This window comes from Mytilus trossulus, chromosome 4 (assembly GCF_036588685.1).
Source record: "Mytilus trossulus isolate FHL-02 chromosome 4, PNRI_Mtr1.1.1.hap1, whole genome shotgun sequence".
In the NCBI taxonomy this organism is placed as follows: Eukaryota; Metazoa; Mollusca; class Bivalvia; order Mytilida; family Mytilidae; genus Mytilus; species Mytilus trossulus.
The window spans coordinates 75,719,731-75,791,819 of NC_086376.1; the positions used below are offsets into that span (position 1 = coordinate 75,719,731).

Here is a 72,089-nt window from a genome sequence, read left to right on the forward strand (position 1 = left end):
CAAATATTTGTTTTTTAGACGCTTAGCAACATACAAAAACATCCACTCTTTGATCACTGCTCTTGACAATGTCGATTGCGTAATACGGTACACTTATTAAAGTAAAGCTTAACTTACGTGTTTTTGATCCTGTTAATTATAGTTGCATATCAATTTCTATGCTCCTAGCTTTGTTTGTTTGTTTTGTTCTCATACGCAATTCTTTTGTCTGCCATACGTTATAGAAAAATCTCTGAAAAAGAAAAATGCCATACTACCAGACGAAAGTTTTGCAAGTGCCATTTACATTCATCTGTACTGATACATTTAGACAATTGAAAGCGATATACATTTGAACTGCAAACATATACACAACATTTAAAAACATTTATCGTCAGAATTAAGTGTTAAACGCATTTTATGTCTCTTCTAATTCGAGTTTTTACAAACATTAGATAAAGTATATCTTTTGTAACTCAAGTGTCTTACTATGTATATTCTTTTTTATTTTTCCCAAGTGCACTTTAAAAATGTGTCAGTAACGACGTCAAACTCCTTTGAATGGTTAAAGCAATCTCAGATATTGTTTAAAGTGATTGTTTACGTTTCATTTTTGTTTGACAGCAAAATAAGGAAAGAAATTTATTTTGATTGTCTCTTTACATTAAAGCGATATATTATTGAAGAGCTGTCAGACATTTCTCGCTATTGTTGTCGGAAAGTTTCAATATGCGGGCTGTTTGCCCTGATTAACTACAAAATGTAAGATACTAAGGATTTGCGATCCCCTCACTAGGATTGAATTGCATTACTTTTTCTACTATATCATATAAATATAAATGTAGCTTGACGCCTGTCTGTCGTGTGTCTCGTGCTACAGTTTTGTTGAGATGTCAATCTGAAAATCAGTGAGCTGTTTACTGACGACTTGTTGATTGTTTATCATGAACATTTGTTTCCTAACAATTTATATTCACATTATGTTCAGTTTGCACTTTACATGTATGCTGTATTATATTCATGCACATACTTCGTTAAAGTTAACTTAACGAACGTAGCTCTCTGCGAATGTGTCAAAAAATGGATACTCGATATGATTTATATAAAATGACAAAAAGATTAACTAATGAAATTTAAAGATTATCGAATTGTATTTTAAATATCAACGAACAATATCCAGCATATTATGATTTTAAAAGCACTACCTAAACTGCATTGAATCAATTTAGCCAAAATAGCATCAGAACTTTTGCAAGTTTCAAGTATTCAATTCGACACGTAACTCAAAACAAAACAAGAAGCATAGAAAATAGTCCAGGATATTGAACCAATGTTATGTATAAGACTATCAAACAGTGAGAGGTTTAACTATCTATTAAACATGGTGTAATCCACTATTTTCTACACAAGTTGTTGTCCATTCTTTTTTTTTCGCTTGAATTTTGATTTTGCCATTTGATGAGGGAGTTAATTAGCCATGACCTAATATAGTTGTCCGTTCGTTTGTTGTGTTTGAGTCATTTGTTAAGGGACTTTCCGTTTTTTAATCATTTTTTTTTGTTATTTTACGTGATTTTTCTGAATTCATTTGCAATAACACAAATGTTATGTTAAGACTTTAATGATACGTAAATTTTTATTTCGTTCAATGACTATAAAGGTAATTGATATTTTATGGTTAACATAAGTGGGATGTTTTATTAAGTTTTTCATATCGTCTTGTGTTTCTCTTTTTCTTTTTACAAATAACCATTCTGCCTACTAACCATGTAAATCATTTCATATTATTTATTTTAACCTTTGAATACCATTTTTATCAACAGAATATAATATTTCAGTCTTAGTACTGGTAGTATTAATGCTTAATACGGTAAACTACGATATTGTCGGTTATAAAAATGGTCATATACGGTTAAAGAGAATTAATCAAATTTTACAGTCTGCTTATCCTGAAAATGATTCTGTCTGAACTGGAATCGGGATATCTGACAGAAGCAATTAATTTGTAAGACGAATACAAGAGTTAGTGTTCATTTCGTTTAACTTTAATCAAATTATTTTTTATTTATAGATTAATCTTAATTTGTATAAATTGTGTATGCATGTTGGGAATTATAAACGTCTGGTTTAACAAAGTAATACATCATTGTTTTATACTGTTTAAAAAAAAACTCTCCAGTCTTAGTTATTTGAAAGTAGAACAATGCGTGATTCCCGGCATGTATTCTAGCTACCGCGAGTGAATTTTAACAAAATAGTTTAAATCATGGTTCTGTAAACGGTTTTAACTCTAGTGTTTTATCAAATGATCATGTCCCTAGAGGATCCGATTTCCAACGGATCGGACCGAATTGTAGTCCTCATGTGCCAACATTGTCACAAAAGGAATGGTTTTGTTTTTCATGGTTAAAATGTTTTATCTATAATATGACAACCTTAGAATCTGCACTACAATCGTAAGCTTATAATGTGACACACAGAAAAGCCTAAAGCAGTTCGTACACTTTATTAGTTTTGGCCTCTCCTTAATACAAGTTTCTTCACAGAACCCATTATCTTGATATAATCTTGTTGTTTATTAATCCTCTACATATTTACCAGGTTGCCGGAGGTAATGTTGAATTTCTTTGGCAACCAAGTAAAGTATGCTTATCATATTGTTCTTGCGTTTTATAATATTATCATAACATAAATAGCAAATACCTTCAAGTGGTGAAATTATATTATTAGTAAAGTACAATTTATTTTCAGAACATTGATACTTGAACATTATCATTCTCTCTAAATTAAAAAGTTTCACATAAATCTTCAGCCTTTTATAGACATATATATATGGCTTCGTTTGAAAATCTGCTTTATAGATATGTAATCTGTTGTATTTAATTACTGTTGCTAACCAGGAAGCCTGCAATATCAGTATATGTAAATCATAAACATAGTGCATAAACGTGTTCATCAATTTATCAGACAACTTTTCATATATTACCATGGCATTCAGATATTCACCAGACTAATATATTAGGAGGGAATAATGTGTCAAAAAGATGCGGAAGACAAAAAATGGATATTTAAACTTATAACCGATGAAAAAAGGATCAAAGCATAGCAAAACACAAAAAAAAGAAGATAAACACAATATAGAAAACGAAAAAATTAGCAAAACGAACTCTACAAAAAGGGTTCATCTTGTGTTCTTTGGAAGTGTAAACAGATCCTGCTCTTAGTGTGGTACTATCATGCATTGTTACAAACAAGATGATACAACTCATTTGTAACATTAGACAACAACGAGAATAGGCTTCTTGTTAAGACAGTTTGAGGCATATTCGTCGTCATTTTTTAAACAAATATTCCATATCAGTCATCCAACTGGTGATGGTAAAATTTTCGAAGGGTTTACCTTAACTTTACCGCTTAGAGCCCTTAGTTTAATTATTTCTCTGTGTGCTCAAGTAAGAATAAAATTGGTGATACATCTAATTTGGCGATGTAAAATTAGAGGAAAAGTGGCCAGGATTGTCAAAACGACAATTGGATGGCGTCCGTAAAATTTTCGAAAGATGACCTAAATTTCATCACTAAAAAGCCTTGGTTTGATAGCTACTTTGTAAGAAGCAAATCGTAAAATAACAAAAAAAAAACTATGGAAAAATTGCAAACGGAAATTCACTAAGCAAATGGCAAAAATCAACAACTCAAACGCAGCAAAAGAATGGATAACAACTGTCATATTCCTGACTTGGTACACGAATTTTCGTATATAGAATATGGTCAATTAAATCTGGTTTTATAGCTAGATAAAACTCTCACTGGTATGACAGTCGCATCCAATTCCATTATATTGACAACGATGTGTGAACAATCAAGACACAACAGGTTAAAATGTCAAAAATATGGGTACAGCAGTCAACATTGTGTTAACACTATAAACAAGCAAATATGTCAATAAAGATAAAAAAAAATTAAAAAGGCAAATAGACAAAGCACGATCCTTGATCAAGAAAATCAAAACATGATAGGAAATACAAACTCTGAAATATCGTATCAACTGTAGTTTTTATACAGGCGCTGTTGGAATGATGCTACATATAAATGTAAAGTGGTCTATTTGGCCTTTTTAACAAATTTTTATTCGAGCGTCACTGATGAGTCTTTTGTAGACGAAACGCGCGTCTAGCACAAAAACAAAATTTCAGTCCTGATGTTTATTTGCAATAAGGAAGCTAAACATCATCTCCTTTGGTCACTGTAAAAACGTTTGTAAAAATGTACTCAAATGCACTTCGTTTTTAATTTCTAGATATACGTAAAGATATGAGGCAGACTTTCATGTATCTGGTATATATTCTATATCATTTTTACAAAAAAGATGTGCTTAAACCATTTAGATAGAAGGTTTACAAATTCTACCCGAAACGCTTGATGATTGAATGGCCCCAAAATCTTCTAAAAATCATAGTGATAAAATTAATCAGCGTAACTAATTTGTCGTACTAATTTTTTAATCAAGTGGCTTAATTCGTATTCAAGTTTTTTTAAAGTAATTAAACTGGAAGAATTAATCATAATTAAATGCGTTTTAGATCACAAACATGACATACATTAAACGTTTTGCGGACGTTGTCACAAAACTACTTTACCTTTATGTGTGGTCTGATAAATTAAATGTTTATAACATTTTCACTACGAATCGCTTTATTCTATTATCTAACCATTCATATTTGATTTACACGCAAGTAGAGCACTTGAACGTTTTGTGTGGTAGGGTGAGCTTTTAGACATTAAGTACCATACTAATTAGGTATATTTGGCAAAACTTTCAGGAATTGCTGGTCCTCAATACTTTTCGTACTTTATTTGGCCTATTAATTTTTTTTGGATTCAGCGTCACTGATGAGTCTTTTGTAGACGAATCGCGCGTCTGGCGTGAATATAAAATTTCTGTCCTTGTATCTATGATGAGTTTATTCATATACTTCAAATGATAAAAGAAAAGTGTCACTAATCTGTTTTTAATCGTATTTCATGTTTTAAGAATTTTTAAAACTGGAAGAAATAATCATCATAAAAAGATTCAAGATCACGAGCCTGGCATCAATTGTATTGCGTGGGCATTGTTACAAAAGGACTATACTGTATTGTTTGAACGGATATTTCTGTTCAAATTGTACTTTTACTTCATATACCAATTGATATATATAGAATAATTGGTAGTTTTAAATTCATGTGGAATATCTAGTGAGCCCGTTAGGTCGAGTTAAGATATTCCACATGATATAGTCAGTATCAAAAACGAAACTACCTATTATTCTGCTTATTGGTAATTATGACGTCACACAATATATTGCCTAATATTTTCAGTGATACAGCCAGTACGTTGATACTCGAAAATATAAGGCAGTAAGATTAAAGAAAAAATATACGAATTACCGATAAATCCTATTATCTAACCATGCGCATCTCGCGGGGGGGGGGGGGGGGGAGCAGACACTTTAAGCTTTTTGAGAGAGGGTGAGCAGCTAAGAAATTGAATATTCCACCCTTTTTTCAATTTTCGGCAAAAATATACATTATTCCATATGCTTACGCTACCCGTATATAATTGAGAGATAAATAGATTTGAAAAATATTTCTATAATATTAGTATATATGAATATTAATAAGTTTTTATAGAATCCGAGAGAAAATACTTACTTAAAATAGAAGAACTTCATAACAGTGTGGACATGGACACCTTGTATTTACATGATGCCATGTCCTTTACTGGCTGCCGACAACAAAGACTTCATGCAAAAATGTCAGAATACTCTCTATTGGGATATACATAATTACTATTTTTGCACATATTCATTCTCAAAAGTGTTTGCATCAAAGTTTATACTTTTGATAATATTTAGATGTTCAAGAAATTATTATTATTTCACTGTCTGAGATTGTATGTGAGACCAAGGGCTGCAAAACTTGTGCTATTTTAATTACAGATGCTGAATTCACTAGCAATTTGACCAAGATGTCATATTTTACCAGAAGTTACGATGATCTGAATTGTAAATCGATAAATGTCGTCTACGGATTAGAGTGCAACCTTTGCGGATTGGTATACGTCGGTGAAACGAAAGAAAGGCTAAACAAACGTTTGTGCGGTCATAGATCAGACATTAACCTAAATGCTAACGACATTCTTTACCAGTATTTCAATCAGCCCGATCATTCCATCGTTTCTATGACAGTTCGCATTATCGAAAAGATATACCATAGCTCTAATAATCCTAATCTTTCAACGACTCTCCGTAGATAAAAAGAAGACTACTGGATTAGACAATTTGGAACTGCAACACCGTATGGCTGCCATGACAAAATTGATGATATAGGTATTTTATCTAGTCCTTCGTGTACATTCTAACTCGGTGAATGTGATGAATATTTTCAACTCGACTCCTCGACGTAAACGCAGTCATGGTCATCGTCATTATACATCACCTTCTCTGCATGATGTCTCTATTAATGACTTGCTGCCATTCATACAAAAGCCGTTAGGTATTCATCACATTCGCACGAAACTTTATTCATTACCCATTTCAAAACTTCATTCTCTGTTCAATTTATGTTTGGAACCCACTGTTACAAACCCTCATTCAAACCAATACAAACTTCAAGCTATAATTTCGGATATTGCAAGTCACAGACTTTTCAAGCCAGTTCGCATTGGAAAAGATGAAAAAGAGAAAAGATCTTTTCTAAATCTTTCCTTTGTCAACAAAGGTCTTGATGGCGTCAACCTAGGCAATATCCTTCATCATAAATTAGTTCAATCGAAAATACCTCCTTATTTCAAAGACCAGTCTGTACCAATAATTTCTTATACCTATACCAAACCTATTGCAGCTAAAATATTCAATTACAAACGAGTTTTGCAGGATCTCGATATTGACGACTTCAAGTCTATACCTCCTGATTGCACTTGTGCTAGTTCCCAATTCACATATAATCCTGCTGGCCACGTTATTACCGTTGACCTTAACATTGTTAATAACACCTATCTACGAAATGTGTTATCGAAAGGTCCGAAATATCGTGAGCCTAAATCCATCAATTGGAAATACAACTTTAAAATTTTGATGGATTCAGTCGAGGATTATGCCAGGCAATGGGCTAAGCGCGAGAAGGAAGACGTAGACACTCTATCCGAATGGATTAAGGCAGTGAGGTCGTTAATACAAATCAGAATTCAGAAACTGAATGGGTCTATCAATGCCCATGCTACGTCAATCTTTAAAGACACTAATGTTGCTAAACACCTATCTGAGCTCCATGATAAATATGTTGTTGTCCCCGCAGACAAAGCCCCAAATAACATCGTTTTTGTCTGTAAAAGTCATTATTAGTACATTAATTGCTTGATAAACGAATTAGGTATAGACAATTCACTTGGAAACTCAACATATACCCTCACGACACTTACCAAAGAGGAAATCCTGGATAATCATAGGTCTGTTCTTTGTTCCTTTGGTATTTCAACCAAAGATGAAGAAGTGGATCTTCCATCACTGTATTGGATACCTAAATTACATAAGTGTCCTTACAACGGTATATTGCTGGGTCTTCCAAGTGCTCCACAACTACAGATACAGTTAAGTCGGCTTCATATCTTGACTTATATCTAGAAATTGACAATGAGGGTCGGTTGAAAATAAAACTTTACGACAAAAGAGATTCTTTCAGCTTTCAAATTGTGAACTTTCCATTTCTTATTAGCAACATTCCAGCAACACCTGCATACGGGGTATATATCTCCCAATTGATACGATATTCCCGTGCTTGCATTTCCTATCATGATTTTCTTAATAGAGGGTTACTGCTCACAAGGAGACTATTAAACCAAGAGTTCAAATGGTGAAGTTGAAATCATCCCTTCGTAAATTTTACGGACGCCATCACGAGTTGGTTGACCGTTATGGAATAACCGTTTCACAAATGATATCGGATAAGTTCCTTACGTCGTAACTACAATCCCCTTCCCTTTCATGAATGTGACCTACCGAATTAGACTATTTACCGGATTTTAATCACATAAGCAACACGACGGGTGGCACATGTGGAGCAGGATCTGCTTACCCTTCCGGAGCACCTGAGATCACCCCTAGTTTTTGGTGGGGTTCGTGTTGTTCATTTTTTAGTTTTCTATGTTGTGTCGTGTGTACTATTGTTTTTCTGTTTTTCTTTTTCATTTTTAGCCTTGGCGTTGTCAGTTTGTTTTAGATTTATGAGTTTGACTGTCCCTTTGGTATCTTTCGTCCCTCTTTTATATGAGGGTTAGTTATACCCAATTTTAGTGATCGGTGTGAATGTTAACTGTTTATGTGTGTGCATGTTGTATCTTTTAAATGAGTCAGTCTTCATCTTACTTATGTAGTCCCAGTCTTTTTTAATTTTTATTTTTTTTAAGTCACTTCAGTATTTCTTTTTTTGCATAGACATCTCATTTAGTAAATGTAAGTGCAAAATGGTTGCTTTTTCTGTGCAAATTTGTGATCCAGGAATTACTTTTATACATAAAATGCGACAGCTGTTCCTATTTGAGTGTTGTATTAAAGGGTGTAATCATAAATGTGTTGTATAAAGATGAACATTTTATTAAAAAGCTTTTAGGTTAGCTGAAATACTGTGTATGAATATAAACTCATCATAGATACTAGGACTAAATGTAGTATACGCCAGACACGCATTTCGTCTACAAAAGACTCATCAGTGACGCTCGAATCCACAAAAGTTAAAAAGGCCAAAATACAGTTCAGGACTCAAAACAACATCATCGTTCTCTGCGTAAATATAAAAATGCATCGTAAATGTACAAAATATCAAGAATCTCGAAGATTTTTCGCTTTTAACCTAGATGATCCGAGCAAAATTTTTAAAATAAAAAAAAAGTATTTGGATCTCTTTAAAATACATTGGACTAAACACATTTGAAGGAACCTGATTGCAACGCAGCATTAACAACATTCATGCATGCATTGTAATTGTTTATCTCAGATTTTAATAACCACCCGAAGAAACTATGTTTCTTGATCGTGGTTTAAATATTGCACAAACTAAAGCATCAGCTATCGATCTGGAGTATGGAATCATGTCATCTAAATTAATAAAACCTAGTTAATTTTATATATTGCAGATTTTCCTTTAGGGTGAGAAACCTCGTACATTTGAAGTATGTCAGAAGATGTATTCTATGTTTTCTAAGTTTACAGCATTGTTTTCCATTGTATTAGTGAACAAGACTATGCAGTATGGGTTTCGCTCATTGTTGAAGGCCGTGGTTTGATCTATAGTTGTTAATTTTTTATTTCATTTGGTCTCTTGATGAGAGTTTTCTCCATGACAATCATACTTAATCTTCTTATTTTTATATAAGTACATCTGGAAATAGTTGGAAAACGCATGGTTTGATTATGGTTACAGATTGTAATTGATTTGTAATAGTCTTTTAGTAAATACATATAATCTCTAAAATCATGAATACATAGAAAGTGGGTGTGAACATTCCATTAAGGTTTTACATTGGGTTAACTTCAAAGACATGTAGTAAAGTTATACAAGTGTACTGTCAATTAGTAAGGTTCAATACAGATAGTTTGCATTTATTTAGTTAATAAAGATTTAGATTTATAAAACCCAGATGTGAACAGCTCATAATGACATTGCATGGTTTTATGACTTCATACTTGTATCATCTTTAAAAAAGGGGAAATCCAAGATTATTTATAGAATGTATGGTTACAAATTATCATTAATTTGTTATAGTCTTGTAACACATGACAAGATTATCGAAACAAATTTATAGAAAATATAAAGAGGGTACAAAATTTATGGTTTTTATAATACCTCAACGACGTTGTAAAATGATACAAGTGCCAGTTGATGTATAATGTATATATAGCTAGGTCAGTTACTTTGGCGGCATTTCTTACATTAGATTCAATAATAGACAAATCTAAGTTGTCGACAACTCATATTGACATGCAATGAATAGAAGTAACGTTTGCTTCACTTTAAAACTAAATAACAAATAAAGCAATTGTCTTTTAAGTTGTTATAGTTTTAAAATTATTATTTCATATCATATTATCAGTAGCATTGAACAGGTGTTTTATATTTTAAAAAAGACGAAAGATAGCAAAAGTACAATCAAGTTCAATGTGTCTGTTCTTCTGATGTTTTTTTCCTATGGCTATTTTGTTTCCCTCGATTTTAGTTTGTTACCAGAATTTGATTTTGTTTTATCGAATTATGACCTTTAAACAGTGGTATAATACAGTCGCCTTTACGTACTCTTGAGAAAGGGTATGGTTCCCATCTACTGCCATCGATAAGGTACCAATACATATTTTGTTTCAACTTCATAATTTATAAACGACGGACTTGAATAAAGGCAACAGTAGTATACCGCTTTTCAAAACTTGTAAATCTATGGACAAAAAAACATAAACGGGGTAACAAACTTAAACTGAGGAAAACGCATTAAATATAAGAGGAGAACAACGACACAACATTAAAATGTGCACACACAGAAACGGACTAAGCATTAGACAAAATCCGATGAGAATAACAAATACATTAACACCAAATACATGAATTTAGGAAAAAAAAATACTTTTACTGTTTAGTTTATTTTTGGTGATAATAATTAGAGGTTGTTCGATTGTCATAAATCCCGTCATTGTGTGATTGTGCTATGGTAAATGTTTGTATTCTTGTCTTTCATTTTTTCTAATGTGCTTTGTCTATGAGCTATTCTTTGTTGGCATATTTGTTTGTTGTTTTAGTGATTGTGATTATAATATACTGTTGACTGTTGTACGACAAACTTAGAATTTTCATATCCCAGGCATAGATAACCTTAGCCGTATTTGCCATACATTTTTGGAATTTAATATCCTTAAATGCTTTTCGACTTTGTACTTGTTTGGCATTATTCCTATTTTGATCTGATCGTCACTGGTGAACCTTATATAGACGAAACGCGCGTCTGGCGTATTAAATTGTAAGCCTGGTACCTTTAATAACTATTTAATCCACTCCACTAGATCCATGCCAATGCTGGTGGATGTTTCGTCCAGCATAGTAGTCAGCACTTCTGTGTTGACATGAATATCAATTATATGGTCATTTTTTATAAATGCGTTGTTTATAAAATTATTATTTGTTCGAAATGCTTAGGATTTTTCCTATCCCAGGCATGGATTACCTGAGCTGTATTTGGCGTAACTTTTTGGAATTTGGGGTCCTTAATGTTCTTCGACTTTGTACTTGTTTGGTTCTATATGCATTTTGAGCTGGTCGTCACTGATGGGTCTTGTGTAGACGAAACGCACCACTGGCGTATTAAGTTATAAGCCTTGTACCTTTAATAACTAATTGTTCCCTTGTTTTTGACATTCTTATCTGTTATATGTGTTTGTTTTGTTAACACATAATTGTGAATATAAAAGACTTTGATCGATTGTCATACTTTCTTCTCGTTTTGAAACCACGAAATATATGTCACTTATCAATCAATTATTATAATGAATCAACCAATTATGACATCGTTGTCTTGACACGATATAGTATCAACAGTAAATATACCAATTCGAAATTGTTGCCATCGACAGTAAATTAAAGATTGAATCCATAGCCAGTTAAACATAAATCAAATATGCATGGGGATATTACAAATTATAAATACTTATATATCTGTTATATTTAGATTTGTGAATATCAGATGGATGTTAATGTGATCAATTTTATTTGACAATCGCCAATGGCAGTCAGCAGGGTTAAAGAACATCAGTTATTCGACCTGTTAGTCCAATGCGTTTTGTTTAAATATACTTTTTCACTTTTTTGGTCAAAAAGACATGGCTTCTTATTAGTCTAGACATGAATAAACGCGAAATCAAGTATCGGCGAACATTTATTGGTCTACAATAACATTTATCATACTTTTACATCGATGTACATCTTTTGTTAACATGTTGAATAGAAGGGAAATAATAAGATATGTTACATCTTTTAAGTTTATTTGAATACTTTTTAATAATTAATGATATTTCAATGTAATAAGGCTTGGCGATGCTGCAATACGACATCCACGAACTTAACACTGGTTGACTAACTGAATGATGGTGATCTGGAATAAGAAAAAATAATCATTCGAATCATAGAGACTAAGTTGTGCTTTTATAGAAGTCCTTATTCAAGTTATTGTGGTCATAAATTTAATGGTTACCATATTAAAGTACTAGGTATTTGATAGAAACAGTACGTCTGAATTTCAATAAACTGGATAACGAAGCTGCTAATTTGACTAAGTATAAAGACCCTATTAGCATACAAATATCTAACTTTATGTATGAGGCGAGGAAAATTTCTATCATCTCGATACGAATTGTATTTTTTTGTAATTCATACACATTAGGATACTACACTGTAAAAATTTAATTGAGAAAAAGTAGTGTTCTAAAGAAATTTAAACTCAATGATTCCAGAATTTCTTGAGTAATAGTAGTCCGTTTTAGTATGTTATAAATCTTCAGACTATCACGATAAATGATTTGACCCTTTACCCTTTCAGTATTTTAATCATTCATTTTTAAAGATTTATATAACTAAAATGGACATATTGTTTTAATGATACTATCTTCAATCATTTTTAAATGATCAAAACTAATGCCACGCAAGTAACGACAGCCAAATATATCCACCCTTTAGGTGAAAGTCACATATTGCCGCACAGTATACATTGATACGTATACATTGATACATACTCAATCTTCTAAAATGAAAGCAATATCTTACAATATATTTGTAATTTGAAAGAGTGAGCTAAGAGTTTTAAGAATCACACAAATGAATCACTTCATCGATTCAAATTCCTATGTCAGTTTGCAAAACAGTAAGTGTCTACAGAGGATAATAAAAGATTAAATAGATTATTTTCGTTTTTACCAATCTGATTCAATTTTCATATGTGTTATAAAAATGTTATGTAACTTTAATGCAAGCAATAATGTTAAACTTTTAAACTTGAACATTTTTGTATGCAATTACCTCATAAAAACGGAAGAAATCGGAAGTAGCTATAATGGAAGACTTGGAATGCACAACTTAACAACGATCATGTCTTTCATGTCAGAAAAGAAAATTTGGTCCCTGCGATATATACTGAATATCTGAAATTAAAAAAAATATGAAAACTTGTATATTTACAACCCGTTTTTGTGGGGTTCGTGTTGTTCGGTCTTTGGTTTGCAATGTTGTGTTTTGTATACTGCTGTATGCATATGCGTTATGGCATTTTCAGTTTATTTTTTTACTTATGAGTTCCAATCTCCCTCTGGTATATTTAGCCTCTCTTAATTGTTGAAGCGCTGTTTTCAAAGATGTTATTTTCTAGATTGTCCCAGCCTTGGCACATGCTTTACTAATATATGTATATGTTTTACGACAATATGCATATTTGAATTTGATGAAGTCCTTTTTCAGCAGATTTTTTATAGTTTGTTTTTATGTTGTACCGTTATACTACTGTCCGATTTGAGAAAGTTGTGGTTGGCGCAATCAATCATGTTTAACCCTGCCACATACTTTATGTGCCTATCCTACGTCAGAAAGAAGCCTATAATTCTTTGGTTTTTGATTGTTGCTGTATATCATATTTGTTGTTCGTATATTGTTCTGTGCGTAGATAAGGCCGTTAGTTTTCTTGAATAAGTTTGAAATGTTTTAAATTTTAATTTCGGTGCCTTTTATCGCTTACTATGCAGTATGGGTTTTTCATTGTTGAAGGCCATATGATGACGTATAGTTTTAAACTTTCTTAACATTGGCAATCCTAACACATTTTCTTAATTTTATATTCGGAACCATCGAATGATTACTTCCGGACAACATTTATCACACATAACGAACTCAGTTCGAAAAAAATTGTCGGTGCAACTTAGCTTTTGTCAAAATCTAACGACACTAATATGTGTCACTTAGCAATGGCTTGGGTTCCTGAAGATGGACATGGCCATGGTCAATTAGTTAATTCTAATTTGTCTAAATAGATATTCGAAACACCTTATGATCTACGGAGTAGGGGTGCTGTGATAGGCTTTGACAACGATTTTTTGAAATAGTAAAAAATCTAACGGTTTATGCCTTAGATATTTCTTTCTGTATAAAAAAATTCATATTAGCATAAATAAGCAGTATCTATTAAAAATGAATACGAACCATTCAATCGCCTAAATCCAACATAATAATGAGGCTAATGAACACACTGTCAGACACCATAATGTCACACTAAATGACAATGCTGCGTTTTGAGTTTGTTGTTTGTTTCTTTGTAATACCGGACGTTCTGTTCCATCAGCTACTGTTCCTAGGCAACAATTAAAATGTTGTATGCATATTATTTATAAAAAGTAAATTTGGGGTCAAATTTGTATTTGAAGTAGTGTACTAATTACCTAATGAAAATTCATCATGCAAATGTATACATAATACTTTGCACTCATTGTCTTTAGTTTTTATTCGTAAATCATACATGCTATTGTGATCAAATTTTAATTGTTTTCGTCCAAATGTTCACCATTTCAACATATCAAAGATTCCCAACAATCGTTTCCATTTACGATATGTTTACTTATTATGTATGTTTGTTTTGTTCAGACATCTTTGTAATTTATTTGTCCAAAAAATGAAATTTTATGGGACTGTCATACAAGTGAGAGGTTTTGCTAGCCATAAAACCAGGTTTTATCCCACATTTTCCACATAACCAAATGTCTGTGCCATGACTGGCATACTACAGGTGTAATCCATTCGTTAGATGTGTTTGTGCTTTTGATTTTGCCATTTGCTTACAAATAAACTCATCATAGATACCAGGACTAAATTTGTGTATATACGCCAGACGCGCGTTTCGTCTACAAAAGACTCATCATTGACGCTCGAATCAAAAAAAGTTTTTAAAAAAAAGCTTTCCGTTTAGTATTTTCCTCGAAGTTCGCCTTTTTTGTTTGTTATTTATTTTGATGTGTGGTAACTTGATATTTGTTAACTCGCATACATTATTTTTTCAACGGAGGAGGTATATACGATTAGCACAATTGGTCGGCATCAAAAATGGTAAAAAATACTAAAATCTAGATACTTAACAAAATGTTGCAATAACATAATCATGACGAAATTGACAAATGCAGCAAATTTGACCATTTTTCACAATGTTTTTTGCAAAATCTTATATGTATTATAAGTCAATGCTTAACCAATTACTAAGTGATATAACTACCCACAATAACATCTTTTCGGAATATATCCCAAAAGGTTTTTTATAATTGTTTTTTTAATGTGCAGAGTGGTGCTCTCGCTATATGTAGCATCGAATAGAACGTTTTCATTCCAACATGGCGTGACTGTGTACAACCCGTTTGGTAATTATACCACACCTTCATTATTTTATAATTATTGTATACAATGGTATATTCTTCGTGTAATTGATGACGTAAACATTGGACAATAAAGTCACTAATATCGGTTAGAACTTCAAAGCTTAACTAATCGTAACAAATAGAATCCTTATGGTATAAAAAAAAATATAGACGTTTAAGAATCATGCAAAATGTATTTACAGTGAAGTATATTCTGAGGTACAAGTAACTTTTGAAGAATTTTATTGGAAAGTGCACTTAGTTTTCTTACCTCGTTTACTTGGTTTACTGTCTGCTATAAAATAAAATAAAAGATAGTATGAGCATGCGGGATAATGCATTACAAATCTAATTAATTGACAATAAATATACCTTTTCATCTTATGTATACATAGCTTACTAATTTGATATAATAAATTCATTATTTCATCACTAAATGTGTAGGATCAAAGATTTCTTAGATTCCAATTTATCGTGTACAGTGTGCATTACTCTGTTAGGAATGTTGTGTGTGCTAGTGTTGTATTTCTGTCACGTTATGTTTTAGCGAAATTGTTTTTACATTGTCATAAGGTATGGCATGCCATCAAACTTTGTTCAGCCCACCATTTTTTTCTTAAAATGTCATACCACGTCCTAATTAAGTATCAAGTCACGAATATGGCAGTTGTTATCGTTTCTATGTGTTGAGGTTTGTTTTGGGGTTTTTCTACACTTCAGTGTTTCTGTTGTTCCTTTATTTTCCTATTGTAGTTGATGTGTTTCCCTCGGTTTTGGTTTGGGACCCTATTCTCTCGGGCGATTTATGACTTTTGAACACCGGTATACTACTGTTGCCTTTGTTCCTCGTTATTTGAATCAAATTTAAGTTCATAAATATCCAACAGACACTTGTATATGCATAGTTATTTGAAGCAATGCAACTATGCAGGTTTGTTTGTGTCCTTTTTGCCAATAACCCCATAGTCCCCTTTACTCATATTTTTATTGCAGCATGTAGTTTCTACTATTCAACAGAAAAGTCTGTTAAAACATTGACGAAGAGTGTTGTCCTTTTAATGGTGATGACGATTGAAAAGTGAAGTTCTATTATAAATTAGATGCATATTAAGGACGGCAACATGTTGAAGAAAAAATGAACATGAACCCAGCATTATACTTGACCGACACACATAGCCAAATTTTTAAACCATTTTGTTTGACCCGGATTGGCAACTGAAACAACAACATCCCAAACTCTGCGCGAGCACCTTGCCTTTTTACAACTAAACCACCCGATCGAAGCGGTCATACCTTTTAATGAATAGTTCAGATAACCAAGTTTATAGTGTATTACTTCCATTTGTCTATAATTTATATATGTTCTGTCTTTTTGTTCTATGTGTTTAACAAAATTAGAATTGACCAATTTGTTTAGGTCTTGTTGTAAGTTAAATACCTACCATTAATAGTATCCACTAAAAGTACATGTTTTGATACTTTTAATCCATTTACAAAATGTGCTTGACATAAATAATTTCCGCCATAATTTAAGTTAGTTTTTCCAATGTCTAATTCACTAAACAATGAAAATACATCTGATCTCTGGTATGTTACAATCCGGATATTATGGTCCTGTCCGTTTACGATATGTGTACCGTTCAAAAACCATCTAATATGTTTCGGTGTTCTTCTAAAACCTGATACATTACATGTTAATTTTACAGATTGACCTTTCGTAGCACGTGTCGGACCTGTGATGTTGATATCTATAAAACAAAATGTTTTAGTGATACAATTTACTTATTTCATGTGTTTCATTTACACACCCTAATCAGTACAAGAAGGTTTAGATTCAAAACAGTTATGTGCAATCAAATTACAAATTATTATAGTCAAACGTCTCATATATTCAACAAGGATTTATTTTTGTTTTGTTCACACAGTGTCAATATAATAATGGAATTATGTGCAATTGTCATACAAAGGAGAGGCTTAGCAAGCTATACGATCTGGTTTGATTTTCACCATTTTCTACATAAGGAAATTTCTTTACCTAGTCATGAATATTACCGTTTTATTCCATTCGTTTTAAGTGTTTAAGTTCTTGACTTTTGCAAATTTGATAAGGGACTTTTCATATTAAGTTTTCTTTAAAGTTCGGTATTTTTTGTTATTTAACTTTTTATTAGATACAAATTTTGTTCATGACCTCAAGTGTGTCCGGTGTAAACACATATAAATGCCTACATCTTATATATACATATTTATCCGAACACTTGAAGAGAAAGATGTTAAAATGACAAATTAGGAAAACTTCAATAATCCTTTTAGTCTGAGATTCTATTTTAGTAAAATAATCTGTCAGCGCCACTTATGAGCAATAACATCTATAATTATAAAATAAAATCGAATTTCTTGTCCCTGCGGTAGCCTAATTTTAAGTTCAATTAAATTTAGGATTAAGGAAGTATAAGTTATCTGATTAACTTGGTTAAAAAGACATCGTCATATTATATAAGTATATACATCTCAAATCTGAAGATATTTTTGGGGACAACTCTTTCTTTCTTTCTGTCTGTTGTTTTCTCAACTCTTTCTAATTTGGTCTGTCAACCTTTGAGAATTGCACGCCATGCACTGATATGTCTTATGTTGCCGAAACAAGCGTCTGGCATACATTTGTACCTAATTATACGCCTTCTAGTTTGTTGAGGTTTTTTTTATCCGGATGTGAATATTGAAAATTGAAAATACTTCCAGTAATGATTTGTGTTTTCTGAGAAAACAATGTGTATTCCCATCTACAAAGACGGAATCAACAGAGAAAATTGTAAAATAAGGAATATCCTTCCTTATATTCCTTTTTTACTGAAACAAAGCAAATAAAGATCATCGTAGTTTTTATCAATACTGCTGTATAATTCCACCCACAAATATTGGCGTTTTTGGGTTGTTTTTTTTTTTTGTTGTTGCTGGGAGCAATTTCCATTACGGTAGTTTATTTCTCAAGTGTCCTTCTTTGATCTTTTTTTAAAACAAACGATGAGTGCAAATTAAAACTATATCCAAAAACATCATACATTTTTCATCGGAATCAGCCAACATGAAGCTAAATATACTCACATCTTCTGTCATGACCAGGCTCATCTGGAAATTACATAAATTTTTAAATATAACCAACAGCACATGCAATGGCATGAGATTTATCGTCAAATTGTATCAATAGATAATTAAATTATATTGGGTAACATTCTATTGTAATGTTAATTTTCAGATATGATACTTCAGTTTAACTTCCCGATTTGTACAACAATCATAATTTATAAATTGTAGATAGTTCCAATCTATGACGCATCGTTCTTCAATTTAATCTGATTTAATCAGCAATCACAATAAAGACGATTTTACTGTCAATTAACTGTTTTGAAATTACAATGGAATTCCAATGGCATTAGATAAGTAAACCGTTTGCAGATCAGAATAGTTTATATGCATATAAGATTAACGTGCCAATTCTTCGTCTTAGAAATCTTATAATACTTCTTTTTTTCTTTCTTTTCGATTAAAACACAATAAAAACAAACTTTTAAGCATTTCGTGTTTAACTGATAAGTGATGTTTGTAACGTGTTTGAATCGTAAATTTACTGTTTCGATCATTGAAAATGCAAAATGAAACCAACATTGTCCATTCAAAGTGCTCGATCTTAAATTCGTTATTTGTATTTCCATGCGTTGGGTGAAAGTCGTTGTAACCGATCTTCTTTGTTTACTCTTTTTATGTGCGATTTCTACTTAGTTTATCAAAATCATTTATCAGATCTAAGAACTTCGTAAATCTACATGTCGTGCGCACCTGTTGATTGATGGTCTTATGGTCACGTGTGCACTGCTGTTTCATATAAGCATTCATGTTTAGCTTTGTTGTTTAATTGAAATCTTCAACATATCTCCTTGCATGCATCACCGTTTTGAAAAAAATATCTTATCAATATTTATTACATGTTGCTCTTCTCGTTTACATAAAGATAACAAATGTTAACTTAAAATGTATCTAAATATATATATTAAATTTTATGAAGTCGTACTTTTGACGCCATTTTAAATTATTCTAAAGAGAACTTCAATTACATTTAGTAATTGTATTCCCAATTGCCCAGCACGACAAGACATAAACAAATAATTTGCATTAATGGCACTTCAATAAACTTTCATTGAAATCTAGACTATCTTACCAATAATGTGAAGTTGGATGTATCTCTTTATGTCGTCCTTGGTACTAATCTGACACTCGTAAAAACCAGCATGGCTAGGCTGAACGTTTTCAATAATCAGATTCCATTCGTCTTTGTATGGAATGTGCTTTATTCCATATTCAGGGTTACTAACATATACAAATTTACCCACTGTCAATGGATGAGGCTGATCCTCTCGCTTCCAAATCACCTAAAACATACAATTCGAATTCGTTTAAATTGTAATAACGTTTTGCTGAACAGTAAATTACCATTTTTATTTCTAGAAACCAGACTAATTATTTAAACTTTAACCATAATAATGAGTACTCGTGTTACGTCTATTTTTAATAATGGCAGTTTTAAATTAAAAGATTAATAGCAAATTGCAATTCTCTTCTGTTTGGACAACTTAAAAAAACTGATATACATGCAATGCTGGTTTTTAAGTTGTTACTTCAAATATGAGTAGTTTATTCATCTGTCTTTTAGGTTGACCTGTCTAATTTTATTTGATGTTAACTCGAATAATTCAAGCCCTTTCCGTGTCCGATTTTCTCCCACACGAACCTTCGTAGATCAGCGGGATATAACGACTGAATTATTCGGGTTAATTTGATGTTTGCATTCTTCGTTCATCCTTTTTACACAATTCTATTTACAGTATAACAGAGGGAGATAAATCAATGAATTATTTACATATTGTCATGAGATCGTGAATGATAATAGTCAGAAATGACTTGAAGCAAAAATAGCAAAATGTCATAGTATTGGTCACAAACGTATCAATAGATTCAAAATTCCATACCGTTTAGTTTAATATTATAGTGGATTGGGAAACAAGTTATTATAACTTATATTAATCCCTTTACATTTTGTGGGTGCGAGTGCTTCCTTGTAGCGCAAGGTTGTCTTTAACGTGCAAGAGAAATATCTCTCTTTCAATCCGGATCAACCATTTTGTCCCCTATCATCGTGTTTCGATGTACAATATGCCAACATGAAAGCAATTTCAAAATACTCCATCACTATATGCCGTTTTGTGGCGTGACATACATCATTTGCAGTACTGTAAACTGGTATACGCTAACGTATGACGCTGACTTGTGACGCAAAAAGACGCACTTTTGGCACAACTGTTTTCTACAAATTGAACTTAGAGCTAAGCGTCGTTGGATAATCTGGATGCAACTTGTCTCCCCTTTGTACAAACAGAATTTACGAGAAGCCAATTCCTTTCATAGCAAAATGAAAATGAAAGTCTTTACTTGTCTGATAATGAAAACGTTAAGTTGTGCATGGGGTATATTGTAAATGCTTTCATGTTGTCATGTTGTACATTGTCTCACGTTGAAGCCATATCAGGCCCAAGACCACAATTAATGATCCCGCTTTTCGTTGTTCACGAATATAGTTCCCCTTAATTATAGTGTATTTTTTCTTTATTTTTTTTCTTTCCCTTTCTCATTCATTTCTTAGCTTTTCTGGGGTGGAAATGAAAGTCGAGAGCTGAAATAAACTTTTGGATGTTTTATTTTAACTGATTTTAACAAGGAAAGAGTGATTAGGCCAGGTGCAAAAAGGTTATATTTACACTTTTCGGAACATCTCTTGACTTGCCTATAGGGGTATGGATGTGTATTGGCTAAATTTGTATGTTGGGTGAAAGCAATCTTTCTGAATTTTGGATATATTTTTGGACTAGTACTATATATGACACACACAAAAAATTGGACAAAAAGAATCGGTGCAATTTTTTTAATGAGACAAAAAGTTATAAAGAACTAATAGAGGAATTAATTGTGGTCTGTGGCCATCATGTTGTTTAGTAACTTGCATTGATGTGTACTCAAAATCTCTCTTTTATTCTTAAAAAACGAACTGATATTTCTTAATAATGTAATAACTCTAAACATATGTGTGTTGTAACAATCGTTTTGTTTACAAATGATATACATTAGCTCAACATTTGTGTATGTCCTCTTGAATGGTACATGAAATTCCATGGTACTATTAGATAACATACAATATAAGGTTACATGTAATACATTGAATACAAATGGATATATGTCTATGAGGTATATTGTAAATGATTTCATGTTGTCATATTGTACATTGTCTCATCGTGTTGTTTAGTAACTTGCATTGATGTGTACTTTAAATCTCCCTTTTATTCGTATAGACGAACTGGCATTTCTTAATATTCTAACATGTTATAATTCTAAAAATATGTTTGTTATAACAATCGGTTTTTTTTTTACAAATGATATACATTAGCTCAACATTTTCTATGTCCTCTTTAATGGTACATGTAATTCCATGGTACTATTAGATAACATACAATATAAGGTTATATGTATATATAGAATACAAATGGATATATGTCTATGAGGTTTATATCGATACAAAAAGCCGGACATGACTTGAACACTAAAGTAGAGAAGAATGACATAAAATATAACAGAAACTGAAACAGCTATAATCACATTGTCTGGTGATAATCCTTAGGATATCAATCTCAATTGTGTCAGGTTTATACAGATCTTATGTAGAAGAGACATATATAATACTGTGGGAAGTGGGACTTTTTTTCTTCATGTTAAGAATCATTTGTAATATTAGAGGTCCAGTTTTGTAAGCATTCATTATCACTGAACTTGTATATATTTGTTTATAGGCTAGCTGAAGGACGCAACCGAGAGCGGGAATTTCTCGCTACATTGAAGACCTGTTGTTGACCTTCTGTTGGTTTTTCTGTGGTCGGGTTGTTGTCTCTTTGACAAATTCCCCATTTCCATTTTCAATTTTAATGTTATTGACAATAAGCTAAGAAAAATTTAAGTAAGAACAAAATGTTAATATTTTATAGATACAAAAGTCGAAGTTTGTTTTGATACTGGAGAAAAAGTAAAATCACAAAATCACTGAACTCCGGTTATTATTCAAAACAGAGTTCCTTATATAATTTATGTTTCATTTCGTTATCTCTTGAATTTATTTTTACAGTTTTCTGATTCTTTGTTATTTCTCTTTATCAAGGTTACATAAAACTTACAATCTAGTTTAAAAGCACAGAAAACTGGTGCATTTTGCATTATTTTTCTTGCATTAACTTTGGAATCTATACTTCAAATATGTATGTACGAGATATACAGCTGTCAACAAGTTTAATTAGTATTATTTAAGCTACGTTTCGCTCGACATAAAGGAGGTGTGCTAATTACTGTCGGTGATCTTTTTACAACTTGGCACCGAAAATAATTGTAGCTTGAAAGTTGAGTTCTGTGTGATGTAAACTAAGGAATTCGGTTGCTTTATTCTTGCATTAGTAATGACAATTTCATTCTCAGCTTTTTGCTCTAAGAAATTTAGTGAACCCGACTTAATTTCCATTCTTTCCGATTGACTTGAAAATTGCTTGTGACAAGCCATGTATATTCCATGAATAAAGACGGCAAATAATTACAATCAAAGGTCAATAATCAGCTGATAATTTTTGTTTTCTGAATGACACATCATGTGTCTGAATAAAGTCTTTACGGTGAGAAATCAAGCAGTCGGAAGTAAAATTCACATATCGGAACTCGGAAATTGTCTTCATTTCCATAGCTTTAACTAAGTTGTTAATGTATCAAAGATAACCAAAATTTACTACAATTTTCAGTATACGAAAGAAAGCCAGTTTCAATATAACTAAAATTGATTTAAAATTGAAATAGTTGTTATTTCGATGTCATTTGGTCTCATGTGGAGAGTAGTACCATTGTCAATCATACCACATATTCTTATCTTTTTAAGATTGTTCCTTCTTTTAATAAAAATCATACGTATGTTCTAACAAAAGTACAGTCAAGTGAAACCAGATGAGAATAAAATACACTTTATGAAATCATAAATGATTGAAGATACAAAAATCTAAACAAATTTCATTGAAGATTTAAATATTGATATAAATATGAATCATTTATTATGCACTTTACTCATAATCGTTTGAAATACTTTCCGATAAAATAATCTTTTAAATCATCCGTTGGGAACAGATATTTAATCGATCTTTCATTTCAACAAGAATTGGTTATTTTTGATATTATAAAAAAATATCCCCTTCAATATAACCTTATGTATGACGACAAAATATGTAGAAATCTTGGGGTCGTGAGAAGTCCTCTATCTTTTAAATAATACCAAAACCTATGCAAGATATCTCGAATTTACTAGAGTTGAGAATGATAGCACCAATCACAAAAGCATTTTGTGGAATGGGGCACTTACATGATTTATTGGCAGGAAATCCTTGGAATTTTTTATCAATGTGCACTTAAATGGTTCTGTTTTCATTTAAAGAAATGTATATTTCTAAAAAAAAAAAAAAAAAAAAAAAAGTACCGACTGATTTGATAACCAATAACATGGGAGATTGCAGGGCTAATGTCCTAAATCAAACAGAAAATATATGATATTTTTTCTCTCTTCACGAAAAAAACATGTCCAAGGCTGACCTATAATGCTCAACTTTTACAAATTGTGACTTGGATGGAGAGTTGTCTCTTGGCATTCATACAAAATTTTCTCTAACATCTATTAACACTAAATATAGTTCGCTTCACTCCTATGAAGATTAAAACAAAACAATTTAAGCTCATAATTGTGGGGTTCTAAACAGATTATATTACACAGGGCTCAATGTCATAAAACTCTACTCGGTACATAATGTGTGCTTGAAACACCGAAATCCAGAATTTTGATTGGCTGATTTATGTGTCTGAGTAAAATAATCGTGCTCAAAATTTAAATGACTCGTACAGTTAAGATCACTTCAGGAATATATTTACTTGGTGTAAATCTCATAATGTACATAGTAGCATTGTAAACGTTGCCATCAAAAGCAGTTTTATCACTAACCTTGCTAGGTCCTAAATGACTGACTGAACACCTTAACGTTGCAGTTTCCCCTGTGTAATACGTTAAATTTACTGGCGTATGGTTAAACACTGGGTTGTATGTTGTCATGGATACCACATGCCAACCTAAAATATAAGACAGTTACATGTGATAAAAAGTTGTTGTTTTGTAAAAGAAGATCTTCTTCGGACTTTAAATACAAAATGTGATTCATATTATAATGCAACACTTATTCAATGTTATTATATGTATTCATTCTTTGGCATTTGGCAAAACCCGAAAACAGCGACTACAAATGTGAAGCGCTGCTACCAATAACAGTGACTACTATTCATTGCATACATTTGTACCCTTCCGGAGCACATGTAATCACCCCTAGTTTTTTATGTGGTTCGTGTTATGCAGTATTTAATTTTCTATAATTGTGTTGTATGTGTACTGTGTAGTTTATCTTCTTTTTAGCCATTGCATTTGCAGTTTATGTTCGACTTATGAGATTGAATGTCCCTTAATTTGGTATCTTTCGTCTTTCTTTCTCAAAAGTGGCATTACATGTCATATGGCATACATTAAGGAATACAACACACATGTTTACTCTCTTTTAGAATTGTATCCGTCCATATTTTGTAAAATATTTGTATATTCCTAAGGTTTATTGAATATTTCTACGGGGTGAACCAACCAAACTTTCAGCTACACTTGTCGAGTTATAGCTAATATTTTATAAAACTCACATTTTTAAATAAAATGACGTTTTAAATTTTTATTGTAAATTAGCATAATCAATTGAAATTACTTGCTTATAAATTTCTATTTTACTATGACAAAAAAAAATTTGCATCTAAATTGCATATTATAAGTTTAAACGACCACCATACTCAAATAATCTAAAGACTATATAAAGACTACGACATTCAATCGATGTGCAATGTTTCATGACAGATGCACTAGTTAGCTGAAGGCAACTTGAGGATTATATTTTGTTTGTCACGATTTGTCATCGTTTTCAGAAAATACGACACCCATGACACGCTGTATTTACACACTATTGGTAATTGGTTAAGATATAAACCCAATGGGGGAAAATCAAAATTGACAAGTAACTTTTTTTACCTACTTCAATGCATGTGAAGGATAATTAAAGCTAATAAGAGAAATTGAAAATTGAGTTGAAGAGTAATTTTGACTAATATGGACTAAATATAGGAACGCCATAAACATTTTTATGAGTTTCGTGCTGATATGAGTAGCACAGAATTATTGAATAATTATGGTAATTTTCTACTTTTCGTATTTTGTGCATCCTTATATTACGAGGCGACCTAGTGCCATTAATGTATAGCGCCGATTTCCCTTTGTATGTTTGACGGATAGGGCATATATTTTGATTTTTAACAGACCAACTACCGACCTGAAAGCGTTGTTTGAATGGTTCTTAAAGTATAATACACGAGTCATTGGATTTCACATACTCATTCCGAGCGAACGCGACTGTCAAATTATATATTTCGCCAACATATCTATTGAAACGGACGCTCTACTAAAGCAAAACATTTTACTGCCGGTTGAAAAGTTCAGGGATGCCCATACTTCTATAATACAGTCAACTCTTTAAAAACATAAACTCAAGTAGCACTACAATGTAACAACAAGGGTCCCTAAAAGATTTTATATTTTCAAAACAAGATGATTTGAGTCTTATTAGAAATATTTGATGTAAATACTGCATTCTTATACATTTAATGTCGTTATCTGTGTTAATATATTCTTTATAAATGATAAAATATAACATAAAATTGAGAAGGGAAATGGTGAATATGTCAAAGCGACACCCACCCGACCATAGAGCAGATAACAGCCGAAGGCAACCAATGGGTCTTCAATGTAGCGAGAATTCCCGCACCCGTAGGTGTCCTTCAGCTGGCCCCTAAAAATATGCATAATGTTTGTTTGTCGTTAATAAATAACTTAACTAATGACATCTATGATGTTACATTTCCAATTAATTTAGAGATATTAGCTCAGATTTAAACGAAAAGAACTTGATTAACCGTCTTTAAAAAGGCTATTTAACGCAAAGGACTACGCCTCTGCACATTTGATATTAATTTGCTAATGCAATACAAGTAAAAAAAAAAAACTTGTTATCTATCATTCAATGATAAACAAAGAGGTATTGTATGGCCCCCTTTTGATCCCTTGAATTCGAAACCAATTGATATGTTTTGCAAATATATCAGATAATATCGTTATTAAATGTAGATATTTGCACTATACAATCGTTGAAATTATACAAATAACAAGTCTCATCTCGGTGAAATCCACAAACTAATATACCAGTCCATTGTATTACATACATAGAATCATATTCAAAACAGTGTGGTTCTGGCCATTGATTGACGACCTAAATTATCCCATTGACTGTGACAGATTAGGTGAACGTTTTTCTGTAACGACCATTGCTTACTTCTTACTTATTATAGAATTTAAACTGTGGGGTCACCAAAGGTTCTTAACGCCTTTAATAATAAAATTATTCGAAAAATTATACAGGAATAACCTTTCTGTTTTGATTTATATCATTAATATAAATCAACACATCGTATTATTCCGGATTCGTTTTTCGAATTGCTTTATTTAGGTGTTGAGAACCTTTGGTGACCCCACAGATTCAGTGTCTTTAAAAAGTACATAGTGAGCAGTGATTGTTACCGACAAACGTTCACCTAATCTGTCCCAGTCAATGGGATAATTTAGGTCGTCAATCAATGGTCAGGACCACACTGTTTTGAATATGATTCTATTTGATTCATGCAACAGCTATTTTCAATTACTTAAATGTTGAACGAGACCTGTACTTATTTTGCTCTTTAACTATATTGATATGAGCGTCACTGATGAGTCTAATGTAGACGAGACGCGCATCTGGCGTATTAATTTATAGTGATGGTATCTTTGATAACTATTTAACGCAACAAGAAATATAATGTCTATGAAGTCCATTTGAACCATACCATAAAGAAAATTAATGGTCACGTTGATGATATTTTACGGTTTTTTTCTGTGATATAAAAACTCAAACAACCGCAAAATTTTCAATTTCACAGTGATAGTTTCAATTCTTCTAAAGTCACTAATTGCAAATGTATGGACAGATTACTAAAATGTCACAATGTTTGTAATTTAACTAATGTGTACAATTTTGAAACATCGTTTAAAAAATAAATAACGTGTAATGATTGAAGATCTATGTTCGCAGCGAAGAATGGCCATGAAACACAAACATCGACGTTGTAGTAATAGTTTTTTGTTGTACAGGATTCTTTGAAACAATCAATTACATAAGTAAAGACTGAAAGTTTAGAATGAAAAATGATAATTAATGTTGCCTAGCCATGATTTATGTAATTTTAATATTACAATCTAATGTACATTAATTTGATGTCTGTATTAATAGGACTGTTATTAACTCTAATAGAGAGTTTTGACGCGGAACTATTTTAAATCAGCAATCACTGTTTGGCTGTGAATGGAAGTTAATGGAAAACTGATGGCCATTGAGATTTTCAGTAGCTTTATTCCTGCATACACTGTCATCTTTCAAATCGGTAATTGCTTCTGAACTTAAGGAGATGAATAAACATTATTGTATGAATAAATATTTCTAATCTATCTTCTTACCATAAATAATCTTGTTAATAAAGTATCTGGAATTTGTACTACAATGAGATTGTAAGCCTTTTCTGAAAAGAATTGCATTTATTTGTCCTTGTGATTATTATACAATTTATATTCCCTCGCTGTAATTTACGACACACCGTTGCAAACTTCTAGAAGAATACTCAAAATTGAAATATAGAACCACTTTGTCATTAACTTTAGGAATGCATCTCTAATAGTTTAGTTTATTGATATTTTTGAAGCATTAAATGCCAGCTTAATTAGTTACCTTGCGCGAAGGAGGATCAAAGATATGTTATTGCACAGCAATCATGACGCTTCAGAAATGAAAATTAAATCAGTGTTTGCAGATTCTGTAGCACTTTCATTTACCGCACACTGTGAAAAATATTGAGAAAGTGATACTGTTCTATATAAATGTTCGTAACTTTTGGAAATTTGAGTTTCCATTTGATACATTGATTAAAACAAAACAAAAACTATGATGTGACTGATGACAAATTCTGTTTGTTCAAGAAGTTTCATTACTAAAGGGGCATGCAATCAATAAATGTGCATATTAAAGGGGTTTACAGAAGTCTCTTAAAAGTGTGTTGCCCACACGTAATATCTGATTAGGTTTGACGAAGTCCAATGCAAAGTCGAATATTTGACTAAAGTTGTTTTCTATCAGGTAGTGCGGTTGTGTCAAAAGTACTTTTTGAATCACAGACCCTTTAAAGACATAGTGACATTTTTTGCAAAGAGGTGTAGTTACTTAGCAAATTAGCAACGTCTATCGGATGAAATTTGCTTCTCTGTTTTTGTTAAATGTACAGTTATTGATCGTATGCCATTTAAAATGTCCACGATTGACAAGCCAGCAATTTATTCATTTGTGTTGTTTCATATATTTCAATATACTGATCGTTTCCCAATTTAAATATGGCATTGTCAAGCATGCTCTTGTTAATTGACAAATTATTACACTTTTAAAACCATTAAGCGTCACGATATGCGCACCGTAAAACTGTTTCCATCAGTATACTAATATCAGAGACAGTTCTGCGTTGATATTCAATATGATATGCTTCTGGTAAACTATGCAGTTTACTGAACTAAGTCAAGACAATCTGTAGCTTTTAATTACTAAATTTCAGAATCGTCGACATAATGATAGGTCAAAAAAATGTATTTGTCTTAAAAAAAAGAGCAGATGGCCAATAAGACATCAAACCATCAAAATTCAAATAAAGTGGATGTAAGCTATAGGTAACCGTACCGCCTTCATCAATGCGAAAAACCCATACCGTATAGTCGGCCATCAAAATTCTCGACATGCAAAATATTTAACAATTCAATTGAGAAAACTTATAACCGCCTTATTCATTATAACACTTTTTTTCAGGAAAAACAAATATGTCTGACATGAAGCAACGACAATCACTGAACTACAGATTCCTGACTTGTTTAGATAACTTTGAATGTTCGTTTAAATTCATTAGACAGCAAACCAAGAATAAAATATCTCAATTTTCATAGAAATCAAAATGAGAGGTACTCTGTCTTGACACTTGTATTGCAAATAATTATTTTTTTCTCAAGATTCCCAGTTTTCCGTCAGTTTGAAAAAACACAATTACAATTCAAATTCAAACTGAACTTTATTAAGGAATTTGCATTTGTTTTTTATACTAGCAACAACACGCACTTTCTATTGAATGGTTATATTAACCTTTCTGTGACTATACATTTGGATTCAAGGTATCAATATTTTACAGAAATTGAATTACAGAGTTTTCCAGAAAGCTGTCATAGTGTTGATGAGTGTTCTTGATGAAAGAATATTATCTTCATCTGCTAATATCCCCACTTCTACCATAATTTTCCAAGCAATTACATGTGCAGCGTCTTGTGTAATGAAAGTGTCGTCTGCTTTCAGATTGATGCTGGTGTAGCAAGCATAGAATCTCAAAAGAAAATTAAATTGATACATCGACCATTGATGCAATAAGCTAGCAGGCGATTCTTTAAGAAGTTTAATCTTCAAAGTGTTTACTTTTGTAATTTCAATTTATGTAATCTTTTTCTACTTCTTTATATGTTTGAATTGCACTAAATAATGTATTTCATTAATCGAAATCATGCTGTAACTTAATTGAATAATTTCATCAACAACAGCGACGCATAATAATGAGTACCATAGACTGGTGTTATTGTAAATCTAGAAGAAAAAGTTATGAGGCATGTTAGACATGTCAGAGATTCTAGGCCGTAATATATTTATCGTATGAATGATTTGGAAGGAAAGGTTTCAAATTTGGTTGTTTTTTAAGAATTTTCCTCAGATTTCTTCAGTGTCATCGTCCCTCTATAGTTCCGTTTCATTTGACATTATTATTCAAAATATTTATTTGGTACCTTTTGTTGTAAGTGAAATGAAAAGCAGAGACACTGTGTTTCTACATGCAGTAACTGCACTTCTGTAATTACCTCACGGTACAGTTTTCTATGTTTTTTGTACAATTTTGTTTGTCTTTTCTTTGTTTTTTTATCGATCCACTGGCGTGTGCTTGGTATTTTTTTTAACTGTTTTGAAACTTGAAGACTAATAATCATAGCAATATGACCTGTGTTCGGTTTAATGTTGGGTTTTTTACTTTGAATTCAAGAAAAAAAACACTCGAAAACATTCCTGGCTTACATGTATGTGTTTGTGCCAATGCACGTTTCGTCTACAAAAGCCTCGGCATTCTCGCTTGGATCAAAAACGTTTAAATGACAAAAAAAGCACGAAGTTGAAGAGCGTTTAAAATAAAATATACTAAAAGATTTGCCCAAGTACAGTTACGGTTATATATTTTGGGGTCAAAAGTATTTTGAATGTTAACAGTTAATTCTTTTAAAAAATGATACTTGTAATTACGCATCGGTAATAACTGACTGAAAATTGAATAAAGATAACTTGGGTTTGGGAAGTAGAGTTAAATAGGACATCAGATTAATTATTCATTAGATTTCTGTTTTAATAAACTTAAGTCGACACCTATACAAATGCAAGTGGGACTTCATTTCCGCTCATTTTTGCTATGTCTAACCGTAAAAGACAATCTTCGGAGATTTATGAGGTAGTCAACAGTTATTTTGCATTTCTTTGCGATTAGCCTTGATAAAAAGACACTTAAATGATTGTTGCTGAAAATGAGCATGAATGTACTACTACTATATATATGTTCGTGATAGAAAATATTCGGTTTACAACATCCTAAATAATTAAATAAGTCGTCTTTTAATGTTCTATACGTTACGATGCTTACAAGATAAACTGCGAGATCACCGAGAAAAATTAATTACAAAAAAAAACTAATTCTGTATAAGTACATCACGCGATTATATTCGTTTGAATGGCCTACAATGATCGTAACGTTTAAATATTCTACTCGACATTAAATCTAAAAATGACAAAATTTGTATGTTTTCTTTTAGTTTAAAATTTCACATCTTGCTTCACACGGCTCAGTGGTAGACAAAATAAAAGGTATTGTTTATAGACACGTTTCTCAAATTTCATTTTTAAAATGTATGAAGGTCATGTTAAAACAACATACAGGCATCTACAAGGGACAGAATAACAAATTTTAATTAAAAGTTGTTATTCTTTTTACGACATTTGTTTTTAGAAAACCTATGCCTCGTACGCTCGAGTCCAAATTGGGGGAAACTCAAATACTTAGTTTTGAAAGCATCAAATTAAGTTTATAATTAGGCTAGCAAAGTTTACTCAATATAATCTAAAACTATCTAATTAAACCTAAAACTTTTACCAAACTTTTGAAGGGAACTTACTTTGAATGAATCGAATGGAAATAGATGTAATTGGGTTTGTTTTCTATGCTTGAATGTATCCGTTTCACATTGGATACCCAAAGCACAAACATTTACGACAAAAGAGAAGTTTGTTAGTTTCCATTGTCAATTTTCCTTTTTTGTAGTGCATTTTATAATTGACTATTATAGTATACTGATTGTGTTTATCACATTTTTGTATGCCATTCATTGACCAGCGTTAACTCAAATCATTAGTCTCTGTTGGACATTTGTCTAATTTTAAATCATATCATATCTACTTATTTGAAAACAAAGGCCGTACGGTGACCTATAGTTGTTAATGTCTGTGTCATTTTGGTTTCTTGTGGATAGTTGTCTCATTGGCAATCATACCACATCTTTTTTATATTAACCCTAGACGTTTAGTTACACTACTGTTTAGGCATCACATTATTGACTAGTATAGGACGACCTTGCTGTCGGGTACAACTAGTGAACTAGCAGCACTGCCGACACAAACAGATTTAGTGTTTAAATATGACTTAGTGATTATTTAATGTGCATCACACATTGTCATAGCGAAATCACAACAATACAAATATGCTCCTTTGCTACAACATAACTATAATGGAAATTTAGTTACTGAGATATTTTGGTCAATGTTCAAAATCAATAAAATATACTGTCAACAATCCAGGAAAAGTCTGTTATTATACATAGAAGTTGATACAAAAAAAAATAAGCTTTTTATGACTGACAATGAGACAACTCTCTGCCAGAGACCAAATGACGTAGGATTTAGCAACTATTATAGGTCATCGTATGGTCGACAACAATGACCAAAACACAAACCGCATAGCTAGCTATGAATGGTATTGAAATGACATTTGTATAACGATTTATGTACAATACAATAAAGAAAATACATAAACATGATATAGAAAAACAAACGACAACAACTGAATAACAGGCTCCTGACTTGGAAAAGGCATATACATGTTTGTGAGCATGCAACCCCCCTCCCTAAAATTGAACAGCACAGCATGAGAACAACTTATACAAAATAAATGGTAAGGGTAAAATTTATCAAAGATACTATTCACAAAAACAAAACAAAAACAAATAACAAAAACACATGTTCAAAGCCAATATAAAAAAGAAGATGTGGTATGATTGCTAATGAGACAACTATCCACAAAAGACCAAAATGACACAGACGTATAACAACTATAGGTCACCGTACGGCCTATAACAATGAGCAAAGTCCATATCGCATAGTCAGCTATAAAAGGCCCCGATAAGACAATGTAAAACAATTCAAACGAGAAAACTAACGGCCTTATTTATGTAAAAATATGAAGTCAATAATAATAATGATATCATGTTTCTATAATGCTAAAGAATCAATGAACACATCCATTACATATAAGATAAATCCGGAGTAAAAATAAGGTTAAAGACACTAGTTTGTTCCCTATTGTACTGGTTTTGTTTTTATATTTAGATTTCCGATAGCCTCAATATAATGTTGCTTAATGATGTGAATGTATGGTGCATTTATTTAGCTCGTTCATAGTTTTATTAGAAATAAGTGAGTAAACGTTAAATACATTCTCCTTTATTACCGTTCTAAAACTCATTAATTCAGTACCAAAGATATTTACCCACACGTTCCATGTTAGCCTAAGGAGCCGTCATTGATTGATATCTGGTGGTTAATAAAACAGTTCTGTTGTTTGATTTGAAACAATTATCTCTGTCTGGTTAAAAGGCTCCGAAGGAACAATATTGTCACATAGTCGTGAAGATAGATTTAAAATTAAATACTTCTAATAATAACGGTGGCAATATAATATTATTGTTCAGATTATTTTAACGTAGTGAAATGTGACGTTATATACACAGAGCTAGGTTAAACCTTATTTAAAAAAAAAGTTAATTGATACTTTAGGTATGTAACCTTTCTCTGTACTTTCTAGATGGCATTCTTTTGTCATCAAGGTTGCCGAAGAGCAACATATCCTCATTCCTCCATATTAAATCGTTTTTCAAATCTGTAAAACTATCCTTTTGCCACTTTTAGATTTAAGTAACCTTTGTGTTACTTACTCCTTTGTGCAACAGACACTACGATTACTTATATTTTTACAAAAAAAATAAGCGTACTATGTATTTTTAAATTTAAAAATGACACTCAAATCTAAATGACGTTCGTGCAACCCACTCCAGCTGATATTTCTTTTTTAGTTCGTACCTTTTGTGTAGATGTCAAATTTATGATTTATTATACACTGACATTGTTATCCCTAGCCAAAAACTGTATAGTTCTATCTACAAACCGAATTGCTTTCCTTGTTGTTGTGTTTTTTTGTTCTTTTTAAACGTTGTCGGTTATGTCTTAGTATTGTAATTATCCTACTTATCAAGGTTTATGACAACTTTTTAGGGTAATACACATTAGTTTGAATTTACGACTAAGTCGGATACATAATAATGCAATTTACTTGATATCGAAGATACCCGACTTTCAACTAAAGAAGACCGGATGCATGTTTTGTCTACACAATACTCATAATCAAAACACTGAAAAAGGAATTATCAATAAGTTGTACGACGTTGCATTGAACAACACTGTAATCCGAAATTTTCGTATTATAGTTTGCTATGCGGATCCAGAGGGACCCCATTTCGTGGGAAAAATTTGGTTGATTATATAGGGAATTATTAAAGCATGACTGGAGCGCCCCACCCCCTTTTTAGGTCAGTTAGCAGTAAAAGTTCTCGATCCGCCACTGGTTTGTGCCAAATCTGGATAAGGCCAATGTGTCATACACTGTAAATTGTTGAGTATGTAAAGATCAAACGGAGGTACAGAATCATGGAAGAATTTTCAGGTATCATAGTTGTTAGCTTCGTCGGTGTCAGCACTTCGTTACCGAGAAAACATCTAAATGTTGACTGTACTTAAATATGGAACTGTTTGATTATTTCCAAAAATTGGTTTGTTATATTTTACATACATATAATCATTTTCCAGTTATAGTAAAAGCAAATGTGCAGCACTCATGCAAACAGTCGAAGTCAAATAAGTTAGATTTTTTTTCGATGAATTTGTTTTCTTGTACAGTAGGGTTTATAAAATAAAAATCTTAAACTGAGCGCATATATGTTAAAAGAAAATTAAAAAAAAAACAACAGAAATAATGAATATATTCTGCAGTCGTGTCATGTCCAAACAAGTGTACACAAAAAGAAGACAGAATGCGTATTGTTATTCACATGACAAAAACATCAGTCCATGCACCTGGCAAAACTTAAAAGAAATGAACGTTCTTTTTTCCGTTCTTTTGGTCACGTTATTTTCTCTTGGACGCTTTCTCCGTTCCCATTCTCAATTCTATTGCAGTATATATCTTTTATTTGTTACATCTTTTGTTTTATAATTGTATTCTATAACTTGTAGAACAAATAAAGTACAGAAAGTTAAAAGATTTGTGTACTTTTCTTGCGTCCTTAGTTATAAATGTTTATAGACGGAAATATACAAGTAAAATGTTTTAAAGAGGAATATGTTTAGTCCATATGTTAATCTATCGAAACTTGGTCTTCGGCAATTTATAAATTTACTAGAGTTGTTTATATGATAAAACTTAAAATTGTCATAAACAAAATTTTAATATCACAAATATAGTACACTCTCATTACTTGTACCGAGTACAATGATGCATTTCATTCACCAAATAGGTGTCCTATGAAAAACTTGTGTGTTACTGTAAGATTTATGTCTTCTTTTCTTTAAAAAAACAAGGATTGAAGAGTGAGTTTAATCGAAAAACTTACTACTAAAGTTTAACTTAAGACTTAACATACGTGAATAATTCAGTATAAAGACGACTAAACGAGTTGAAAGTTTTTTTGTGAAATTAACTCCATACCTTAAGTATGTATACTATTTAATAATACTTACATGCAAATAAAATGATCTGTATTAAAACGGCATCTTTAAGTGATCCAAAAACAGACATAAGTCCATAAGAAATCATTTGCTTCCTTTTCTCCATGTGTGATATTTCTCTGTTCTTAATTACAACAAAACTATTTCCCTAAACCAAACCTCGATCCATCAATCCTCCGATGTAGTTAACAAAATTAGTTAATCCGCTTGCAGTATTGAACAGTATAATATGTTTAACTTGGACGCATGCTTATGTCACGAATGCTAATCCAACAATACCATTCGTCAGTTAATTGGTTGCCTTCCTATGTGCTGTAATAAATAATTAGTCGGACATATATTAATTATTTTAATGATAATTAACAGAAAACATCTTATTCTTTCCGCGGACCCGTATATTTTCCTAGACAGACATTAATCCTTCAGACATGAAATAATTATTTCTACTTGTTTCAAAACCGCTTTATATTAATTCAAATTTTTATCTGACGAGCTTTTTCCTTCCAATTTGAAACTATCAGTTCTAGACAATTACTGGAAAAGGTGGGTGTAAATTCTAACTAAATTAAAAGCAACTTAGATAAGAAAACACAAACAACATAGTATCTATTGAAGTGGAAAACCTGCTGGGTCGTGATATAATCAGTTCATCAATGTATCAGTAATTTCAAAGAATATTATCTTCGTTTCATTATGAAAAGCTTAAAAATAAAAAAAACAACCTGTTTGAATATTTAACGTATAATTATGATACAATGTATGATATGCAAAATATATGCTATCTGGTTTTTTTTTCTAAGTTACATGCATGTGCCTTTGAGTTCCATTTTCTATAGCCAATGACAGCCAAGATGGATGGAAATTTCAAACAAAACAAAATGCATCACATGACACATATTTGCGTTTTGAGTTTTATGTATTTAACGTATTCTTTGATAAATTATTCCTGTAATATAAATGGAATTAAAGCCAACCTTTTAACGACCATAGGGATTTTTTATATTATCATGGGCATCATTTTGTGTTGCTCTTTTATCACTGTGCATGTCAGAGCTAATCACATACAACTTTTAAAGAGAGGATCGAGCGAACGCTATTTGTCATAGTTTTAAGATTGCAATAACAACAGTAAGATTGATGTGCACAAAAAAAACACAAACATATTGATAGGTCATTCCAAACTGCAAAGTTAACATGGCTCTTAAGCCACCCGGGATGTATATGTCGCTCATTTAGATTCTAATCGAAAAGTTTATACGATTGGAAGGTAGTGGAGTTTTATTCTCACAGTATTTTTAGGTGTCGCCTGACAGGAAAACCAGTAGAGAGATGACAAAGGGATCATTTCTGTAGTTTTGAGTTCTCGTCGTCCTCGTAACTCTTTGTTGAATCGACAACTCTTTAAAATGGTGGGAAAAATTACATACTTGTATAGATTCTTCTATCATAGAACACAGAGTAACTGTTGTGTGTATATATGTTATTTTTATTTGTGGTCTGAATGATTTTCAAGGATTCCTCTTCTAAAGCACTGTCATCACCATTTTTGTCAATATTGTTACAGTTTGAGACGACAGGCGACACACGCCTACCTTGGACAGCTCATACTTTTTTTGTAATCAGGTTGGATTCCTTATATTTTCATCCGGTAGAGGATGGTTGGTACTGAGGTTCATTCCTTTTGTAAATTCTTTAGTTTTTTTTATTATTGCCAATTGGAACTTCTAAAATGAAAGTTCTCAAAATAAACCCGAAGGAAAATCAGTATATCAATATCAAGAAAAGAAATGAAGGATGAATCAAAATGTCAATTGTTCTTGAACAATTGAGAGGTCTTTCCTTTTGTAATGTAAAATACATGTTCCAATAGACGTTGAATGTATTGAAAAGGTCAAGGTCGACCTTAAAAAGCTTTGAAACACACTGAAAATCCTTTAAATAAGGTCAAAAACACATAATTCGCTATATGGGACATGACCTTTTGACCTTTGTCAAGGTCAATGGTCTCCAATGTCATTGCTGAAGACTCCATGGGTCTAGGACCTTTGGTCATATAGTAAAAGCTGATTTTGCCTTTTCAGAAACCTTAAACAAGAGTTATGCCCCTTACAGAAAGTTCAAATCTCTTCGGTCAAAATGTAACAAAGTTTCGCATGAATGACCCAAACATTTTCCACTATACAACACTTCTGAAAGTATTAAGGTTGCTGAGATTATCCGCTAACAAAGTGTTAGGTAAAAGGTCAGGGTCAACATACACATTTGACCTAGAGATATTTTTCAAAGTCACATGAATTGATGATGAGTGGTGAAGATCCTAGGTGTCTACGACTTACGGTTTCTGAGTTTTGGTGGCCAACCGACACCGGTTAATTTTAATACGGGCATAACCCTACCAATGAGTCGTTGAATCTTTTCGATCCAAATGTAACGAAGAACCAGGGTCTGGTCCTGAACAAATTTCACCCTTCTTTATTTTTCTAACTATTACGGTTACGGTGTTGGAACGATAACAAGGTTTTGGGGTTTCGGAGGGATTACTCCGAACCGACAAAATATTTCGACTCACAGGGTGAGTTCCGGATAGGTATATCATGACACCGATACAAAGTGTGAACATGAAAGCGACACGTCTTACGGTTAACGCGAATAAATTTGTCAAAGTTTGGCGGAAAAAGAATAATAATAAACAGAAGAAATACAGTAAGTGTTTCGTTTTTTGAAAAAGGAAAGACCTTAATAATACTAATTAACTTAGTATAAACATGAGATCTAAAAAAAAAACTAAAAAAACATGTTGAACCCCGCAGCACTTTTGCGCTTGTCCCAAATCAGGAGCCTCTAGCCTTGTTTATTGTGTATGATTTTTAATTTTAGTTTCATTTCAATATTTTTTAGAGTTTAGTATGATGTCCATTATCACTTCAAATTAGTATACATTTTTGTTTAGGGGCCAGCTGAAGCACGCCTCCGGGTGCGGAATTTTCTCTCTGCATTGCAGACCCATTGGTGGCCTTCGGTTGTGATCTGTTCTGTTTGGTCGGGTTGTTGTCTCGTTAACACATTCCTTATTTTCATTCTCAGTGTTATAATACGACGAGAGGTCAGTTGAGCACAAAATAATCAGAGTTATTCAATTAAATCAACGAAAGTTCAAATTATGGAATAGTCTCTCGGAGAGCTTATGTCACTAAACGAAGGCCCCAAAAAGTCTGGAACAAACAACTGTATACATGTAAAAACAATACAAATCTAGAAAGCGATGTCACTTATTGCAAAACTGTAAACAATAACAGTGTAGAAAGCACAACACAAATAGAATATAACAAAAACAATCACAGAACTTCTGATTCGTGCTATTGCTAGACGTAATTCACCACAGTTGACCGGTTAGCAACACTTATGAAAAAGCTGCTCGCAAAAAATAAAGTTTTTATAATTAACAAAAGACCAATTACACACCCAGATTTAAACAAATATTTTATTCATTACAAAACTTTCCTTTTTGCTTATATAGAATAATTTGATATAATTAACCAAAATCAAATTTGTTTATTGCTGACTTGCAACCCTTACAAATATTTGTCTCTCTATAACTACTCCTGTTGTAACGTTACTTTAAGAGTTCTAGCAAAATACTTTTGTTCATTGTTGTAGTCTTTATTTGTACATTTTAGCCCCCTTTTTGTCGCAGATAGGTTGTTTGTTGGAGCATGGTGTGTAATCTGTTGTCCTATTTCTTGACATATCCGTTAATCTGTGTATGCGTATTCAGTGATCCTGTTAACAATGAATTTATGATCCGTGAAATAATATGTTGGCCATACATGTAACATTGCGATACACGAAATTAACAATTACTTGTTACAGATGTTGGGAATACGCATGATATTCGGCCAAAACACGTTCTTATGATAAAGGTTACTTCCCTTGAATAATTCATGAAAATGAGGAACCATTTATAATAAATCTTTAAAATGCGATATTATTATGTTTTTAAAATAAAAATCAGGCCCTTATTTGTTTTTCGTGAATGAAGTGGTATAATCATAAGAAAAATTTCAAAATAAAACAAAAATGATTAATATAAAACTTGTTTACTTGTATTTTACCTTTAACTTATATATATCGCCTACCCCTTCGTTCATTTTGACGGACATAACAGACGGATAGATGAATGATTGGAATGTCACATGTCAGGTTCAATCATGACAATGATTTGGCTCCTCTTTGAAGAGGAATACATATAAAATATGTTCTTTTTATGAAGTTGAGTGCGAACAAGTTGATTATATTATTAACACATATTCAACCTCCATAATAGGAATGTATTTACATGAATTATTAGTTCAAATTCAATCACACTGAAAATAATGATCATTAACCCCTTAGACTATACATGTACATTTATATCAAATGTGCTGTATGTACATGTACGAATGTTGAAAGCAGTTTGGTCATTATATTAAAAAGTACATGCATGTTTAATTTAAAATGAGGCAACTACACACACGAGACCAAATAACAAGAATGTTACCAAATATAGAGCTCTCGATCATAAAAATCGGTTATTCGGAACACAAAATTCGATGAAACACCAAAACTATTTTTTATTTACTGAATTCTGAGTATCAACACCATTATCATAGTCAAAATTTGTATGGCCGTATGGCATTGTCACCATGCGACCTTCAACAATGATCACTATCTAAGTCGCTAATTGCAGGCTCCTGATTGGGACAGACAGGCAATTCAATATTAGGTTAAACACGCTTTCGATCCTTAAAAATTATGCTTTGTGCGTTGCTGTTCCTTTTTTTAATTTTAAGATTTACCAGCCTTCATACCTCCATCAGTCATGATATCATCTATGAATAGTGTATGCATATTATGGATAGTCCAGCTGCTGCTTTTGAAATTTTGCTGACAGGACCGCCCTTCAGTATGTCCGCTTTGGATCTCCCAGCTATGATAAAGTGATAATTTCGGTCGTCATCAATATTTCACTTGACGGACAAATACTTGGTTATGCATGTTGTTATTTAAATCAAAAGTTGCTATGGCAATGCAATAGCAAAACAAAACCAGTGTTTGTTATATGTTGCTGTATGAAATCTACCAATAACATTTGCTGCAGGCTGTCTGGCTCATGCTTTGTTTTTGTTATTGGATTTCAAATTTAATACACTACATTATGAAATAAAATACGAATTACAATATATCAAATTTCTGCGCCTTTTTAAAATCAAATAATAGCTTTTGGCACACACACGTATCATATTTACATCTGAGAATAAAAACAATATTTTCTGGTTATCATCTTAAGTATTCATTAAAAGTATCAGCAACATGATGTAAATGGTTTCTAAAATCGTCATAAAGAGAACATCTTAATAAAGCATGCGCTTCATCTTCAATAAAAACGTCACAAATATGACACACCCTACTTTCTAAAACAATATGAAGTAATAAATGAATAGGAAACATGTCTGTAGTCTTTTCAATAAGCACATGGTCTAGAGTTGTCGTCGTCTGCTTAACTCTTTGTTGAATCGACATATCTTTGAAATGGCGGGAGATATATAAACCTTGCAAAGATTATTTCATAGGACAAATAGTAACAAGTGTGTGTGTTTTTTTGATTTGTGGTCTGAATGATTTTCGGGGATTCCCTAACCAAAACATGGACTTCGCCATTTTTTTTAAATATTCGACACACGTCTTCCGTGGACAACTCACTCGATTTTGTAATCAGAATGGTTTCCTCGTATTTTCATCTTGCAGAGGATGGTTGTTACTGAGCTACATTCCTTTTGTAAACTCTTTAGTATTTAATCATTGCCAATTGTAACGTCTTATGACAGCTCTTGAAAGAAACAGAAAGAAAATTATTTACTAATATCAAGAAGAGAGATGAAGGGTATAATTAATATTAAATAGTATGAACATAAAACGACGAAAGGACAAATGAGTAGACAAAATATACAGAGTTATTTACCTTACCCAACGGAAGTTACCATTCTGGAGAAGTCTCTCGGCAGGCTAATGTCACTAAACGAAGGCCCCAACAAGTCTAGATCAATCGACCGTATGTAAACAATGCAGATCTAGAAAACGTTGTAATTTATTGCAAATCTGTAAACAATAACAGTGTAGAACCACAACAAATAGAATATAACAAAAACAATCACAGAACTTATGATACGTGCTATGGATAGACGTAATTCACCACAGTTGACCGGTTAGCAACACTTATTAAAAAGCCGCTCGCCAACAATACAATATTAAATTAATTCAAAACAAGATTTTAACAAATATATTATTTTTAAAGATAACCTGTGTTTTGTCTTCAAAACTTTCTTTTTTCCTTATATAAAAGATTAAGACATAATTTTTAAATATCAAATTCGTTTACTAGTATTGATGTCTTGCAGTCTTGACAAAAAGAGTTCTCCCTAGAACTGCTCCTGTTATAACATTAAGTTTGAGTACTGTGAGAGTTCTAGCAGACACTTGTGTTTAAAATTGCATTTTTTTCATATTTGTACTTTTCTTTGTTGTGTTATGTGAACTATAATTGTTTGTCTGTTTGTTTGGGTTTTTTTTATTTTTAGCCATGGCATTGTCAGTTTATTTTCGATTTATGAGTTTAACTGTCCCTTTGGTATTTTTATTCCTCTTTTTTAAGCACTATTTTTTCGTAGATGAGTTGCTTGTTGGAGCATGGTGTGTTGTGCTGTCCTATATCTGTTTATCTTTGTATGCGTATTCAGTAAACCTGTTAACACCGAAACTATGATCTGTGAAATAATGTGTTTATCATACATGCACAGTAACATTGCGATACACGAATTAAAAATATTTATAAGTATCTAGTTATGACTTGTAATAGATGATATAATAGTATCAGTCCATGCGCATACTGTTGGGGAGGATAATAAAAAAATCGGCTTAGACACGTTCTTATCATTAGTGATATAGGTTATTTCCCTTGAATAATTATTAAAACTGAGAAACTGCTTATATTTCATCTTTAATATGCGACAATATTATGATTTGCAAATGGAAATCGATCCCTTGTCGTTTTTTCATGTTTACATTAAACAGAACTAATGGTCAAATCATGAGGAAAATTTCCAAGTAAAATAAAAATGTTTTGGAACTTGTATACTTGTAGTTTTATCTTTACACTTTTGTACAGCATATTTATACTTTACGACGAAAAAGGAATGGACGCATCGATGGACGAAACGCTAAATACGATTATTTGGCTCCTCTCATTAAAAGAGGAAACTATTCATATATTGACACAACTTAATTGAGTGCGAACATATTTCATTTAATAATAAGCATATATAAATACCAGTGGCGGATCCAGAACCTTTCATAAGGGGGGGGGGGGGGGGGGGCGCTGACCTAAGAGGGGGCCCGCTCCAGTCATGCTTCAATTATTTCCTATATAATCAACCAAATTTTTCCCACGCAATATTGCTGAAGACTGCCAAAATATGAACTTTTCAACCAAATTTCGAAGCAAAAAGTTAAATACTAGTACCTGAACTGATATGGTTTGTGATTTCTTTTAAATGAATATGTTGTCGATCTTTTTAGGGGTTGGTAGGATATAAGTAACAATTTTAAATTAGTTGAACAAATTGATTTTACAAAAAGGTCCCCTTGCAATTTTATCGAGTTTTAACGAAGATGTCAACGGAGGCTGTGTGGCTATGTCACCTCAATTTTCAAACGTATTTCGAAGCACGAAATCAAATTTCTGAACTAAAACTTAAAACATATTTAATTGTAAAAATGTATTAACTGTTAGGGAAAATAAACATTATAACAAAAAAGTTATGACCGTTTTATCTATGTACCCCGTTCATTTTCATTGATAATCGATCGGCCATTAATGATATACAACTTAAGTGTAAAAGTCACATGATGACGGAGATAGTTGGATATGCGGGTCCCTCAGCCCCCCCCCCCCCCCCCCCCCCTGGATCCGCCTATGAATACCCGCTAATAGCGTGTAATGTCTTCACTTTATAATCAGTCAGCTTTAAACTTTGTATATCAAATGTGTTAGTGGCGTGTGCGAAAGCAGTTTGTTCAGTATATACATGCGTAAAAGCAAGGAGATGTTGTATGATTAACAATGAGACAACTATTATACACGATACCAAAGGATGAGGATGTTACCAACTACATGTATAGTGCTCTCGGTCATAAAACTTTACTTGGTACTCTGAGTACAAATTGTGTGCTCGAAACCTAAAATCCGTTTTTTTTTTTGGATGAATCGAACACGATAATCGTACTCAAAATTTGTATGATCGTAACTCATCATGGTCATCGATTAACGATGATCGCTACACATACCAACAATGATCACTACCCATACCGAATACTAGTATATAAAATGCTATCATGGATTCGTAATGACAAAATGAAGGAAAAAAACCCATATGTAAATAGAAAACCAACGGCCAGATTAAATTAATAATAAATGGTTAAACAATTCAACGAAAACAAATATACAGACAGCAAGCAACGACATCAACTAACTTACAGAATCTGCACTTGGGACACACATGCACATTAATAATACGAGGTTAAACATGGCTGCAACCCTACTGAATTATACTGTGTTGCTGTTCCTGTTTTAAGTATCAAATTATACAGTCTTCATACCTCAATGAGTTATGGGACTTACAACTCTCGATAGCCCAGCTGCTGCTTGTGAAATATTACTGACTTGATCGCCCTTCAATATGTCTGCTTTTGGGTCGGCCAGCCCGGCACGATATGTAGTGATTAATTGTCATCAAAATTTTATTTTACTGACAAATAATTTGGTCATGTATGTTAATTTTAATTAAATGTTGCCATGAAAATTCAATAGCGACGAATAAAATAAGTATTTGTTATTTGTTTTAGCGATATATAAATCATGGCACCAATAGCGTTTGCTCGTAACTTTTAATATTTGACTAATGTCCATCAAATGCTCTGGTAAAATTAAATAAAAGACTTCTTAATTTAAAAGGACATAATTTGTAATTATAATGTTTTTTAATCATTTGCAATCTTGTTTTTTTTTGGGTTTTTTTATGTAACTTTTGTTGTTTGTTTTGTTTTGTTTGTTTGTTGTTGTTTTTTTGGTTGTTTTTTTTTTTGGGGGGGGGGAGGACAAACAACAGTTCGCTTATTTAATGGTATATATAGAACAATTTGGAATAATATGAAGAGGTTGAGACGTTGATAAATATATTTACAAAATCTATCATATCAGTTTGCAATGATTAACATAACACTACATTTTCTTTACAGTTCTACTGTGACCTGTATTTGACCAGTACCGCTGACGGGAGACTATCGCGTTGCCCAAAGATACCATGCGCCTATCAACTATCGAATAAATATGGAAAACCAACAGCCTTTATTGTTTCCGTTTCAAAGTGTTTATGCGTAACTGACTAAAATTAATGGCAACAGCGATCGAGTACATAAAACTATTAAACATTGGTTAAAGGATACAAAAGAAATATGTGTATGATAATAGTATCAGAACATGCGCATTATGTTGGAAGGGTTAAATAAATCTTCTCAAACATGTTCTTATGATTTAAGTTATGTCCCTTGAATAATTAAAAAAAGAAATGAAGAACCATTTATAATTCTTCTTAATTTGAAAGAACGTGTCATGTTTCTGTAAATTTAAAAGCCCTCTTTGCTTTTTTCAGTTGGCATAAAAAAAAGGAAAGAAAAATCATTTCAAAAATTGGCAAATGAAATAAGAATATTTATTTGTAACTTGTACATTTACAGTTTTACCTTTAATCTATTTATACTATAACATGTATATAAACCATGCTGATGAGTTACGAACGCTGAATGACCCCCGAACGTGTCACGATTTGGCTCCTCATATCAAAAGAGGAATACTTTCAAATATTAAATAGAGACAAAATATACTTCAGTGCCAACATACTTGGGAAAATCTAATGCACATATATTTCATCACCATGATAAATAAACAAACACATTTTAGGCATAAATTTTACTTATTTACGCCGACCGCTTTTTCCCGAAAATTGAAATAAAGATATAAGAGAAAATACAATCGTTTGGAAATAGGAAATAAAGACATTTTCTTCAAAAACTAATTTAAAAATTGATCAACAAAACTTAGTACTGCATATAACCTGTATCTCAAACTTGTTTTTGTAACACTGTGAAGCTAGACATTATTCACAAAAATACAAAGATTGTCATATAAAAATGCCTTTTAGGTAAAAAAAATTCTTATAAAACAATTTACGATTCATTTTAAAAATATCAAAAGCTGTACATATATATACATGTATATATGTATTAGCATTGATAATTAACAAATTGTGCGTCATTTGTTAAAACCACTGTAATCAGCTACAAAAGACTGAAAGATGACTGACTTCATATAAAATTTTTGCGATTTTCCTATCGAATCAAACATTTATATTGAATTAACCTTTTAACGATTTTACAACACAACTAATTGAAATTGTTCATCGACGCCGAACAGTGATGCTATCAAGCCACTTTGCTAATCATGAACTCAAACCCGAAACTTGGCTATTCGCTTATAATATATCATGAATATATGCATATTGTTAGATTTCAAAATACGGATCTTGACAAGCATACCCCTTAGTAGTCCTATAAAAAGCCTTCGTAGGTCCAAATCATTTGCCTTTAATGTTTTTCATCCGATATATTTTTAACCATTAATATGTGATTCCGCATTAGGTTCAGCATTAAAACTAAATTACTTTCGTGTTGATTGTGACTGAAACCAAGATTATTTAACAATAATAGTTACAAATGACAAACAGGGTCATTCGATCATTGGATATCTCGTTGTGCCAAATGCGGCTAAGGTAATCTGTTTCTGAGATAAAATAAAAATACTTAAAATAAAAAATAAAATAATGCAATGTTTTGTAACAGGAAATTTATAGAAATGACCATATATTGATACATGTATATGCATAGCAACACACGGGCTGGTGATACTCTCGGGGACGAAACGTTTACCAGCAGTGGCACAATTAAAGTATTTTTAGCTCACCTGGCCCGAAGGGCCAAGTGAGCTTTTCTCATCACTTGGCGTCCGTCGTCCGTCGTCCGTCGTCCGTCGTCGTCCGTCGTCGTTAACTTTTACAAAAAAAATCCCCTCTGAAACTACTGGGCCAAATTGCATCAAACTTGGCCACAATCATTATTGGGGTATCTAGTTTAAAAATGTGTGGCGTGACCCGCTAAACCAACCAAGATGGTCGCCATGGCTAAAAATAGAACAGAGGGGTAAAATGCAGTTTTTGGCTTATAACTCAAAAACTAAAGCATTTAGAGCAAATCTGACGGAGGTAAAATTGTTTATCAGGTCAAGATCTAGATGCCCTGAAATTTTCAGATGAATCGGACAACCCGTTGTTGGGTTACTGCCCCTGAATTGATAATTTTTGGGAAATTTTGCTGTTTTTGGTTATTTTCTTGAATTTTATTATAGATAGAGATAAACTGTTAACAGCAATAATGTTCAGCAAAGTAAGATTTACAAATAAGTTAACACGATCAAAATGATTAGTTGACCCTTTCAGGAGTTATTGCCCTTTATAGTCAATCTTTAACCATTTTTCGTAAATCTTAGTAATCTTTTACAAAAATCTTCTCCTCTGAAACTACCAGGCCAAATTAAAACAAACTTGGCCGCAATCATCATTCGGGTATCTAGTTAAAAAAATATGTGGCGTAACCCGGCCAACCAACCAAGATGGCCGCCATGGCTAAAAATAAAACATAGGGGTAAAATACAGTTTTTGGCTTATAACTCAAAAACCAAAGCATTTAGAGCAAATCTGACAGGGATTACAACTGTTAAGCAGGTCAAGATCTATCTGCCATCAAATTTCCAGATGAATCGGACAAACCGCTGTTAGGTTGCTGCCCCTGAATTAGTCATTTTACGGAAATTTTGCCGTTTTTTGTTATTATCTTGAATATTATTATAGATAGAGATAAACTCTAAACAGCAACAATGTACAGCAAAGTAAGACCTAAAAATAAGTCAACATGACCAAAATGGTCAATTGATCCCATAAGGAGTTATAGTCCTTTATAGTCAATTTTTAACAATTTTCATAAAATTTTTAAGTTTTAACTGACATTTTCGACTGAAACTTTTAGGCCAAGTTCAATATAGATAGAAATAATTGTAAGCAGCAAGAATGTTCAGTAAAGTAAGATGTACAAACATATCACCATCGCCAAAACACAATTTTGTCATGAATTCAAATGCGTCCTTTGTTTAATATTCACATAGACCAAGGTGAGCGACACAGGCTCGTTTGGAGCCTCTAGTTGGTTTTTATCTTGAATATTATTATAGATGGAGATAAACTGTAAACATCAATAATGTCCTGCAAAGTAAGATTTACAAATAAGTCAAGATGACTAAAATACCAAAATGGTAATTTGACCCCTTTAGGAGTTATTGCCCTTTAAAGTCAATTTTTAACCATTTTTCGTAAATTTTATATATCTTTTACAAAATCTTCTCCTCTGAAACTGCTGGGCCAAATTAATCCAAACTTAGCCACAATCATATCTGGGGTAAATTGTTAAAAAAATGTGTGGCGTGACCCGCCAAACCAACCAAGATGGCCACTATGGCTAAAAATAGAACAAAGGGCTGAAATGCAAATTTTGGCTTATAACTCAAAAACCAAAGCATTTAGAGCAAATCTGACAGGGATTACAACTGTTTAGCAGGTCAAGATCTATCTGCCATCAAATTTCCAGATGAATCGGACAAACCGCTGTTAGGTTGCTGCCCCTGAATTAGTCATTTTACGGAAATTTTGCCGTTTTTTGTTATTATCTTGAATATTATTATAGATAGAGATAAACTCTAAACAGCAACAATATACAGCAAAGTAAGATCTAAAAATAAGTCAACATGACCAAAATGGTCAATTGATCCCATAAGGAGTTATAGTCCTTTATAGTCAATTTTTAACAATTTTCATAAAATTTTTAAGTTTTAACTGACATTTTCGACTGAAACTTTTAGGCCAAGTTCAATATAGATAGAAATAATTGTAAGCAGCAAGAATGTTCAGTAAAGTAAGATGTACAAACATATCACCATCGCCAAAACACAATTTTGTCATGAATTCAAATGCGTCCTTTGTTTAATATTCACATAGACCAAGGTGAGCGACACAGGCTCGTTTGGAGCCTCTAGTTGGTTTTTATCTTGAATATTATTATAGATGGAGATAAACTGTAAACATCAATAATGTCCTGCAAAGTAAGATTTACAAATAAGTCAAGATGACTAAAATACCAAAATGGTAATTTGACCCCTTTAGGAGTTATTGCCCTTTAAAGTCAATTTTTAACCATTTTTCGTAAATTTTATATATCTTTTACAAAATCTTCTCCTCTGAAACTGCTGGGCCAAATTAATCCAAACTTAGCCACAATCATATCTGGGGTAAATTGTTAAAAAAATGTGTGGCGTGACCCGCCAAACCAACCAAGATGGCCACTATGGCTAAAAATAGAACAAAGGGCTGAAATGCAAATTTTGGCTTATAACTCAAAAACCAAAGCATTTAGAGCAAATCTGACGAAGTAAATTGATTATCAGGTCAAGATCTATCTGCCATCAAATTTCCAGATGAATCGGACAAACCGCTGTTAGGTTGCTGCCCCTGAATTAGTCATTTTACGGAAATTTTGCCGTTTTTTGTTATTATCTTGAATATTATTATAGATAGAGATAAACTCTAAACAGCAACAATGTACAGCAAAGTAAGACCTAAAAATAAGTCAACATGACCAAAATGGTCAATTGATCCCATAAGGAGTTATAGTCCTTTATAGTCAATTTTTAACAATTTTCATAAAATTTTTAAGTTTTAACTGACATTTTCGACTGAAACTTTTAGGCCAAGTTCAATATAGATAGAAATAATTGTAAGCAGCAAGAATGTTCAGTAAAGTAAGATGTACAAACATATCACCATCGCCAAAACACAATTTTGTCATGAATTCAAATGCGTCCTTTGTTTAATATTCACATAGACCAAGGTGAGCGACACAGGCTCGTTTGGAGCCTCTAGTTGGTTTTTATCTTGAATATTATTATAGATGGAGATAAACGGTAAACATCAATAATGTCCTGCAAAGTAAGATTTACAAATAAGTCAAGATGACTAAAATACCAAAATGGTAATTTGACCCCTTTAGGAGTTATTGCCCTTTAAAGTCAATTTTTAACCATTTTTCGTAAATTTTATATATCTTTTACAAAATCTTCTCCTCTGAAACTGCTGGGCCAAATTAATCCAAACTTAGCCACAATCATATCTGGGGTAAATTGTTAAAAAAATGTGTGGCGTGACCCGCCAAACCAACCAAGATGGCCACTATGGCTAAAAATAGAACAAAGGGCTGAAATGCAAATTTTGGCTTATAACTCAAAAACCAAAGCATTTAGAGCAAATCTGACGAAGTAAATTGATTATCAGGTCAAGATCTATCTGCCATCAAATTTCCAGATGAATCGGACAAACCGCTGTTAGGTTGCTGCCCCTGAATTAGTCATTTTACGGAAATTTTGCCGTTTTTTGTTATTATCTTGAATATTATTATAGATAGAGATAAACTCTAAACAGCAACAATGTACAGCAAAGTAAGACCTAAAAATAAGTCAACATGACCAAAATGGTCAATTGATCCCATAAGGAGTTATAGTCCTTTATAGTCAATTTTTAACAATTTTCATAAAATTTTTAAGTTTTAACTGACATTTTCGACTGAAACTTTTAGGCCAAGTTCAATATAGATAGAAATAATTGTAAGCAGCAAGAATGTTCAGTAAAGTAAGATGTACAAACATATCACCATCGCCAAAACACAATTTTGTCATGAATTCAAATGCGTCCTTTGTTTAATATTCACATAGACCAAGGTGAGCGACACAGGCTCGTTTGGAGCCTCTAGTTGGTTTTTATCTTGAATATTATTATAGATGGAGATAAACTGTAAACATCAATAATGTCCTGCAAAGTAAGATTTACAAATAAGTCAAGATGACTAAAATACCAAAATGGTAATTTGACCCCTTTAGGAGTTATTGCCCTTTAAAGTCAATTTTTAACCATTTTTCGTAAATTTTATATATCTTTTACAAAATCTTCTCCTCTGAAACTGCTGGGCCAAATTAATCCAAACTTAGCCACAATCATATCTGGGGTAAATTGTTAAAAAAATGTGTGGCGTGACCCGCCAAACCAACCAAGATGGCCACTATGGCTAAAAATAGAACAAAGGGCTGAAATGCAAATTTTGGCTTATAACTCAAAAACCAAAGCATTTAGAGCAAATCTGACGAAGTAAAATTGATTATCAGGTCAAGATCTATCTGCCCTGAAATTTTCAGATTAATCAGAGAACCCGTTGTTGGGTTGCTGTCCCTGAATTGGTAATTTTAAGGAAATTTTGCTGTTTTTGGTTATTATCTTGAATATTATTATAGATAGAGATAAACTGTAACAACAATAATGTTCAGCAAAGTAAGATTTACAAATAAGTCAACATGACCAAAATGGTCAATTGACCCCCTAAGGAGTTATTGTCCTTTATAGTCAATTTTAAACAATTTTCATAAAATATGTAAATTTTTACTACCGGTAACATTTTCCACAGAAACTACTGGGCCAAGTTCATTATAGATAGTGATAATTGTAAGCAGCAAGAATGTTCAGTAAAGTAAGATGTACAAATAATCACCATCACCAAAACACAATTTTGTCATGAATCCATCTGCTTCCTTTGTTTAATATTCACATAGACCAAGGTGAGCGACACAGGCTCTTTAGAGCCTCTAGTTTTATTAGTCAGATATTCTTTCTGCTTTTTTTAAATTTTTAAATGTCCAAACCAAAACTTGTGTCAACTTTTGAGTCTATCAGTTTTAACTAATATCCCTAGGCCATGGATTACATCTATGCCTAGACCAATAACACAAAATGGTGCTGTAACCGGAAATAAATATATTTTATATAACCTGTACCCATCCACGTAATACTAGTGCCGTGTCAAATTTAATTGAGAAATTGACTCTTTTACATTTTTTTATACAGTTCAAGTTTCCTGATTTAATTGTCAATTATTTGAACTCATTCTGATTTTTATCATATTTCTGATGTAAATAAACAGGTTTTATTTTTATACCGCAGTCCCAATAGGCCACAATCGCACTACGATCTGTGAAAAAAAAATATAATTTTAATCGTGCAGATCATGGCGGCATCTTTCTGATCGTGATCAGCGTGGCCAACTTTGAACGTGTTCAAAACAATCGTGGTGCGGTCGTGGGAAGATCGCAAAGATCGCTGTACCATCGTATACAGCGTAGGGAAAGATCGATTCTAGTCGCGGAGACTGCGCTACGATTTCACAGCGACTTTACTACGACCTCACTACGAACATCACGTTAATATCTTACCGGTTTTTTCTTTCTTCTTATATATACATTCTTTTTTTTGTACATATACAGAAGTGAAATTTGTTACAAAAAACAATAACAAACTACAGTTGGCTTTTTATGATAGAATTGTGACTTAATACTGAATTGCAAATAGTTGAACCACGTGAATAGCTTACATTATTTTCATCACCTCGATTATCCTACATACTGAAAATGGTATTTAATAAACCAATATAGACTTATTGTACTTACAAAAGGTGAAGTAATCACATTTTTATTCCATACTGACTGAGTTAGGCTAGAGATAATCAAAATAAAGCAATCCACACGAGATTCTAATCTACTAAAGAACCAACCTTATTATTATATAAGTACAAAGAGGTGAAATTAAATGTGCTAAACTCAAAAAGACTATGCAGAACTAATAAACTAACACTAAATCAAACGTTGATCTTGCATATATTAAACAACATAAGAGAGTAAGCTCATATACCCCTAACATCCAAATAAATTATAACGATACAACATAAAATAATTTAAGACAACATGATTATTGTTTCAGAAAGTACATTTTAACTGAGACCACATTAAGAGACTCGAAAAACGAATGAAATGTCAATATATGTGTTTCAGTAATATTGATCTTGACGTTAGACATACATGTAGAACATTTTACTCTCTTTATATTTGACCATATATATAACAAAGTTTTTTTTACATTGTCCTTGACCTTCAATACAGTGACCTCAAAATCAATGCTAATCTACTTCTCATCATATATGACGATATATCGAGATGACGGTGCGGTCTGGTATGTGATATTTGATTAGGCATGCTAAAGTCTGTTTTTAGCACAGAATTGGTCTCATTTTTCGCAGCTATTACCTTGACCTATGATGTATCGACCTCAAATTCATTCACAGAGATCGTCTTCTCGACGTGTGACAATATATCAGATTAAAGATACAATGCCGTTTGCAGGATTCAGAAACAACACTTTGCATTTTGTATGTAACCTTTACCTTTGTCGCGGTGACCCCAAATGGACTGACTGACTGACTGACTGACGAAATGAATTTAATTATAGCGAGGAGTATAATTAGATACCCAACCAAATTATGTTGATCTCTATGAATCAACAGTGAATACACAGAAACCATCAATGACCTCACATTTGTATAAATGGACTTCAAGTTTTTGATTTGAGTAAAAAAAAGAAGTGTGCGTTGTTATAAAAAATATATCACTTGTATTGATAATTGGAGACGTAGAATAATCTTCGTGAAGTTTTAATTCAGTTCTTTATAAGAAATCGTTGAAAAGGACTGTGCAAGGATTTGATATAAAATTGCACATCAGTGACACAAGGAATCGGTAGTCAAAAAGCAGCGCAAAGTGAGGTTACACTGATAATACCGTAAAGACACGCATATGAAGATGAAATTGATGGTTCTCAAACATTTCTACGTCAAAATTATATAGCTATGCTGCTTAATTTCCATCTTGTTATTTAGTTACTATAGTATCAGAGTATATTGATATAGATGAAAGAAGAGGATTCCGACGATCATACAATTTAAGGAGATATGAAAGTTTGTGTAAAGATATACGTTGTTTGTTTAATCATAGAATAACATAATATTTGCCCGTGGTACCGTCATACTTCAGAATTATATATTCTTCATGTCAAAACGAACAAGGAAAAAACATTAATTTCTAAGAAATAATCAATATAAATTAATACCAAAACGTTTCGTTATTCGTTTCAAATGACATCAAAGCTATTTAACTGTCATTTCATGTCTACGCATATGAAATATTCAATATTTCTTTCAATTTATTAAATGGTTTTAAGCAGCACTTTCAGTCTGAAATTATGATATGCAATTTAAGTCACTTCTTCGTTTTTAATGATAAATGAATAAAATGATTTAATCATTATTACAACAAGCTTCATAAAAGACCAATGTATTTAATGTAACGTAAAAGCATCTTAAAGAATCTAGATTGATGGAACTTATTTTAATAGATTAGTTTATTTTACTGACAGTTACTTGTAGTATTTAGGTTCGTTTATGAAAACCAATTATAATCCAGTGCAGCGATAGTTGTCAAACTGCAATTTCACAGTAAAACGATCCCATGTTTCACAATCTACTTTCAACAACAAAATAAATTGATTTCAGGAATATTCCTGTCTATGAATCTGTTATCGTATACGGATTTCGACTGACTGTGGTATATAAATAGGGTTGTCCGTATTTCATCTGTACTTGGATTTTAGAATAGCAATTTGTAACGTTTTAGTTGCTCCGTATTTCGTTTTCTGGAGTTATCTCTAGTGTTTCCTTTTCTACAATAATATATGTACCAATTTGTTAGAGAATACAGTACATCACACTGTTAAACATAAATTCATAGTTGTGTATCGTGAGGATGGATACTTGTACATGCAAAATAATTGCAGACTCAAAACATTCACGAAATTTGGCTGAACATCGAATTGCACCTAATGTCATAAACGCAATTACAACATTTGATTACCACATTCAACAACCTTGTATGACATTCAGATTATTACAATGTTTAATAATTCTGATAATTGTCCGATTCATTCGCAATCCATTCATTTAATAACGTTTGAATTAGACTGATTTTTCATTAAACAAAATCAAAAGTATTTAGATTACTGAAAATAAACCCTAGAAGTTGCATTAAGTGTCCTTTTCTTTGTTAATTAAGGAAATCAATAGGTCTTTATATCGGTTTTGTCATTTTCATTAGTAAAATAAAAGGCTTTTAATTACGTTTACAATGGTTAATAGAATATCTATATTAAGAGCATGTCAATTCCGACTTTCAAGTTGATCTTTCCAGTGAAATTGAAAAGTTGGTATAAATATGGTAGCTATTTCCTTCTTTCGTACAATGCTTGAAACAAATTGTTTACAAGAGTTTAATGAATTAGACTGAATTTATAACACTCGCGGTATAATACTTCTACGTTCAGTAACATCTAAGGTGTCAACGAACGTGGTAAAAATAACAATGAAAAGGCTTGTACCATTGAAAACCAAATATAATACTTAATTGAATATTTTCTGGCTGATTTGCCTCATATGTAATGATAATAATAATGTATTTATTTTGTACGCGTGACAAAACAGTATTCGGTATAAGAGTTGTCCTTTCTTTTCAATAAACTTTCGGTAATGTTTTAGAGAAATCACCATGTTTCGATTAAAGTGTCCAATATAAAAAGGAAGAGGTGGTATGATTATCAATGAGACAACTCTCAACAATAGACCAAATGACACAGAAATTAAAAACTTTCTGTCACCCTACGACTACGACCTTCAACATTAAGTTATTATCTTTAGTTTGAGATGAGCCCATTTTAACTAGACACAAAAAACAAAAATAAAACACGTTTTTTTCTGCACTCTTCATGAATTGACCTAACTTAATCGTTCAAGAGGCACGGTCGCCGATACAAGAGTGGAAAACAAAATGATAATTTTCTCTTCAGACTAAGTAACCAAACACACAAGTGTTTTCTGTTCTTATTATCACAACTGAAATATCTTTGGATGGATACTTTTATATGATTGACCAACAAGCAATGTAGCGTATACAATGAATAAAATTAAGATAATTGTGAGATTCTCAACAGGCAGTGCATCACTAGATTTTCAAATATCAGTCAAAATTAGACATTCACTAACTATGCATCAGTTGTCTCACATTCTTTCAATCAGTTAAATAGGGTCTGGTTTAAGAATAATAGAATATATAAATTTACTAAAGTGGGAATTCATTCGAATTTAAAAGCAGAACTAAACGAAATACTTTTCTTTAACTGGTTCAATTTTAGAAAGCGCTTTGTATAATTTCCCATGGGTTTTATTGTACTCGTTTAAATTTCTAGTACCAGTTTTACAAAAGACGTCTCTTTGTATAAATTGCATTGTGGTTGATGTATATTGAATTATTCATCGCACTTTCAAAAAATCCACCAGAACTGGAAGAGATTCATTGGTTGTAAATATATACCCAACGTTTGCTTCGCTTATTGCATGATAAGTGTATAAAACTCATTGCAAATTTATTGATAAACTTCATTTTTTTGAATTTCAATTTTTTCAATGGTCAGTGAGTTTTTCTTCAATTTAAATGAATGCTAATAATGTGTTAAGAAGGTACAGCACCAGAAGAAAACGGCGTGTTCTTGTGGAAAGAAGGAACAATAGCGGAGTGCAAAAAAGCACTTTCTGCAACATTAATGGAACAATAACGTAAAATATCAGGATGTCTGGATGACAAGAAGGAACACTAGTGAAAAGAAACAGAAAGCCATTGTGATAAGAAAGAACAATAGCAGATTGAAATAGAAAAACCATCGTGAAAAGAAGGAACAATAGCGGAATGAAATAGGAAATGAAACAGAAAGAAGTTGTGGCAAGAAGGAACAATATCGGAATGAAACAGAAAGTCATTGTGAAAAGAAGGAACAATATCGGAATGAAACAGAAAGTCATTGTGAAAAGAAGGAACAATCTCGGAATGAAACAGAAAGTCATTGTGAAAAGAAGGAACAATATCGGAATGAAACAGAAAGTCATTGTGAAAAGAAGGAACAATATCGGAATGAAACAGAAAGTCATTGTGAAAAGAAGGAACAATATCGGAATGAAACAGAAAGTCATTGTGAAAAGAAGGAACAATATCGGAATGAAACAGAAAGTCATTGTGAAAAGAAGGAACAATATCGGAATGAAACAGAAAGTCATTGTGAAAAGAAGGAACAATATCGGAATGAAACAGAAAGTCATTGTGAAAAGAAGGAAAAATTATGGCATGAAACAAAAAGTCATTGTGACAAGAAGGAAAAATGACGGCATGAAACAGAAAGCATTTTTAGCACGTTAAAGGAACGATAACTTTAAAGAAACAGGATGTCAGGATGACAAGAACGAAATATAGCGGAATGAAACAGAAAGCCATTGTGGCAACATTGAAGGACCAATAACTGTAAGTAACATGAAGCTATAATGACAAGAACGAACAATAGCGGAATGAAACAGAAAGCCATTGTGGCAACATTGAAGGACCAATAACTGCAAGTAACAGGAAGCTATAATGACAAGAACGAACAATAGCGGAATGAAACAGAAAGCCATTGTGGCAACATTGAAGGACCAATAACTGTAAGTAACATGAAGCTATAATAACAAAAAGGAACAATAGCAGAATGAAACAAAAAGCCATTGTGGCAACATTGAAGGAAAATAACTGTAAAAACAGGTATTCATGAAGACAAGAAGTCACAATAGTAAATTAAAACAGAAAGCCATTGTGTCAAGAACAAATAATAGCGGAATGAAACAGAAAGCCACTGTGGAACAAAACAAAAGGGGAATGAAACAAAGCATTTGTGGCAACATTAAAGGAAAACTGTTACAAAAGCTATATAAACAACACGTAGTCATGATGATAAGAAAGAACAATAGCGGAATGAAACAGAATAACATTGTGGCAACATTAACGGAACAGTAGCTGTAGGACCTAAAAATAAAAAGTGGCAAGAAGGAACAATAGCTGAATTAACCAGAAAGTCATTATGGCAAGAAGCAGTAATAGCCGAATGAAATATGATCACATGGAGGCAAGAAGGAACAATAGATGAATGAAACAGAAAGCCATTTCTCAATTAAAACAAACAAAATATAATTTTAAAATTCCTAGACCGTTACTTTGAATCATATACATGTAACAGTCCGTTCATTGGTAAATACATGCATGAACGTGGTACCAAGACCATCATTGATATCAATTTAAACTTATTTGGAGAGGGGGCCAAAAATAGCCCTTATCATACCTTGTCCTTTTAGAAAATAAATAACTAACAACTTGTACCAAAAATTATAATGATAACCTAGAGATAGATTCTAATCTAATGTAATATTTACATGTCAAAAGGATTCCGTAACATGTGGAAATTATGATGTAAATCATCTTAATAAAAATATCTACGAAAAATACAAACAGGTTTGTGTGGAAACACATGTTTCATGTATTGCCAAACGTTCATCTTTTTATGTCATTCTAATACATATTGTCGCACAAATCAGATTGCTGTTATAGAAAAGTTGTTATAACACGTGCATTTGTTCAAATAACGAGAGGAATATTTGCGTTAATAGTCCAGTCAAACTAAGATTTAACCTCAAACTAATTGCAACAGAAAATGTTTCAGTTCTAATCTATAGCATTATGCCCTTTATATACACAGAAAAAAGTCTCATAAAATCTAACTTGAGGAAAACTCAAAATCAGCACTTTTAATTTTCTATGGAAATTAACATAGGAAGGGGAGATAACTCTTACAAAAATTAGTCTTTTTTGGTCAGTTTTTGGTTGTTTTTCTTGAAATTTAGGTACAGTATGATACTTTCATGTGTTATAAGTTTGTATTTGACTGAAATATATAATCTTCTGCTAATGAAATGTACAAAGCCAAAATGGTATGCGTAGTTTCATTTTTTTCATGCATTTTTCATTAAAGAATTTGCAAATTTGAAGCTTTGTAACCATTTTGAAAAAAATAATGTGAAAATTTGGTAATGTTTATATCTGTATATTATATTTTTTCAGCAACTTACTTATCTAGAGAAACTTTAAACCACAAAAAGAAGAATAAATGCTTAATTATTTTTATCAAATTTGAGATTCTTTACCTTGACATGTTGAAAAATTCAATAAATGGTCAACTAATGAATTACGAAATCTAGATTATAGCTTGATGAAATATATGAAAACACCTTAAGAGTTGTTTATTATACTGTAAAGACCACTAAAAAATCCAGAATCAATACATTCTGATGAATAGAAGCAGTAAAGTTATAACTTTATATCAATTTTGATTGATATTTCTGCCTTTTTTGCAAGAGTTATCTCCCTTTTCATTACAAATCTCCATAGGAATTTTAAATGGTGATTTTTTTAGTCTTCCTCAAGTAAGATTTTATGGGACTTTTTTCTGTGTATATTTGGGGTATAATGCTATAGATTAAAACTTAAAAATCTTCTGTTGCAATTACTTTTAGGTTAGGGTCAAATTTATGCTAGATTGACTGGACTATAAATATTACATACTTATTCTCTCATTATAACATCAAAGATCTATTATCAATGGTTAAAAACTATAACATATTTGATAACAGTTCTACCGAAGACACTATAGTATGCATTTTATCCGTGAAAACAGTAATTAACACTTGAAACCTTTTTTTTTATCTTTTGTAGTTTAAAGAAATAAAAAGCAATAGATCAGACTATGATTAGGAAAGAATGCTATTCACTTTAGGCTTCTTCTTCTTTTCAGGAATTCAAAACTCGGTTTCAGTGTAAGTGGTGTCTAGAAAGGTAAAAGTTTGCATGCTCGTAAAGTTGATTCACTTTTAGATAAAAACGCATTTAAAGTGTTCCTCCTATAAAAAAAAATTGAACGTGTATTTTTATGCCAGGAATTTTAATAAGATACAATAATTGTTTTCTATTATTATTCAATAAAATAAAGTGAGATGATGTGACCAATATAGTGTTTTTTTAATAGAAAATCATTATAATTCAAATTAGCCCATCTTTCCGTACTTAAGACTGTATGCCTGACTTCTGCGATTTCCGGATTTTCTCTAAATAAATCATCCGGTATTTGTTAAGTACCGTCTTGTTGAGATTTTAGATTGTTGTTAACTTTGAAGTTTTTCTAATCAAGATTTTGACGTTCACATGAAGATTTATCTTTGAAACAGAAATATCTAGAATACTGCTCGTCGGCTTTCGCTATATTTGAAAAAAATTGTTTTCTCAATTCTGTCTTTTTATATTTAGTGAATAGAGGAAAGAGGTTGGTCTAATTTCTCATTTTTTTTACATATTGCATTTTGATTGAAAATTTAACATGTTTTGCATGACCCAAAAAAATCTGCGTCGAAGGAAGTCGTGTACCCGGAAGACAAATCATAGTTTAACTTTCAACAGAATTTCGGGTTTGGCTATCGATGTCTTTTTTTTGGGGGGGGGGGGGGGGGGGGGTAGTAACAATGTTCCTGGATGTGTCAAAATTCAGATATTGGCTAACTTCGGGTTAGTAACTGTTTAATATACTACTTCTTCTAATCATCTTGAACGCTTGCTAACCGCTTGACAGCTACAATTTCTTCAGTAAAATACTTCATTTCTTCTACTTATATGAATTCTTCCTGAAGTACCATTCCCTCCTCTTAGTAAGAATTCACGGTCGTGATGCAGCTCTTTGCATCAAGTCTATACTTAAATTCTATCATATCAAAGGAGCCAATCCGTAATTATTTCCTGATTACCCATGATACAAGAGGGCACATGCTGATGTTGCACCCGACCACATCTAATCAGTCGTCTAAATAACGTTATAACAGTTATATAATACAAGTAATTACCAGAAATGTTTCTTGCACCTGTAAATATTATATATTTAGAAGGCATATTAAAGTCGACTATACGGTAAACCCGTCTGAGACCAACTTTTGAGCTGCTGATGTGATTATACATTGATATAATAAAGAGTTGATAACTAATTGTCGAGAGAGAATAATCAAAGGCAAGTTTTTTATACGAATATGGTTCCCATTATTCTGTAGGTTTCGTGCATCAAACGTAAGGAACTCATCTATATATAAGTTATAATAGTGCACGCTTTTAAAACCCTCCTTCATTTAATTAAAAAAGATTGCATATTGTAGTTGACTGTTTTAATGTTTTAAAGAAAACTGATTGTTACATTTATAATCTACAATATTTACTCGATCCAATTTTTGTTGTTGTTGTTGTACTTTAGTGTTTCTGTTGTGTAGTTTTTTTCTTCTTATATTTGACGTGTTTCCCTTGGTTTAAGTTTGTAACCCGAATTGGTTTTCTATCTGAGTCAATCGATTTGTGACTATCAAACAGAGGTATAACACTGTTGCCTTTATTTTGATAAATGCATCCACTGTCTTTTCTAATTATTGTTTAGTGTAATCTTTCAGGTAAATAGTTAGACACAGATTCTGACGTTATTTTTCATTTTTACAGCTGTTTGTTAAAGTTTAATGACTGGCCGTCAGGGAGGATCAAACTGATTTTGATTTTGATAAAATGTATTGTAACCAATTAGAAGAAAAATCATGATAAAGAGTAACTGAACCAACCACTACTAAACGTTAAAAATAAAATGCAATTTGCTTTCGCGTCCTATACTTTTTATTTCTTTTATAAAGTATCTGGAAAAAATTGGAGAGAGTATGAAAAATATGAAAAACCAGATATATAAGGTTTGGATATTGCTGTCGAAAATTCACCCACCAATGTGGTTAACTAATAGTTTCGTATAGGTCCATGCAATTTTAAGATAAATGTTTAAGACAATGAAATAACAAACAAGTAGACAATTACAATGTCGCAATGAACGGCATAATCAAATAAGCAGGCGACTTATATCAAGAAGCTATCATATGTACAGCTATGATAGTTGCTCATAACACTGTTTTACATTTTTGTAACAAGTGGAAAACCATAATTAAAACTGTATATCCCTTCATTTGAATGTTTTCATACAATATAAGAACTGTCATCGACGGCTTGCATCACGCAAGCATTTTAAGACTAGTATCAGATAAACCACCATTACAGAAACGGAACGTCTGGTTTCTTATTGAATATCAATCATATGGCCATTTTAAAACAATTTTTTTTAATAAATTTTCTGTTTAAAAACAATGATTTTTTTCGAAAATAAGGATTTTCTTATTCCATGTATAATTTACCTTATGCTGTATTTGTCACAACCTTTTGGAATTATGGGTCATCAATGCTCTTCAGCTTTGTACTTATTTGGCTTTATAACTTTTTTTATCTGAGCGTTACTGACGAGTCTTGTGTAGACGAAACGCGTGTCTGATGTATTAAATCATATTTCTGTTAACTTTGATAACTTTGATAACTTTTCACGTAAAATGGCAATTAAGACATCGACTAACAAAACAATTGATACAGTTTCAGTTTTGCATAATATAGACCTTACAGATTATATAGCAAAATATTGTTCGACATTCCAGATACAGTAATATACAAGGTATATATTTATTGGTTGCAACTTATACTTCAAGTTATGACACTTTATTCATATAAATTGACTGGTATGGCCTCAAAATTGCGACATTATTTGATCCACTTCCTGGCATATTTGTTCCCACAAATTATAATAACCAATTAAAATGTTTGGCATTAGAGCAACGACACTTGGTACAATATATAGACAGTATCCGACACAATAATGGCGTAAACAATAAACACAATCTTACAAAACCTCTGTTCCTTAAACGACATAAATCAAACATGCCTGTTAGTGAAGTAACAGATACTTCAATAATTTATTAGATTAGAGGTCTAATAATTCTCAGTTTAGACAAATTACATTGCGCTTGTCAGTTTGATGTTTGTTGAACTAATTGCATAGTTGTGTTTACATCTCTTTTTTTCCGGGTCTGCGAGTGATAATTATTTGTTTTGGGCCCATGGGAATTAAGACATAATATGTGAGCAATCTCGAGACAATTATGCCGGATTTTAAAGCAAAGCAGTGATTTCCTTATCTGCCAGTTTCGATTTTTTTCTCATTAAACTTTGGTTGAAGCTGAATTGTAAATTAACCGGTTTTTGTCTGTCCCTGCTTGTACATTTTGTCTATAACATTATTTTTAGCCATTTCATTTACTAGTTAAAACAACGAAACATTTTCACAGACTTCGGATATTCACCTTACTTTCTATTGCTTTGATTTCACTTATTAGACAACTATAAACCGAAGTCATTGTTCTCGAATTCAAGACTCATTTGAATCAGATATGCAGCCCATCAGACAGAATCAGTATAAGACATCGAGTATTTTTAACACTATTTCAGTGATCGACTTAAAGGTTATGATATTTGTATGATTTTGTTTAAAGGAACTCATTATAACAGTACTTTACTATCTTTTTTATGGTAATAGTGCATCAACAAATTAATGAAAGTTCAAAACTTATACATTCATATCGTTCCATTTTTGCAAATCATAGCATATATAGTCTATTGGCAACTACAATTATACGCTTTCCTCGTGTAAACGATAGATAATTATGAAAACTGAAATTTAAGTTTTATTGATATGATTATTATTTTTTTGTTTGCCTCTTTTTGTAGATTATTGTATGTAATGAACGTGTATTGTATTACTTTTACACAACACCAGTATAAATTAAGTCTTAAACTCGGAGTATAGATATCAAGACGCTATCAGCTACCAAGTTCCCTACAAACATATATGACTCAGCTTCACTTACTTTGGGTCAGTTTATTTAAATGAAACATGTCGAACTAATAAACCTGATTTTAGATTATTTAAAATGTGCATTTACCTTTAAAATTTTGACAATTTAATTAAATGGAATTTGAATGCATAAAAATAACGGTCGCAGGTATGGCATAGTACTAAAACTAGTAATGGATACGTGATATAATGGTTCTGAATAGGTTCTATGACGCTTATATTCTAGGAGAGAAAATATTTCAAGGTTCATTCGAAAAAAATAAAACATACCGAAGTGTACCGAACAGTGCTCAAGGCTTTCTAATACTGATTTTTAAGTAATTTAATGACGAAGGGCAAATTTACGCCATTACTACATTACGATAAAAGTGTCTTAAGCACGATAATGAAATAAAAGCTTGCTTTGGTAACCTTTTCAAAATGCATTGCATCGATATTTTATAGTTTGATGTGTTCTCTTTGCTGATAAATTCAAATATACAACAAACGCCAATCAAATTACTACGGTAAATAAATTATTGATGTGCCTGAGCACATGCGATAATAGGCAACATTGATGACAAAAATGATTTACTTCTAAAATTATAATTAAGATTTACACAACATTCAGTGTTTAGGATATGAATTCGATGTTCTTTATTATCAATAATGCTACTGGCACTTGAATCATTATATTCAATTTTCTTCAAAATATCCTCGCAGCTAAGTCTGTAATGATAAAAGTTTCAAAAATATCACAAAAATATTTTAGAAACTTAATTGTCTACTTTTGCTGACATATATTTATGGAATAATCATAGTAGGGGATGTTCAATTTGATAATAAACGATTCTTTATAACCTTCAGTTCTTAAATTAAATGATTTATACCAGCTACTTTTTACTGTTGCACGATTAATCTTACAATATCTTCAGTAAGAATCAGTCATGCCTTTATAAAAAAAAATATTACAAAGCTACATTGTAGCAAAAAATTAAATTGACGTACTAACGAATTTCTTTTAGTTGTTAAAAAAAAAGAGACTGAATTTGGTTAGTAAATAAAAGTTAAAAAGTATGAATTTTGTACTGTCCGACCATGATAATTATGTTCACAATACGGTATAATATTGGTACAGCAATGTCAGAAGCAGACATTACTGATCCGAAAATATATGTTACCATAACCTCTCTGTCTATGTTAGTCGGGTTATTAAACTATTTAGCTATCGGACACAAATGGAGGATTCGTGTTTATCATGTTTGACTATAATCAAATTCTTAAAAAATAGAGAAGAAAAGCATGCAACAGATTTATGTGAGAGTATTATCAATAAAAGTATATGTAGTGGATATTACATGCATTGTCTTTCGTGAATCACTTTGCTATATATGATGATGATATTCTTTTAAAGTTTTTAGACATAATAGCTGTTATGATAAACCGCTGATTCGTGTTTACTTCTTGGTTTTCTTTAGGACACTTAGTTTAAACCATATTTATTTTTCATGTACCATAAAATTAGAATGAACGTCAATAAGAGTAGCACCGTTGTTTCCTTTGAGAATGTAGACTAATTATTGAAAAACAAACGCGTCCTCTAAGTGTATGAAATGTTTTTTCAATCAAGAAATGAAGCATCTCGACAATGTTAGTTTCAGATATTTTTTTGTTTTCATTATTTTTCTTTAACCAAGTACAAAGAGTTGTCCCTCTCTAATACAACTAATTGTATACTATGTAGCCCCTTCCTTATGAAATAAAGCAGTACCACTTACAGTTATCTTTCAAATGACTAGTGAAGAAGAGTCAAATGTTTAATGCTATTGCAAGAGGAGATATGACGATTGTAATATGCAATTTCACAGATTTTTTGAAACTTTTAGTGACTATATCTGATGCACGCCACCCGTAGATAGGTCAGAGTGACTTTGAAGTCCGGCTTTGATTGCTGATAAAATTAATTTTAAAATTTTAGAAAGAAATTTCGTGAAGCATTTAGAGGACCCAGCAGTATAGCGTTGGTTGTAAGCGCACTTGTATGATTAATGCGTCAAATATACTGAAAGAAGAGTCAATTCTTCTTCTTTGATTGAAATTCCAAAGGAACATAGAACAGGCTATGATTATTCAAGGATTACTTCTTTGGTAAGTGTAATGCGGGTATACTGAATTGTTGAGTTTCCAAATGAATTGTCAATACCCAACTCATTTATCAAGCAGTGTACTGTGATTTTCACACAAAGAAAAATGTTGTTTGGGGCTTTATCTGTAGAGACAACAACATACCTGTCATGGAGTTTGAATTGGTTCTTAGCAAAATATGGATATTTAAAGGTTAATGAACATTCATGGACCTATTTATTTTGTTTTAAATTCTAATTTGTGTCAGAATGAGTATCTACGTCTTCCTTTTCGCCTTTAGCCCATTGCCTGACATAATCAACAACTGAATCCATCAGTAGTTTGAATATCTGTGTCAGATAGATGGGTTTAGGTTCACTATGTTTCGGGCATTTTTTTCAAGAGATGATTTAAATTTCACTACATGGAACTCTCGATTCAGTAGCCTCTTTGTAAACAGCAAGACTCTACCAAGGAAATCATTGTGGATAATGCAAGATCTGGAATATTGCATTACAATGATTGAGTTTATGATATAATATAGAGTACAGTTGACAATGTTCACTCCATTCACATATCTTCAAAAAGGACTAGATAGAATACCTATACCATCAATTTTGTCATTCCATCCATATGGTGTCCCAGTACCCAATTTTCCAGTAGATTTACTTCTGTCTACAGAGGTGTTGCAATCTGTCATGAAAATGTTATTGGTTTTGCAGCGTTTGGTTTTACATTTAGAAATGCGAGAGAGTTGTTTCGAGTCATCAAAGTCCAAAATGTCTTGCAGTATAAATGAACACGCCCGGGTTCTAAGAGTGACGCTATGGTCATAATTATGATGATCTTAATGTGTCGTATTCGAGTTGATTTTGATATCTAGTGACACGGAAAACTTTCAAACTCAGATGACACCGTGTTCATGGAGACGTCGGTTTTAGACTGTTTTATAGTCGGCGATGTCCGAGCCATTGTTCTATTAGATATTCATAAGATATGGAACCGAAGGTTGTAAATAGTAAAATCATAAAAAAACTAAACTCTGAGGAAAATTCAAAATGGAAAGTCCCTAATCAAACGACAAAAGCTCAAATACATGAAACGAATGAATAACAGCTGTTGTATTCCTGACTTGGTACAAGCATCATCTTATGTAAAACAAAATGTGGATTTAACCTGATTTATAGCCAGCTACACCTCTCATTTGTAGTTCTACACGACAGTCGCATAACATTCCGTTACATAAAGAGAGAACATTTCATTAATTAAAAAGAATGGTTGTAAAAGAAAGGCGACAAATATCAATAGACATTAAAACTCATAAGTCAAACCCAGACCCAAAACGCCATGACAAAAACGACCGAAAGACAAATAGCGGTTTACAAAATACAACACAGAAAACTGAAGGCAACATGAACTATGAGCTTATATGAGAATTTAATAATCTGCTAAAAAAGACTGCTTTCTAAATTCGAAAACATCAGTAAATATTTCGTGGTCATTTTCTTGTTTATTGTATAAAAGAGGTTTAGTAGTCTCTAGTGTATAACGGTAATCAATGAGCCTTGCTTTAGAACTATAATGGACTTAACGGATTTTGTCTTTATATTAAGTAAAACATTAATTACATTTCTGTTAGCTGCTATATCAGTTTACATCTGAATTATGTAATATCTCTTTAATGATGTTATAAAAGCATCTTAATTGAATGCTCAGATGTATAAATCTATATGGAGAAGTGTATTATAGGAAAGTTGTTCGAGATAACCTGAGATTTTATCAGTGAAACATCACATCGATTTGATAGGGACAATTATAAACATATATTAATTCCATTTTTTTCGGTTTATTACCATGCTAAATAAGGATTGTCGATAACTCTTTTTTGGAATATATAGACAATAGTTATATATAACCTCTGGTAGTAGAATTTTCAGTACATACAGTTGCACAATAACGTACACAAAATATTGAACTTGCGAGATGTCATATTTCGAATCATCAGGAATGCACTAAGATCTAGTTTAAATGTAATATTCTTTTCTTTTTCTGCATTCATAATCTGCTCTTGGCATTGCGCAATACCAAGTAATTCTGTAATGTTTGTGCGGATGTTGTATGATACTTCCTTCGAAGTTCCGAAACCCAACCAATTTTACATTAAAGGACCACGTTTTGGTGTGATATCAACCGGTTAAGTACTTTGAGTTTAATTTTATCAATAGTAAGCATTCTTTGATATCTTTTTTTCTTAGAATTTCATGTACCAAGTGAGGAAAACGGTAGTTGTTTTTTATAGTTCGTTTTTGTATGTGTTGCATTGTCATTTGGGTTTTGTTTCACACTTGGTGTATCTGCTGTTTCGTTGTTTTTCTCTTATAAATGATGTGTCCCTCGGTTTTAGTTTGTAACCCGGATTTATTTTTCTTTCAATCGCTTTATGACTTTCAAACAGCAGTATACTACTGTTTCCGTTATCTATTACTGATTTGATAGACTGGTGTTAAAGAGTTCAAATTGATTTCGTTTGTGTCTTTCTCTTATTCAAAATGAGGAAATTGGGCTGCATACAAACAATTACACACGCTTTGCTCATGTCCCTGTCCGAAACATGAAATCTCGTTAGTTGTGATGGCAATGCAAGATCTATAGTCTCATTTCTGCTATTCATTTTTTTTTTTAAATAAAGATAATGTATTTTTTTATTCAAATGCAATACTAGTGAAATATACAAAATTAAACATTCGAATCATTCCGAAAACTCAAATGCGATTGCGTAGCATTGTTACCGTCAACTGCGGAATTGTCAACTGCATTCTGTTGACTTTTGCCTTTTCATATTGCAGGATTATTTATATATGTTATAGCAAGCTCCTTCTTGAAAATAACTAAGAAGATTGTATTTTTTTAAGAGAATTATGTTTCTGCAATGCATAATATATATGTATTTCTGTGTGTGTTACATTTTTATGTTGTGTCGTTGTTCTCCTCTTATATTTAATGCGTTTCCCTCAGTTTTAGTTTGTTACCCCAATTTTGTTTTTTGTCCATTGATTTACGAGTTTTGAACAGCGGTATACTACTGTTTCCTATATATATACATGTTAAACTTCCAAGAAGCAGATAAGAGACGAAAATTAAAACAGTTTAGAATAAGTTAAGCTTTGGTAAACTTTCATTTAAAAAACAAAGTAACCAGTTTAAACTTGATAGAAATTAGGTGAACTAAGCGCCTACTTAAACAGTATATGTTGGTAGGACAAGTGAGACCGATCTCGTGGTAGTTCTTTCTAGTAGGTTAATGAGCATGCCATCTGTCCAGTATAACCGCCTTAGTGTGTTGCATAATGCAAGTATTCTCGGAACAGTATTTTCTAAAATAACCGCAAACATGATATTTCATATCAGTCCCGTGCTTCGAGACTACTAGACAAACCATTAATTGTAAGTTTTAACAATTTACAAGATATCATTTCTAGTTCTGAAATCAATGTTACCAAACCGCTTTCAAAAATGAATTTGAATATCATGATAACGGATATGTAAACCTGTCAATACTCAGTCTTCAACGTACAAAGAGCGACAAATCTATTTGAAAACTATTGGAAGTTGTTTTGATATATCGGAACATATAGTAGTCTGGTAACAATAATCTTACAAAATAATCAAACACACATGATTGTCACCATAACACAATGAATATAAAACAAAGATATTTCTACTTTAGCTATTGGAATAAACTCTGTTTGATTATGATGTTGGTTTTTTTTTCAAATCGACAATTACTTTTCTTTTCATTACATACATGTATTATTCTGTCTTTTTCACTTTTTATAACAAATTTGATAAACGCTGTTATCCTGGTATCCATGGTGAGTTTCAATCTGAAATGTATCCCATTGAATATCATTATCATTTATTTCAGTTAGTGTGTCATTATGCGGCCAGAGGTCAGACAAATTATTCTCTATGAGCTCCTTCTTCAATTGTCCATCAGTTCTTTTTTGTCTTTGAAATGATGTTCCAAGGTGAATATTGTTATTCCCTCAGTTCTTGTTACCTGTACAAATATTCCTGATACATTATGAGATTGATGACATATACCCTAACGTCACTTACAAGGAAAAAATCCCAGATCATAATAGGTCTGTTCTATGTTCCTTTGGAATTAAACCAAAGATATAGATATAAATGTGTTCTTACGAATAACGTTATATTACTGCGTCTTCCAAGTGCTTCACGAAAACCTTGCTAAAAGATTGAATCAGTAATCAAAGCTGGGCTTTGCGAAACTAAATATTCTCGAGTTGACGTGAACATTAATAGTACTTACAATCTAAGACACTTCCATCTTGGTATCAAACATTTGACCTGTCTAAACTTTACATGTATACGTATTTTCCATTTCAACTAAAAGGCTTATTGACAGGGTCGGTTTTGTTTTATCTCGTTTATAATGATGGTCAATGTAGATACAAGTAATAAATTGACTTTGTGTGATAAATCACTCTAATTTGAACAAAACATTCTTTGAGATTGACATAATCAAGCCGTTTGATTTCTTGATTGACAAAGCATTTGTTAAGTTTGAGAGACTCTTCTTGACGACTTGTTTCCGAAGTACATGCAGCTGACTTCATAAGTTACATCCTTAGGAAGATAGAAAATGAATGAGCATTAGCACTAAACTTCTCTTTCCGCTATAAAAATGATGTTTTCGCACTAATATTACAAACTTTTGTTACTACGTTGATCGCATATATCCAATCGCGCTTGCGACAAAAATAATATAACAGCTACATTTACGTCTACCTCATATCTCGAATTAAGTCTCGAAATTGACGTTGAAATTAAATCTTTACGGTAAAAGAGATGATTTAGGCTTATCATTTGTAAAGTTTTCATTTCAACGCAGAAACATTCAGCTAGCGTATGCATATGGAGAACATATCTCCCAGTTGATACATGGTCCAGGACTTGCATTTCCTATTCAAAATTTCCATGATAAAGGATAACTGCTAACCAGGAAGCTATTAAAACAAAACTTTTAAGGTGTGATGTTGAAATTTAACAGATACCATCGCGGGTTAGTTGTCCGTTATTGAATATCTGTGTCGCAATTGTCGTTAGCGCAATCTCGTTTTCTTTTTCTGAGATGTAATCAACAAAATAAGCCTTATCACCGGGTGTGTTTTTACATGAGAAAAACACGACGGTTGTAACATTTGGAGCAAAATCTGCTTACCTGTCCGGCGCACACCAGAACACCACTCATTTTTTTGTAAGGTTTGTGTTGCCCAGTCTTGAGATTTCCTTGTTATGTATTGTGTACATCTTTTTATTTTTGCCTTTCACAATGGAGTTGTCAGTTTATTTACAACTTATGAGTTTGTGTGTACCTTTGGTATCTTTCGCCACTTTTTGAACATCGGTAAATAATTTTCGCATAAGTATGTTTCTGTCTCTACTTTTGATATGGACATAATATGAAATTGATTTTTAATAACCCTTTGACTAAGACTTTGACGAAAAATAAGGGACATTTGGGCAATGAGACACACAGCAACCGAATAACACAATTTTAAACTTATAAGACAATTTGTTATGTGAATTAAAAATAAATAGGAATATGATTTTAAACTAGCTATGATAGCTTACGCGCGTCTGGCGTATAAAATCATAATCCTGGTACTTTTGATTATGGCATTTCCCGCATTTTTTTATTTTTATTGGTTTAATTTTAATGTCGGAGACGTTTCAACAATTCCGGTATAGAAAAATTGCCGCATGCAACATGCAAACATTAGTTTTATACAATCATTTGTATTCTTCTATTTTCACTTTCCAGCTTAAATAAAGTTAAGATAAATCTTTCAAGTAAAATTAATTTACTTCTACCGGCGAGAGCTAAGAACCTCTTCAATGAGTAAAAAAAAATTTCATCTTTTCAAGCATGAATTCTTTTTTTAATTTCAATCTACAGAACTGATGTCAATCACCTTTTAAAATAAAAGGAGTTGTCGTGAGATTGCTAATGAGAAAATTGTGTGCATTGA

General features: G+C 32.0%; 1 protein-coding gene across 4 annotated transcripts; it reads right to left on the bottom strand.

Annotated features, from left to right (window-relative positions):
- Positions 1-11,914: 11,914 nt before the first annotated feature.
- On the bottom strand, positions 11,915-36,559 carry LOC134714191 (protogenin A-like). Of its 4 annotated transcripts, none has more exons than XM_063575434.1 (9): positions 36,011-36,559; positions 24,556-24,680; positions 19,654-19,864; positions 18,543-18,566; positions 16,880-17,185; positions 15,709-15,729; positions 14,239-14,380; positions 13,069-13,190; positions 11,915-12,148 (listed from the first exon to the last, which is right to left on the bottom strand). In XM_063575434.1, the coding sequence occupies exons 1-7, from the start codon at positions 36,102-36,104 to the stop codon at positions 14,250-14,252; spliced, it is 912 nt and encodes a 303-aa protein (XP_063431504.1). In that variant the 5' UTR covers positions 36,105-36,559; the 3' UTR covers positions 11,915-12,148; positions 13,069-13,190; positions 14,239-14,249. The 4 variants fall into 4 exon arrangements, with proteins under 4 accessions (XP_063431504.1, XP_063431502.1, XP_063431503.1 ...); XM_063575432.1 differs by having other exon boundaries at positions 14,239-14,386; positions 36,011-36,558; XM_063575433.1 differs by having other exon boundaries at positions 15,709-15,732; positions 36,011-36,558.
- Between the last annotated feature and the right edge of the window lie 35,530 nt (positions 36,560-72,089).

What these genes read in the sequence shown, in the direction of transcription:
- LOC134714191 (XM_063575431.1), bottom strand. Translation starts at nt 36,104, where the DNA reads ATGGAGAAAAGGAAGCAAATGATTTCTTATGGACTTATGTCTGTTTTT. An exon ending in GTCATTTAGGACCTAGCAAG is followed by an intron (nt 19,865 to 24,555) that starts GTTAGTGATAAA and finishes TGTATGTTTTAG; the next exon opens with GTGATTTGGAAGCGAGAGGA. An exon ending in TTTAGTGGATACTATTAATG is followed by an intron (nt 15,733 to 16,879) that starts GTAGGTATTTAA and finishes TTTATTTTATAG; the next exon opens with CAGACAGTAAACCAAGTAAA.